The sequence below is a fragment of the Macrotis lagotis genome, chromosome 1 (assembly GCF_037893015.1).
Source record: "Macrotis lagotis isolate mMagLag1 chromosome 1, bilby.v1.9.chrom.fasta, whole genome shotgun sequence".
Classification (NCBI taxonomy): Eukaryota; Metazoa; Chordata; class Mammalia; order Peramelemorphia; family Peramelidae; genus Macrotis; species Macrotis lagotis.
In genome coordinates, this window is record NC_133658.1 from 671,723,965 (window position 1) to 671,796,053 (window position 72,089).

The 72,089-nt window shown below is 32.6% G+C and overlaps 1 pseudogene; it reads left to right on the forward strand.

The window, feature by feature from the left end:
- Positions 1 to 18,393: 18,393 nt before the first annotated feature.
- Positions 18,394 to 52,869, forward strand: LOC141506109 (WASH complex subunit 3 pseudogene; annotated as a pseudogene).
- The last annotated feature ends 19,220 nt before the right edge of the window (positions 52,870 to 72,089 follow it).

Genomic DNA, 72,089 nt, shown 5'->3' on the forward strand with positions numbered 1-72,089 from the left:
GCTGCATCCCATTAATTTTGGTATGATATCTTGTAATTATCTTTCTTTTGGATATAGTTATTGATTATTTCTATTATTTGGTGTTTTGTCCACCCATTATTCATGATAAAGTTATTTAATTTCCAATTAGTTTTAGGTTTTTCTTTCTCTGAACCTTTATTACATATAATTTTTATTGCATCATGGCCTGAGAAGTGTGTATTTATTATTTCTGTTTTTCTGAATTTGATTATAAGATTTTTGTGCCCTAGTAGTACACGGTCAGTTTTGGTGAAGGTACCATGTTTTACAAAGAAAAAAGGTAAAGTCTTTTCCATTTTTAAGTTTCTCCATAGGTATATATATTATATATATATATATATATATATATATATATATATATATATATATATATATGTTTTTTAAGATTTCCTTCAGCTTCTTAACTTCCTTCTTGTTTATTTTGTTATATTTAACTATTTCTCAGAGAGGGAGATTGAGGTATGCCTTTATTATTGTCCAAGATCACATCACTATGATTGAGACTAAAAGTCCCAAAGAAAAGCAGGGTGTTAACTTAAAATTTAAGTGTCTCATCATTCTTTGACTCACTTTAATCAGACAGTGCTTAGCACCTTGCCTGGTAAGGGCATCATAAACTGCTAGGACCTGAGTCAGTGTCTCTGTAACTTACAATCATTTGTAAAGTTCTCAGGTGAGACCTCCAGAGCCTCACAGTACTTAGAGATCTTCAAGATTCTTGCAATTAATTAGATCAGAGTTTGACTTTACAGTTCCTTCACTTAACAAGGGGATATAAAGTACCCTGGGGGGATAAAGTGGAAGAGAAAATAGAGCTTGCTTTACCAAACTAAGTGTTAAATACCATGGGTGGAAAAGGGGGAAGGTAAAGTATGAAAGAAAGTAGGCCTGTGGGGAGGAGCACAAATAATTCAAAATTATCATATGGCTGTGGATGATACCTTGGCTCATTAGGAGAACTGTGTGTACTAGAAAGATACTTGAAAAGGGTTTAAGAAAAAATGATTATAATTATAATTTGATGTAATTTGAGTTAATGCTGCTTATCAATCAATCAAGTAAACAATCTGTGATGATATCTTGACATTCCTTCTGTAGCCTAAGAAAATTATGGTTAACATGTCAATTTGAAATCTTGTGAAATTGATTAATATCTATCACATGAATAAGAGTTAATTGGGATTTTGAAAAAAAAATTATAAGATCAAGTCATTGGGAATTTCCATTTTTTTTCATTGCTTAGTTTATCAGTTATTGATATGCTTTTGCAAACTTGTAATTTGGCTATCTTTTAAGAACTTAAACTATTCTAATATTGGAATAGTATTAAAATATGGAATTAACATGTGATTACTTTGAAGGGGTAATAAGGGAAAATCACAAATTATGACCCCTTCTTGGATAGATCTATAGATTCATGCATAATATAATGATGGAAACATTATTTTGTAAAATTTATTAACTCATGTGTTAATTGACTTGGATAGCTGCTTATTCCTACTGTTGTTTCACTGAACTGCAATTAATAACACATGTTGGAATTTCAAAGTCACCTAAGATATTCAAATGGTTTTAAAGAATTCTGAAACTAATAATTTGTACTTTGAAGATGATTAGTAGTTAAACAAGTTTATGTATAGCAGTTTCCTTTTTTTAGTTTTATTTTCATCCTTATGTACATATATACTTTTTCCTTTTTGACATTTTTCTTTTTCTTTTTTCAAACAAATTTATTTTATTAATTTTTAAATTTGCATTTTTATTTATTTATAAATTACTAAAATACTATTGTTTTAAGAGTAGACAAAATGCCCTGTCCCCCAACAAAAATAAAAAAACCCATGAGAAATAAAGAGAAAGAAAGAGAAAAAAATATATTCGGTCTGTGTTCAAATACCATCAGCTCTGTATTTGGAAAGGATCACATTCTTTATCATAAGTCTATCAGAGAAGTTAAATCCATATTTTTCCTCAATTGCTGTTTCTGATTGTAACTCCCTCCATTCATTCCTCCCCTGTACCATTTATTATATTTTATCTCTCTCCTTTTACTCTGTCGCTCTTCCAAAGTATGCTATAGGGCAGCTGAATTGCACAGGGGGATAAATCACTGGCCCTGGGGGTAGGAAACCCAAGCCTTCATCCCACCTCAGAGACCCAGCAACCACATAGCCCTGTGGTCTCAGACAGGTCATCCGATCCCCCCACCCTGCAAAAAGTTAAAAAAATGTGTTGTATTTGACTACCCTTGTTCATGATCTACCCTCTCCTCTATCACCTACATCCCCTCTCCCCTTCCCCCACCCCCTTTCTCCCAATCCCTTCCTCTCCATTTCCATACCCTGTTAAGTATATGCTATTTCCTTTCAGAGCTATTTCTGATGAGAATGAAGTCTCACTCATTCTCCCTTAACTTCTCCCCGTTTTATACCATTGCAAAAACTTTTTCTTGACTCTTGTACATGAAATATCTTAGCCCATTCTACTTCTCCTTTCCCTTTCTCCCAGTCCATTCCCTTTTCACCCATTGACTCCATTTTTACAGTATGGTATATCTTCAAATTCATCTCCCTTCTGTGACTTGTGTGAATATGCTCCTTCTAACTGTGCTAATAAATGAGAAGGTTCATTTGAGTATAATCTTCCCATGAAGGAATACAAGCATTTCAACATCATTAAATCCCTCATAATTTACCCTTCTCTATACTTCACCTGAGTCCTGTACTTGAAGATCAGACTTTCTGTTTGGCTCTGGTGGTTTGAAATTCCTCTATTTCATTGAAAGTCCCTCTTCTCTCCTGGAAGAGGATGCTCAGTTTTGCTGGGTAGTTGCATTCCTAGCTATTTTGCTTTACAGAATATTATATTCCAAGGTCTATGAACTCTTACTGTGGATACTTGCTAAGTCCTGACTGTAGCTCCATGATATTTGAATTGTTTCTTTCTTGCTGCTTGTAATATTTTCTCTTTGACTTGAGAGTTCTGGAATTTGGCCATAATATTCCTGGTGGTTATTTTTTTGGATCTCTTTCAGAAGGAGATCAATGGATTCTCTCAGTTTCTATTTTAGCCTCTGTTTCTAGAATATCAGGCAATTTTCCTGTAGAAATTCTTTAAAAATGAAGTCAAGTAGGGGGCAGCTAAGTGGTGCAATGGATCCAGTACTGGTCTGGTGTCAGGAGGACCTGAGTTCAAATCCAGTCTCAAACACTTAATAATTACCTATCTCTGACCTTGGGCAAGTCACATAATCCCATTGCCTTAATTAAATAAAAAAAAAAACAAAGTCAAGGATTTTTTGGTGATTGTGATTTTTCAGGTAGCCCAATAATTGTTAAATTGTTTCTCCTGCACCTGTTATCCTGGTCACTTGTTTTTCCAATGAGATTTCTTCCAGTTTTTCATTCTTTTTCTATTGTTTTATTGTTTCTTTATTCTTTGCAAAGTCATCACTTTCCTTTAGCTCCATTCTACATTTCAAGCAGTTGTTTTCTTCAGAGAGCTTTCTTATCTCCTTTTCCATTTGGCCAATTCTGCTTTTTAAGGTATTCTCCTCATTACTATTTTGAACTGCTTTTTCCATTTGACCTAAACTAGTTTTTTTACATGTTGTTTTTTGCAGCACTTTTTAGATCTCATTGACTAAGTTGCTGACTAAGCTGCATGTTTTTCCTGCATTTCTCTCATTTCTCTTTCCAATTTTTTCAGTCTTTTTTGAATTCTGTCATAGCCTGAGCCAAATTCCAAATTTTCTTGGAGGCTTTGGATAAAACCTTGGAATTTGTCATGTTCTGAGTATGTGTTTTGATTCTCCATGGAGAATTTGATTCTCCAATTACCAAAGTGATTGTCTACGGTCAAGTTCCTTTTTTCCATTTACTCATTTCCCCAGCCTGTGCCCTGGTTTGTGGGTGCTTCTTAAGCTTTTGAATGTGTTTGAGACACCCCCCCCCCCGCAAAGACCTTAGTTCCTTCAAGGTCTTATGAGAGATTCTGACTGATCTCCTTGACTGTGCTCTGGTCTGTGGATGACCACAAACACATCCCTCTGCCCTGGAGACATGAAGAGGGTTCCTGTTCCACTATGGTATATGGGAGCCCAGACTGTGATCAGCATCTGAATATGGACAAAGCACAAGAGTCCTGTCCCAGGCACAAAAGAGAGACCTTGACAGTCTCCCCCTATCCCTTTACCTTACATGGACTGAGTGCTCTGGGCTAGCCAGTTCTGTGGGTCTGCTTCCATTTCCTGAGATCTGGGCTGTGCCAAGGGCCACAACTGTGCTGAGGGACATGCTGGTTCTATGCTAGCTCTGGCAGAGGTTTCCACATCGATCTTCCAAGGTGTGCTTGCTATTCCCTGGGTTGGCAGGTCAGGAAACTGCTTCTGCTGACAGGAACACATGCTTCCAGGGACCCAGGTATGCCATAGACTGTTCCTGGAAGGGTGGAGTGCCTTCACTCCCATCTGGTGATCTTGGCTGCCCTGCTGCCCCCTTCCAACCCTCATGATCTTCCAGGTTTCCTTGGGCTGGAGAACTGCCTCACTGGATCTCTCTATGGGTTCTGTATCTCGAAAATTTAGAGTCATAAATTAAAGCTTTGGAATATTTTGGAAGAGAGCTTCTGGAAAGCCTGTCCTCATATTGCCAACTTGTACATGTATATTTTCAAGTTACAAAATTTCCTTCCACCCTTCTGTACCACCCTCCTTCCCTCAGTGGCAAACAGTCAGGTTTGCATTGTACATACCTTTTGATAAAAATGTTTACAAATAAGATATTTTTGGAATGAGGAATTAGGATAAAGAGAAAGTGATATATAATACATAATTTTTATAAAGTGTTCATCAAATTCTGAAGAGTTTTGCATGTGTGTGTATGTGTGTGTGTTTCTTTGTTTTGTTTTATTCCTCTGGATGGGAATAACATAGTCCATAGTTGGCCTAATACATTTGTTCTAACTCTCTGAACTGCTGAGAGGAACTGCATCCATCAAGGTTGTTGATCTCACAATGTTGTTGTTGATGTGTACCTTTTTCTCTTGGTTCTATTCCCTTCACTCAGCATTAGATCCCATAAGTCATTCCATACTTCTCTAGATTCCCACCATTTATGGTGTCTTATAAAACAGTAATTTCCATAATATTCATGTAACATAACTTTGCTTAGCCATTTCCCAATTAAGGAGCATCCCCTCAATTTACAATTCTTTGCCACTACAAAAAAGAGCGCCTATGAATGTTTTGGAACATATAGGACTTTTCCCATGTTTTGTGATTTCTTCAGGATATAAACTTAGACTTGGAATTATTAGGTCAAAGAGTATGACGTTTTTATTTCTCTTTGGGTATTGCTCTCCAGAATGGTTGGATCTGTTCACAACTCCACAGACCCACAGAACTGGCTAGCCCAGAGCACTCAGTCCATGTAAGGTAAAGGGATGGGGGGGGAGACTGTCAAAGTGTATTGAAGTTTCCAACTACCTAGGTAAACTGGGACTAAATTGTGGTTGCTTGCTTTGATGAAAAAGTACCTATCTACCATGAGGAAGATAGAGATAATTTGAGATTTCTTTGTGACAATCTCCTAGCCAAAGGAGAAGTTTGGTTATCTTAAACATAGTTAATAAAGGGGCTCATTGCAAAAAGCTGTTTTTATAAATAAAATCAGTTCTAAATGTGAATTTAGGATTATTGTATTTTTGCATTTCAAATTCTGTTTATTGTTTTCCATTTATAGCCCTGTACTTAGGAACATGAGAAACAATTAAATTATGATTTTTCTCCAGATATATTTGCTGATACCTAATTCTAGTCACACCTGGCACATTCTGATTCCCTTTAGTGCTCAAGTCACTTGAAGTTCTGGTTATAGGTAATTGCTATATTTATATATATATATATATATATATATATATATATATATATATATATATATAATATAGATAATTGATCTGTCTGACATCTGGTATGTTAAAACTAGAAAGACAAGATATGTCAATGAAGTCATTAGCCCTATGGGGCTTGATGTTAATATTACAGATGGAGTGACTGACCTTTGAAAGAATGTCCCTAACCTCAGTTGGGATGGATTCTTTTAAGGGAATCTGTCACCTGGCAGAACTGGAGCTTGGCTCATTGAATAGCACTGTCTGTATGATTTCTGCCTATAAAGGACATCGAATTCATAAGGGAACATTTCCTCTTGTCCCTATATATAGTTAATAGAAAATTACCACAATCATGCCAGGTACAGCATATTTTTTTTTTAGTTTTTGCAAGGCAATGGGGTTAAAGTGACTTGCCCAATGTCACATAGCTAGGTAATTATTAAGTGTTTGAGGTCGGATTTGAACTCAGGTCCTCCTGACTCCAGGGCCACTGCTCCATCCACTGCACCACCTAGCTGCCGCCTAGGTGCAGCATAATTAAGTATGAGGGTGAGCCATTTAAACTCTATCTCTTAAATCTTAAATAATTGGCAAGTATTTTGTCTTGACTTTTTTCAACATAGGATGCAATTTTTTTTATCATAATAAGTTCCGTTAAGGAAAAAAATAACATTATGGCTGCTTATATCAGGATAATGCCTATTGTTCTATTTTTCAACTGCTTTAAAGGAGAAATCTATTCTTTGACTAGAATTTTTGTGCATTCTAAACATGGTCAAAGATAAAACATGGTCAAAGTTAAAACAGAAAATTTTTGTTGCAAATTACTTTTGTGAACATGTGCAGATTTAAAATGCTTATTCAGTACATTTGTTTTTACTATTCTTGGAGCTTTTGCTTACAGCTTAATAGTGGTATCTATTAACAAAACATGTGTTATATTGGAACCTATGTTCTTATAAAAAGGTATTTTGATACTGGCTTAGGTTCATAAATTATAATTCTTGCTCTTTATAGACATAGGGTTTTTTTTCTTTATTATTGGACCTCTCTTAAAATATTTCTCTATGGTTTTTGCTTGCTTAATTTTTCCCCATGTGTTTCATTTTTCTAGGTTATCAGCAATACATGCCCAAGACCAGCCTTTGCCAGTCAACTGCACCAGGCAATCATTCCCTGGTCTCTGCTACAATGAACTCTTTGCTGTAATGCATTCATCTCCAACTGGACCCTGAAATACCTAGAAGAATCTGGGCCCTGATTAATTTTGAGGGAGGAAATGGTGCAGAGAAATGATGTAGAGAATTATTAATGTAGCAGAAACAAAAACTATAATCTTATATGATGATGAATCATGGTAAGTTGGTGGAAGTTTTCTGCTCTTGAGATGTAAGCTGACTCCCAGTTGATTGTATTTTTCCTCCCCTTGACATTGTTGTTTGTATTTTGTTTCCCATTTTCCTGTTCACTTAACCTTGACCTAGACGCTGGCCTGAAAGGACATGGCATGTTGAACTTGGGGGTTGGGCACCTTGGAACAGGAAGGTCCAGTACATAGCTTGCCATTCTAAGATACCCGGCCCAAGGTATAATGCCACCCTCTGTCCAATCTACCATAGAAGGATATGTAATAGGAAGTGTCACCCCTTCGAGTTCTCTTTGCTTCCTCTGGACTCCTATCCAAAAGGATGAGACATTCTCATGCTCTTCATTATCCCATGTGGAGCACAATGGGACTCTCATTATATGGTGCAGTTAACTCAAGCCTCATTCATGACTACCTGTCCTTCTCTTTCTCATTCTCTCTCTCTCTCTCTCTCTCTCTCTCTCTCTCTCTCTCTCTCTCTCTCATTTTCTCTCTCTCTCTCTTCCTCTCTCTCCAAAATAAAATTCTGAGAAGTTTTAACATTCCCAAGAGCTGCAAATTCCTTCTCTCTATCAGTGGCCTTAAATCTTTGATCTTCAATCTCTAAATCTTTAATATTCAACAACAAGGTGAACTGAGATCTAAATTGTTGTTTCTTGCTCTATATGAATGAGATTAAATGTTACTTAATTTATGTTTTCTGAATTACTCCAGTACTAATCAAAACTATAAACTCATGATCAAAATGTTTTCCATCTTCCCTATGTTAAATCCCTTTCTCAAACTTCCATCAGGATTCTTTCTGATTTTAATATATCCAAAAGAGTAATCATTATTTTGCTTTTCTTAATGGCTTTTGATGAACAGGTACCTGAGGGGATTTCATATTACTTTTATACAAGCAATGCATTAGCCTGCAGGTTCAAATGCAGAATGAATTTAAGATACTCTGCAAAACTCAGTAACTCTGGTACTTACTTCCTTGCTGGCACTCTTAAAGCTTTAACTTCTCATTCCTACCGTTTTTCTTTTTTAGCTGTTCTGTTCTTCAAGTGTCACATTCCATTTAATTAACATGGATGTGTGGATCCTTTTATGATGAACCTTTTCTCATGTGTCATATTTCTTTAAATATAAGTACTTTTTGTAAGTTTCATGATGCCCTATGTTTATTTATTAACAAATTTTATTTGTGTGTGCATGAGCATTTGTATTTGTGTGTGCGTGTGTGTGTGTGTGTGTGTGTGTGTGTGTGTGTGTGTGTGTGTGTGTGTTGTTCATGGCTCACCTTATAAAACTAGTCCAAGTTTCATCTTTACCCAGGAGCCAACTTATCTGGAGGCTATTTCTTTGTCAAACTAGCATTTTTATTTGAACACAAGGATGACTGTTTTTCATTTAAGGTAAGGGAAAAGTTTGTTTCTCAGAGGATTTCAATTTAATTTCATCTAAAGCTGTTGAATTTCTTTGTTTGCCCTCCCTGGCCCATTAAGCCCAGGTATTACCTTGGGGCTATAATTTACTTTTTAAAGAAATCTGCCCACATACTATTCAAAGATTACAGCAGCTTCCAAAAAATTGAATAGGATTTTACAGTTAAATGCTGACAGTATAGGATCATTGATTAGAGGACCATAGATTTAGAGTTACAAACAAACTTAGGGATAGATCAACAAATCCAACCTCCTTATTAAGAGATGTTGGCAAAATATCTGAAAGATTAAGAGTATAACCTCTTACTTTCCTATATGATTAAAGTCACATTGGCTATTGGGTGACCAAGGGTTTCTAATATCATTCTTTTGACTCTAAATTTATTGGACTTTTCATTTTACCACACTACCTCTAATGATTTTGCATTTTTCTTTTTTATGTAATATTTACTTTTATTATTTTGAAAGAACTTAATGTGTGTCTACTTGTGTTATGATGAAATTTTTGCTACATGAAAGTCTTTACCTCATTGAAAATAAACGAACAAAAACATGTTCTTAAATGTCTATTCCAGAGACTGAGTAAAATACAAAGATAAAATAAGGCCAAATTCCAAAACTCATAAAACTCAAGATTTTGTTCAGGTACATTGATGAAAGCTTTTGAAAAGCAATATTATTTACAATTGTTCATAATAAATTTATGTTAAAAGTATAAACAAGTATGTGGTTAAAACTCTTTATAAAGTGGACTCTCACTGACTCTTCTGTCCTTAACTCCTTGATTTTCTTCAGTACTCAGTTCAGATAACACCTTCTACAGGAAGCTTGTTTTGATTCTCCTAGATGCTGGTGTTTTACCCTCTAAAGTTATCATATGAGTGCTTTGCATATGTCTTAGATGTATCTAGATCTCCATATATCTATTTCTTTCTCTCTCTCTCTCTCTCTTTCTCTCTCTCTCTCTCTCTCTCTCTCTCTCTATATATATATATATATATATATATATATATATATCTCCATATGCACATTTATATATATATGAAAATCTAGAAAGAGATATAAATATATAAATGTATATATGCATTTATGCATATATACTATATTTATATAGTATACACACTTTTTTCCTTGCATAAGAAAGTAACCTTACTGAGGAAAGGAACTATTTTTACTTTGTGCAGAATTCAGCACAATGTCTGTCATGCAGTAATATACAGGAATATTACTTTAAATGTTTGTTGGTGAATTTATTTATTGAGGAGGAAATGGCAATGCCTACGGTATGAATCAATCCTCATGGAAAACATGACATTTTTGCTGGGTCTTGAAGAATGAATAAATTTTTTAACAATTGTGTTTGTTAAATGATAGAATATAAAGGGCATTTTAAAATAAATTTTCCTTCAATCTGACACTAGGCAGTATGCAAATATACTACACTGAAGGGAACATAGATTTAGTATTAGAATAGTTTTTAGAGATGATCTAATTAAATCTCTTCATTATAGAAGTAAGGAAATTGAGACTCAGAGTGGATGATTAACTTTGCCATGATCACACAGGAACTAAAAGGCAGAGGTAAAATCTGACTATGACTCAAAGTCAAGGTAGACGTAGGAAATATTGTATAAGGCACAATGTAGAGTTAGCAAGAATTCAAATATAGATGACATTTACAAGCTATTGACTCTAGTTAAGTCACTAGACCTCTGTAAGCCTTAGTTTTCTCAACTGTAAAATGATATTAATAACAACAACAAAAATAGCACCTAGCAATTGGGGGTATTGTGAGGATAAAATGAGAACTTTTTTAAGGTGGTCAGCAAAGTTTAAAGTACAAAATTATTGATGCCTGTTATTATTTCCATTTTACTATGACGTTTGACGCCCTGGAAGTTTTGTTCTGTTTTGAAGTTGTTTTTAAGAAATGATCAGTATAATATAGCAACTATTCAACTTTTGACTGATTCAAGAAGTCCAAAAATTCAGTTTAATGTATTTAAGATGCAATGCCATTAGTTGTTCTAACAGTACAATTACCCATAGATACATGCATCTAACCCATTATTTTTCCTGATTCAACAATGAATTTGTAACTTAATAGGCTTTCTTTCTAAGAAATTCTTTAGCAGAGACTTCTTTTATTAATTTAAAATTTTTGTTCGCAGAAATCTTTTAAACAATATAACATTTTGCTCCTCAAGGGGGGACTCCAGTATCCCAGACATTCTTTTGTGTACAATTTTATGAAGAACTCTTTATATAACAAGTACACAAACATATGCGAAAGTATTATTTTTAAAAATTAATTGATTGATTTTTCAACTACATGCAAAGGATATTTTCAACAATAATTTTTGTAAGGTTTTCTGTTTCACCCCTTTCCTTCCCTCCCTCTTTTCTCTAACCAAAAACTATCTAATATAGGTTATACATGTATAGCCATATTAAACATATATCCATGTTAATCATGTTATGAAAGAAGAGTCAAATCAAAAATGGAAAAACAATGGAGGAAAGAGTATAATGCATAAAGCATAAATTGTAACAATTCAGGATAGTAAACTTACTAGAGGAATAAATGTCATTTATAGTTCCTTCATTGGATGTGAATGGTATTTTCCATCTCATGTCTTTTAGAATTGTAAATGATTATTATACTGCTGAGATGAACAAGTCCATGATAGATAATTATCACACAATGTTGCAGAAAGTGTGTATATTGTTCTGCTTCTGCTCACTTCAGCCAGCATCAGTTCATGCAAGTCTTTTCAGTCTATTCTAAATTCCAGTCCCTAATGATTTCATAAAGAGCAATAGTACTCCATCATATTCATATGACACAGATTATTCAGTCATTCCTCAATTGATGAGCAGTCCTCAATTTCCAATTACTTTTCTACATGAAAGGGCTGTAATAAATACTTTTTACATGTGAGTTTTGCTTACCCTTTTTTGTGAACTCTATGGAATATATACCTAGTAATGATATTGTTGGATCAAGGGGTATGCACAGTTTTATTGTCTTTTGATCATAGTTCCAAATTGCTCTCCAGAAAGTTTGTATCAGTTCACAACTCCACCAATAATGCATTAGTGTCACAGGTTTTCCATTTCCCCTCCAATATTGATCATTTTCCTTTTTAGTCTTATTGGCTAATCTGATAGGTATGAAGTTGTTGCAATGTTCATTTTTGTAATCAATAATGATTGAGCTTTGTTCATATCACTATAGATATTTTTATTTCTTCATCTGAGAATTGACTTTTGATATCCTTTCACCATTTGTCAATTTGGGAAAGGCTTGTATTTTATAAATTTGACTCAGTTCTCTATATATTTTAGAAATGAGTTCTTTATCTGAAATATTAACAGTGAAAATTGTTTTCCAATTTATTGCATTCTTTTTAATATTGGTTGCATAGATTTTATTTGTGTAAAAAACTTTTCAATTTAATGTAATGCAACCAAATAAATTTAATAATGTTCTCTCTCTCTTATTGGTCATAAATTACTCCTCTTTTCATAGAACTGACCAGAGGTTCTTGTTCTCCTAATTGGCTTAAGATTCCAACTTTTATTTCTAAATTCTGTACCTATTTCAATCTTCTCTTTTTTTTTTAGTTTTTTTTGCAAGGCAAATGGGGTTAAGTGGCTTTCCCAAGGCCACACAGCTAGGTAATTATTAAGTGTTTGAGACTGGATTTGAACCCAGGTACTCCTGACTCCAGGGCTGGTGCTTTATCCACTGGGCCACCTAGCCATCCCCAATCTTCTCTTGTTATAGCGTGTGAGCTTACTTTCTGCAATACTATCTTCTAGTTTTCCTAGCAGTTTTTAATCAAAGAGTGAGTTCTTATTCCAGAAATTGGAGTCTTTAGATTTATCAAGTAGTAGATTACTCTAGGCATTTGCTTTGTATCTAATCTATTTCATTGAGCCATCTCTATTTCTTAGCTAGTACCAAATGGTTTTGATGACTGATGATTTCTAATATAATTTTACAACTGATATGACTGGTTCAACTTCCTTTGAATTTTTTTCATTAATTCTCTTGATATTCTTTGTTCCTCCAGATGAATTTTGTTCCTATTTTTTCTAACTCAGGAAAGGGATTTTTGGTAGTTTGTTTAAGATGGAACTGAATAAATAATTTAATTTTGGTAGAGTTTTCTTTTGTATTTTATTAGCCTTAACCTATCCATGAGCAATTGACATTTGTCCATTTATATATATATATAATATATATATATATATATATATACATATATATGTATATATATATACATATATATATGAATTTATTTGTGTGAAGTATTTTTAATTGATTTCATATCAGTTACTTAAATGAAATTTCTTCTTCTGTCTCTTGCTGTTGTCCTTTTTTTGTGATATATTGATATGTTGATGATTTATGTTTTACATCTTGCAGTTTTGCTAAACTTGCTAATTGTTAAGTAGATTTCCTAAGATCTGCCAAGTTTATTTTCTTCACTGCCTATTTTAATTCCTTCAATTTCTTTTTCTTTTTTTGCTAAAGTTATTATTTCTAATAGAATATTGAATAATAGTAGTGAAAACAATCATGTTTGTTTCATCCCTGATCGTATTGTAAATGCTTCCAGCTTACCCCATTACATATAATGCTTATTGACAGTATTAGATTGATACTCCTTATCATTTTAATTCTTTCAGTGCAGGAGGTGAATGAAATTGACTGTAAGCACTGTGTCAGGAAATGAAGTAACTTTGGTTTCTGGGGTTCCTGTCCATAGCCATGCTTACACACTGATAACAATGTTAATTACCTCAATTATGTGAAAATTTGATTGCTTGCTGTTGGCAGTATGGAAGAAAAATCACACTCATTTTGATTATTCATACAAATAATTCTTGTGACAAACTAATTTGTGAGTGTAGCGATCTCAATGGTAGACAAAAAGAAGAGCCTATTATATCAGAGTTATAATGTGACATTGGGAGGAATAGACCTCTTTGGTCAATTCTTGGCATCACATTCATATACTCAGAAGTCTGTAAAATGGTATCAACCAATTTATCACCGAGTTCATGAAATTGTTTTGGTCAATGATTATCTACTCACAAAATTCCGACATCACTATAAAACTTGATGCTTCAAAGTTCAAGGAAAGAATCATTGATAACCTCCTTGCAGAACACCAGTGTGAAGTTATATGCAGAACACCTAGCATACCATCAGTAATCTTCTTCCTAATAGTCTCACTGAATGGCATTTTTCAGTGTCATATTCTAACAAGTCTTTCCAGACCTCATTGTGAGATAGGAAGAAATAGCAAAATGTGAGAGGCATCGGTATACCTCATCTTGTAAACAGTGTAATATACCAATGCATGCAAATGTTTGCTATGACCACTACCATATATGTAACAGTTTAAGTTCTAAACCGAAATCATTGTTTGATATATTTGCTGTTATTGATAATAAAGCATGTTATATTGGATAAAATACATGTTTCCTGCACATTTTATTTGTTCTTTATTTGTTTTATGTTCACTTATAGGGCAGTTAGGAAGAAATTAACATAAACTACAAACATAATTGATCCCTTATGAAATTCATATTTTGGCCAAAGTTTGGCACAAAATATTCAGCACTGGATGAAAGGAAATTTCTTTTTCTCAGCATTGAAAGGGTTAAGAAAAACTCCAATTATTCTTATACTCTTATATTTTTAATTGGAATGGGTGCTGTATTTTGTCAAAAGCTCTCAACATCTATTGAAATATTATGATTTCAGTTAGCTTTGTTATAAATATGTTTAATAATGTTATTAGTTTTCTTAATATTGAAGCAAACTTACATTCCTAGTATAAATATGACCAGATGATACTATAGTATTGTAGTGATAACTTGATGTAATCATTTTCTTAATATTTCATTTAAAATTTTGCACCAATATTCATTAGGAAATTTGGTCTATAATTTTCCTTCTCTACCTTGACTCTTCCTGAATAAGGTATTAAAACATATTGCTGTCATAAGAGGAATTTGGCAGAATTTCTTCACTTTCAAATAGATTATTTAGAATTCTTTTAATGTTTAGCAGCTGGGTTGTGGTTGGTCCTTCATTCTCAAAAAAGACCATGACATCAGGGAAGTGATTCCATGACAAGCACATGAATTGGATTTGAATGAGGGAGTACTGTGCTAAGTCACCAGCCTCACTTTCTCCTCCAGAGCCATCTGGGTCTATGACCAAATATGAACCAGGATTACAGGAAATTGCCCTGGATATGAGGCAATCAAATTTAAGTTACTTACCCAAGGTCGCACAGCTAATAAGTGGCAAGTGTCTGAGGTTAGGTTTGAATTCCCATCCTGACTCCAAGGCCAGTGTTCTCTTCATTCAACCACATAACTACCCCAAATTTTTGGTAGAGTTTACTTGTGAATCAATCTGGTCCTGAAAAGTGTTGCTTAGGGAGTTCATTTATAGCTTCTTCAATTTCTTTTTCTGAAAAAAGGGCCATTTAACTATTTAATTTACCCTTTTGTTAATCTGGACAATTTATATTTTTGTAAATATTCATCTTTGATACTAAAAATTTGATTTTTTTCAGGCTTTTATAATGTTTTATCTATTTTATTGTCTTTCATAAAACAAACTCAGTTTTCTTTATTACTTCAATAGTTTTCTTACTTTCAATTTATCTTCTGTGATCTTCAGATTTTTTTAATTTGTCATTTAATTGGAGATTTTTAGTTTGTATCTTTCTCTAATTTTTTAGTTGCATATCCAGTCCATTGATCTCTTCTTTCTCTATTATTTCTATTCTTCTATTCTCTATTATCTCTATTCTTTCCTATATTCTCATTTAAGTTTTTAGAGATATAAAATTTCCCATAATAATTTCTTTGATCCTATTCCACAAGTTTGGGCATGTTGTCTCTTTATTGTCATTGTCTGAAACAAAATTATTGATTATTTTTATGTTTTGTTTTTGATCCAGTCATTATTTAAAATTAGTTTTTTAGCTTCCAATTATTTTCAGCCTATCTTTCCATGGACCTTTTTTTATTAGATGAGAATTTTATTGCATCCTGATCTGAAAAGGATGCATTAAAATTTTTCCCTTTCTGTATTTGATTATGAAGATTTTATGCCCTAATATAACATCAAATTTATGCCTTAATATAATTCCTTAATACTGAGAAAAAATATATCCCTTTCTGTCCTTATTCAATGTTATCCAGTAGTCTATCATATCTAACTTCTCTAATGTTCTATTCACCTCCTTAACTTCCTTCATTCTTGCTAAGTTAATGTTTAAATTTATTTAATTCTGAGTGGGGAGGTGGATGTTCCCTTCTAGTACAGTTTTATTATCCAAATCTTCCTGAAATTTATTTAGTTTCCCTAAGAATTTGGATGCTATGCCACTTGGTGCAATATATGTTTAGTACTGATATTTCTTCATTTTCTATGATAACTTTTAGGAAAATCTAGTTTCCATCCTTATCCCATTTAATGTGATTCATTTTTGCTTTTGATTTGTCTGAGATAAGAATTACTACCCCTGCTTTTCTTACTTCATCTGAAACAAAATATATTCTACTCCAGGCTTTTGCCTTAACTCTATGTATGTCTGCTTCACATGTCTTTCTTTTAAACAACATATTGTAGAATTTTGGTTTGTAATCCATTCTGCTGTCTGCTTCCCTTTTATAGAAGAGTTCATCACATTTACAGATATAATTTCTAATTCTTTCTTTCCTTTCATTCTATATTTACTCCATTTCTACTTTCTACTTTCACCCTGTCGCTCCACATGCAGTGAGGGGTGTTTCTGAATACCACCTTTGTCAATCTGCCCCACTTCTCTTAACTCTCCTACCTTTTCTTTCCTCTTTCCCCTTTACTTTTCCCCTTATTCTTTCCCTTTCTTCTATCAGGTCCTCCTTCCATGTGCTCCCTCTGCCCCAACCTTTTTCCTCCTAATGCCTGAAGGGTAAGATAAATATCTAAACAAATTCAATGAAAGAGTCAAGTAATTCTCTTCCCCTCCTTTCTTTCCCCTCTACTGTAACAGTTTCTTTTTTGCCTCTTCAAGTGATATAATTTATCTCATTCTCCCTCTCATTATTATCCCTTTTTAATGTCTTGTTTGTTTTTAAATCATCTCATCAAAAACAGAGACTGCAATCTAAGTATACTCCTTTTAACAGAGTTGCAATTCTCAAGAATTTTAAGTATCTTCCTGCCATGGAGGGATGTAATTTCTTTAATCTTAGTGAATAATAACCTTTTTTCTTTTCCCCTGTTTTCTTTTTATGCATCTCTTCTGTCTCATGTTTGAAAAATTTCTGTTCAGTTATTTTTTTTATCAGGAAATTTTGAAAGTCACCTATTTTATTAAATGGCCATCTTTTCCACTGAAAGAGTATGTTCAGCTTTGCTGCTTAATTGATTGTTGGCTGTTATATAAGCTCCTTGCCCTCCTGAATATCATATTCCAGGTTCTTTGATCTTTTAATGTTTATGCTGCCAAGTCCTGTATCAGTATGACTGAGGTTCCTTAGTGCTTAAATTGTTTATTTCTAGTCACCTGCAGGATTTTCTCCTTGATATAATAATTCTGGAATTTGGCTAAACTATTCTTTGATATTTTTATTTTGGGATCCCTTTCATGAGGAGATTGGTGGATTATTTCAATGACTATTTTGTCCTCTGTTCCTAGGCTATGAGAGCAGTTTTCCTTTATATTTTCTTAAAAGATGTTGTCCAATATTTTTTTTTTTCTGACCATGGAGTTCTGATGTTCCAATGGTTCTTAAATTATCTCTTGGATTTATTTATCATATTCATTGTTTCTCCAGTGAGGTATTCTACATTTTCCCCTCTATTTTTTTATTTTGCTTCACTGATTCTTGATGTTGCTTCCATTTTTCCCATACTATTCTTCAAGGAATTTTCTTAAGTTATCTTCAACATCTCCTTTTGCATTTTATCAGTTTTTTTAAAGAGCTGTTATCTTTTTTTCCATTTATTTTTTCATTTGCCCAATTTTATTTTTATAGAACTTGTTTTCTTCTGCCAATTTTTTTAGGTTTTGTTTTTAGGTTTTTGCAGGGCAATGGGTTAAGTGGCTTTCCTAAAGGCCACACAGCTAGGTAATTATTAAGTGTCTGATGTCAGATTTGAACTTAGGTACTCCTGACTCCAGGGCTGGTGCTCTATCCACTGTGCCACCTAGCTGCCCCTCTTCTGTCAATTCTTGTGCTTCCTTGTGCAAGATGTTGAATTTCTCTTGCATTTCTTTCCCTAGTTTTTCTACTTGATTTTTGTTTGTTTGCTTTTTTTTTTTAAAAAAGGCAATCTTAAGTGCCCAAGGTCACTTAATCAAATAATTATTAAGTGTCTGAGGCTGGATTTGAACTCATGTTCTCCTGATTCCAGGGTCAATGCTCTATGCACTGTACAACCTAGTTTTCCTCAACTTGATTTTTTTTCTGAACAATAAGTTTCTTTATGTGTGCACCTTTGGAATTTCCAACATCAGGGTTGTGGCACGGTAAGGAGTAATCTAAGCCAACATGATGGCAGTCTTTTATAAACCCGGCTTGGTTTTTCTCCAGTGTCTCCTCTTGGAGTTGTATCTGATCTTATTGCCAGTTTTCATTCGAATCCACTGAGGAATGGAACGATTCTGCTTCTGTTTCTTTGCAAGGAACCTCTTGAATCTGAAAGTCTTGTGGGAAGACACGGTGAAGGCTCAGCCAGGTAGCCAAGAAGATAGTGCAACCGAGGTCCCAGAGGTGGCAGGGGCCGAGTTCCTCGCAGGAAGCTGCTCCGTGTCTCCTCTCAACTTGATTTTTAAAATTATTCTTTAACTCTTCCAAGAAGTCTTTTGCGGGGCTCATGTTCTCCTCTAACTTCACATGTAGTACTTTTTCTGCCATGCTTTTTTCAGATGGTGATTTGTCCATCCTTATCTCCAAGATAACTTTCTATATATTCTGATTTTCTCTCATCTTTCTTACTCAATTTGAGTTTTGTTACTGCACTAACCCAAGGTCCTTGAGGGAAGATCCTTTCACAGACCTTCAGTGTTAAGAACCCTAGAAGTCTCTTCCTAGCTTTGGGACCATTTGCATTGGTAATGCCTGCTGCTAGTTTACTGGATTATTCATATTGAGAATTCCAGAGGCTTGCTCCTTGGATTAAGCAGTCTGGATTGATTACACTGGTGTTTACTGTCTGCATTGACTGAATGGGGGTCTGGAGTTCCTGTGTTGGAGTACTCCCAACTAGCCTGTTTTGCTGTTGACATTCTGAGGTCAGATGCTAGGGACTTCTGTTGGAGATCTTTCCTGTACCTGAGACTATCTAGTTGGTCACTGCTTTGCTCTGCTACCTGTGTGTTGATTTTTTTTCATTCCCTGCCCTGGGCATACACATGCTCCAACTAAGATAGACCTTGCTGGAAGATGCTCCACTCTGTTCTTTTATTGGATCTGTCACTCCAAAATCCTTTTAGAGACTTGATTAATATTGTTTCTGAGGGAAGCTAGGTAGAGCTTAAGAAAGCTCCTGACTTCTCTCTGTCATCTTCGTTCTTATCCCCCTCCTCTCCCCCTCCCCTAATATGTATTCTTTTTTTTTTTTTTAGGTTTTTGCTAGGCAATGGGGTTAAGTGGCTTGCCCAAGGCCACACAGCTAGGTAATTAGTAAGTGTCTGTGATTTGAACTCAGGTACTCCTGACTCCAGGGCCGGTGCTCTATCCACTGTGCCACCTAGCCGCCCCCCCAATATGTATTCTTAATGAGAAGGAATAAATATATTTCTTCTATAATTAAGAAATTTTCTTACTTTGGGTCTTTCATATTGCTATTAGAAAAATATAAAGAGTAATAAATGGGTAAGAAGTCATTGGACTCTTAAAAAATGGCCTTTGTGTATTTTAATGAAAATAAATCTAACTCTTTTTGGCATTTGCTTGGCATAGGTAGTTCTTTTTTCTCAATATAAAGTTCATTGCTTCAAATTATATATAGATAATTCAAAATCAAAAGTCACTACTCTCTTCTATCTTTTCAGTTTTATGTAGAAAGCCATTTATACTTGTTTTTCCCCCAGTTAATAAGAATTCATTTAAGGAAAATAAAGAAATTCCATAGAGAAATGGACCTTTGTAGGTAGTTTTAGCAAGAGGTCCAGAATTCAGTAATGATATCCATGCATAGAACTACTCTCACATCCCCACCTGTAGGTTCCCTGAATAGTTTTAATTGAGCAAGTCCAAAGGTGGGAGCTACATAGTGATTTACAGGGTTTTATTGATAGTTTTACTCTCCATAGAAGTTAGGTCTCCTCAACTAGAGTATTAAAAAGCACAAGCTCTCTGATCTGAATTGTTACTGAGCCAAGGAATATTAAATTCTAATTGGTCATGACAATGGAGGCAACTACTATAGCTGTCACTATGAAGTATGTAAATTTAAATTTTGAAGACTTTCTAATTGCAATTGCCTTTATTATCATCAAAAATTGCTTATTAATCAGAATTCTCCTACCTACCTACATTAAACACCTACATCAAAAACATCATAATTTGATTAGAAAAATAATTTAAGAACCTTAGAGAAGATATTACATATATACATATATACATACATACACACATACATATAAACATAAACATTAAGTTTACTTTTGATACTGACCCAGACCTGTGGTTTTTATTAGTATTGCATCCTTTTCCTTAGGTTCTATCCAGAATGAATAAACAGATTAATGGAAAAAAAATTTATTGATCAGTTACTATATGTAAAGTATTGTGGTCACTACTGTGAATGCAAGTAGAAAAGCAATAAAATTCCTAACTTGAAGAAGATCACATTTTGACGGGAAACAACATATATAGGAGGCTGAAGCTACAAGGCAGATGGAAAAGTCAAAGAAAATGGTAACATCTTTAATGTCATTTCCACTAATAAAAATATTCAATTTTAATGTTGACTTATTGACAAGTATTAAGGACTTTGGTGGAAAAAATAATTTCCAGAACTTCAGTAACTAGGTCACATCTCCAATAATGTTGATTGATTATTTAGATGATGGTTGAGATATCTGGACTAGAAGAAGGGCCAGTGTTGTCTTTTCTCATATCATTAAACTAGTTTACAAAGACTATATGCACTAACATAGAGGGCTTGTGATTTTTCTCAGTTGCAGGGGTACACAAAATAATGAAATCACAGACCCTTGAAATGTTAAATAAAATAAACATGTATATTTTCTGTTTGGATATGCAGCACAGTAAAGAGACTAGAGAACTTGCCTTGAAACTAGGAACACCTGGTTGCAAATTCCACCTCTCAGACATTCTGTCTGTATGATTCCAAATCAAATAACTTTACCTCTCAGACTTCCAAATAATTTACTAATACTATAAATTGGGGGCAGCTGGGTGGCACTGTGGATAGAGCACTGGCCCTGGAGTCAGGAGTACCTGAGTTCAAATATGGCCCAGACACTTAATTAATTACCTAGTTGTCTGACTTTGGGCAAGTCACTTAACCCCATTACAAACTATATATTACAAAGCAGGTGCTAATCTCTATTATTGGACCTTCCTCAAGTGAAATTCCCTATACCAATAAAACCACAGTTATAGTTTCTATATATGTTTACATATATAGATCATCTGTTCAAATATGTAATATGTTTATGTAACTATATTTATTGATGCAATGGAGCAGGATAAAGGTGTGAGGGCATCTCTAAGGAGGGAGGGAGACAAAATAGACATTGCTAGTCTCTTCTTGTACAGCCCTTTTACAAGGGAGACTTCCTGCCAGTTGTGGAGAAAGGAGATTAAGGTCAAAGGTCACCCTCTGGTTTCCTCAGAGAAAGGCTCCTGGATTAGAAGTATAGGTAAATTCCTTAAATATTTTTGTTTAGGGGCTATGTTTGGGTTCCATTTAAATTTTGATCTCTTTGTCATTTTAAGGAGAAGCAAAGCTTCAAGTTCTATATCTAGAACTTCACCCTTTTCCCACCTAATGATCAAGCTCTGGGCAACCATCTTTGAATTAATAACTCAAAGGTATGAAAAGTCTCTTAGTTGTTCTTTTATGACTTGATCATGCTCAGCGTGTTTGGTATAAAATCATCAAGTTAATTTAAAATCAAGGATGTGAGAGTCTGGCAGCAAAAGAGGAGATAGAAATACTCCTGCTGTACATCTCTGAAGGAATTGCTTGGGGACTGTAGTAGAGAAGATATTCAGCCTCAGTCTCACTTTGATCTAGATCTATTCCCCTTTCTTCCACTGGTTGGAAGAATCTAGAGATTTTGCAGTTTGCTATTATCATTATATCATTGACAAAATAAAGTGGAAAAATAACTAAAAGTTCCTTTGAGGAATACAGCAGAAAAACTGCACCATATTCTGCTCAGTCTAAAGTAGATTATCTTGATGATTTTAGCAAAATAACTTTTTAGAGATGCTGGACCTGTGCCATTGTACTTTTTAAACTTGAAATTAATTTATCTTAGACTTTTTATGTGTGGAAAGTATGTCACTGACTTTTTTTTTGGAGAATAGTTTTTGCCCACTTTTCCTTTTTAAAAGTTAACTAAATATATTTGCATAATAAGAATTGAGAATCTTAGGGGAATCATGACAACAATTAAAAATTCATGGATACTCCTGGGGATACAAGTAGATATGGATACCAGATATCAACCTGTCAATTTGAGTCAGGTTTGGAAGAGTAGTTCGAGAGTCTATATGGGTCTACACAGTCATTCATATGTTTTTTCCCTTCTCTCCCCATCCCATCAAGATTGGTAGACATTTCAAAACATCTGAATATATTTAAATTTTTGAATTTGAATATGAATGTTTGATATAAAAAAGCATATCTTTTAACATAAGGAGGTGGCTAGATGATGCAATGAATAGAGCACCAGCGCTGGAGTCAGGAGTACCTGAGTTCAAATACGGCCTCAGACACTTAATAATTTCATAGCTGGGTGGCCTTGGGCAAGCCACTTAACCCCATTGCCTTGCAAAACCTTAAAAAAAAACCCAAACCCCCTAAAACTCATATGAAACAATTATGAAAGATAAATTCATACTTAATAGAAGCAATATCATTTAGGAAAAAGAATATAGAATTTGCATTTAAAATGTATTATTTATTCTGGTACTTGTTGATTATTTGACATTGAGCAAGTCTCTAGTTTTACTTGAACTTTGTTTCCTCATCTGAAAAGAGGTTAATTAGATATTCTACAATATTTTTTCCAATACTGAACTATATCAGTATATTATAATTTAATATTTCATAATTAAATTATCACTCAAATTTTAAATTATATTTGGAATATATGGAATATTATATATATATATATATATATATTTGGATATTCACAATATTTTTATGCAAAAAATTACTTTCTCTTCTAAACTTTAAAAGTTAAGTTAACAAGCATTTATTAACTACCTACCATATACCAGGAACTGTATTAAGTTTTGGAAATATTAGAAAATAAAAAAGTTAGAACAAAAACAAAAATTCACATATCTTAATGAGAGAAGATGATATATAAAGTTATGTTAAAATGGAATATATATGTATATATATAACAGAAAAATAAAGTTAATCATAAAAGTTAATCACAAAAAGATTTCTAATTGAAGATGAGTACTTAAATGAAGTCATAAGGGAAAGATGAGGAAACAGAAAATATCAAGCAGAGAAAGTCAATGAAAATACAAGTTCTAATTTTATGGATTATAGATACTGCAAAGTCACTACGATTGAATAATATTTTAGTAAATTAGTAATAATTTTCTAATATAAAAGCATTTCTGGGGGGAAGAAAGCAAATTCATTAGAAGTTTTGCCTCATTCCAAAATAGTATGTAGCATTTTTGCTTTACTAAAATATTGTTTCAGTGGAAATATCATTCATATTTTTTTAAATCTGGCAGAGTTCTAGAATAATGAGTCGATATTGAATTTTGTCATTGATTTTTGAATCTATTTTTGCTAGTTAAGATGATACTTTAATAAATTTACAATAAAGCAAATTCAACAGAACAGATTAAATATGCAACACAGAAAAGTAAGTTACCATAATAATATAGTGTTTTAAAAATGCAAAGAATTAAACTTTTGGGGAAAGCATTCACTGTTTGACCAAAACATTTTGGCAGAAACTTGATATAAATCAACATTTTACAACATATTCCAACATATTGTCAAAATCAGTACATGATTTAGACATCAAGACTGAAAAAATAATTAGAGGAACATGGAAAATTTTATATGCCAGATCCATGGATAATGGATGAACTTCTGAACAAACATGAGATAGAAATTCAAAAGACAAATTGATAATTTTGATTGTATTAAATTAAAAGTTTTGATTGTATTAAAGACGCTGTAACTAAGATTAGAAGAAAATCAGAAAGTTTCTCTTATTAGAAGACCCATTTTTTCAAATACATAGGAAAAAGAATCAAATTTAAAAATAAATAAATTGTACTATAGTATAATAGAACAATACCAATAGATAAATGGTCCATGTATATGAAGTCTTCAGAAGAAGAAATCAACCAATATATAGACATATAAACATACTCTATATCTTTATAGGGAAATGCATATTGAAACAACTGTGATGAACCACTACCCATCTATCAGATTGGCTAACAAGAAAGAAAGAAAAATTACAAATGCTATGAAAAAATGTAGATGAAGAAAAAATTGGGACATCATTGCACTATTGGTGGAGTTATCAACACATCCAGCCATTCAGGACAAATTTTGGAACTATGTCTAAGGTACTTATAAAATTTGCCTTTTTACCCAGTAATACTGATACTGCTTATATTTCAAAGAAATCAAGGAAAAAGGAAAAGGACCTATATTAAAAACAGTTATAGTGTTTTTTTTGTGGAAAAGAATTAGATATTGACAGGATACCCATCAAATGGGGAATAGCTAAACAAACTTTGGTTTATGTCTGTGATGGAATACTATTGTATTATAGGGCTAGCAAAACGATTTCAGAAAAAGCAGGATAACTTATCTGACCTGATAAAAAAGTGAACTGAATGAATAGCACCAAGAGAACATTGTATACCTGATAACATTATAATGATGATCAACTTGAAATTCTTTCCTACTCTGATCAAAACAATGATCCAAAACAATTCCAAAGAATTTATAATTGACAATGCTTTCCATTTCCAGAGAAAGAACTGATGAACTCTGAGTGCAGTTCAATTGAAGTATAATTTTCACTTGCTTTTTCTGGCAACATAGCTATTATGAAATTATACTGTGTATTATTTCATGTGTGTAATTGAAATCATATTACTTGTCTTCTGAATGGATGAGGGTGGAAGAGAAATCAGAACTGAAAGTTTATAATGAATGTTAAAATTAAGAAAATAATAAAATGTATTTTTTTAAAAAAGTAATTTGGTCCAAGTTTTCACCTACTGAAAAATGTACCTAAAATACATATAATTTCTTGTCATCTGCCATCTTCTTGAAGCTTTTTGGTGGAAAGGAGATGATATCTTTGAATATATTTTTATAAATTTTATACGTTTTATTTTTTTAATTTTCCTTGTTTACATGCAAAAGCAAGTTTCAACTTTTATTTTTAAAACTTTGAATTCTAAATTCTCTCCCTCTCTCCTACCTTAATCCTCCTCATTAAAAGCCCAAGTTATCTGACATATATTGGAAATGGATAGGTAGCAAAAACATTACCACAATAATCCTATTGGAAGAGTAAACATTATCACTCCCAGAAAAGAGAAACGTCAAGAAAAATATAGTAAAAAAAAAAAGTATGCATCAGTTTGTATACACACACCATAAATTCTGTCTTGGAATGATTAGTATTCTTTACTGAGAACAGGTAAGTCATTCATAGCTGATCATACTATGATCTTGCAATTATTTTGTTTATAGTACATTTCCCTTTGCATCTGCTCATGTAAATTTTCTGTTAAGAACTTTCTGTTCATCAGTTTCTTTTTTGCTTTTGAAAAGCAATTAAGTGACTTGCCCAAGTCATACAGCTAGGTAATTGTTAAGAGTGTTGAGGCTGAATATGAATACAGGTCCTCCTGACTCCAGGGTTGACGCTCTATCCACTCTGTCACCTAGCCACACCCTGTTCATAATTTCTTATAACAGAATAGCATTTCATCATAATCACATATAACAATTTATTCAGTTATTTCCCATCCTCTGAATTTTCAGTTCCTTAACACTGAAAAAGAACGGCTAAAAATATTCTTATATGTACTTTTTCTTCCTGTTTTTCATCTCCTCTGGAATGGACCTGATATTGGCATTGCTAGGTCAAGGGTTAAGCAGGGTTTTATAATCCTTTGGGCATTGTTCCAAACAACTCTACAGAATTGTTGTATCACTTGACAACTCCTCCACTGGTGCATTAATCTCATTTTCCCTCATCCCATTCAGTATTTTCCATCACCTCTTTCTGTCCTAGTAGCGAATTCAACAGGTACAAGGTAGTACCTCAGAATTGTACCAACACACATTTCTCCTCTCTTTAGTGAGAGTAATTTTAAATGATTTAAATGGATAGCATTGATAACCTGTTCATATCTTTTGATCATTTATATATGGGGGAATTGCTTTTAATTTTTGTGAATTTTACTGAATTCTCTATGTTTAGGAAATGAGGTCTTTATCAGAGAAACTTGTTTCAATGTTTTACCACACTTATTGCTATTAACTGTATTTCCCTCTGTCATATTCCCCCTACTTCATTTATTCGCATTGTCCTTTGAATGTGTCCTTCTTCAAAAGTGTTCATCATCTGATTACTCCACTCCCATAATCTTCCCTCTCTTCTATCAACTACTCCCTTTGTTGTCTCATCCATTTCCCCTCCTATTTTCCTCTAGGGTATGATAGATTTCTATACTTCATTTAGTATATTTATATATATATATATGTATATATATATATATATATATATATACATATATATATATATGTTATTCCTTCTCTGAGTCAATTTCAATGAGAATAAAAGTCACTCACTCCCCCTCACTTCCCCTCTTTTCCACTCCACTGCAGAAGCTTTTTCTTGTCTCTCTTATGTGACATAACTTACCCCATTCTATCTCCTCTTCCCTTTCTCCTAGTATATTCCTCTCTCATCCATTAATTCTATATTTTTCATCTATTATCTCCACAAATTCAATTCCCACCAGTGCTTTGTCTATATATGCTCTTTCTAAATGTTCTAATAAATGGAAAATTCACATGTTATCAATATCATCTTCCCATATGGGAAAAATAAGAAGTTCATCATCATTGAGTCCCTTACAATTTACCTTTCCTGTTAATCGTTTTATACTTCACTTGAGTCTTGTATGTGAATGTCACATTTTCTGTTCAGCTTCAGTCATTTCATCAGGAAAGTTTGAAAGTCTCCTAAATGCCCATCTTTTGCCCTGAAAGAGTACATTCCTTTTCTGGGGAGTTGATTATTGGCTGCATCCAAAACTCTTTTGTCTTCCAGAATATTGTATTCTGAGTATGATCCCTTAATGTAGAAGCTGTTAAATCTTGTGTTATTCCTGAATGTAACTACTGATATTTCAATTGTTTATTTCTTACTGATTGTAGTGTTTTCTTTTTGACCTGGGAGCTCTGAAATTCTGCTATAAAATTCCTAGCAGTTTTCATTGTGAAATCTCTTTTAGGAGATGATTGTTATCCTTGGCAATCTCTACCTGAGAAGTCTGGAAACTGCCACTGCTGCCATTTGTTCTGCTATCTTTTCCTAGATATCTGACATCCAGTTCTAATCAGTGGGGTCCACACTCCTCGGCTCTCCTCTCTCACCCAAGCATAGCAGACCCTTCTCCAGGATCTTTCAAGTGGTCTTGGGCTGAAAAATTGTTTCACCCTTTTTGTTGGTTCTTCCCCTCTAGAATTTGGTTAGAGTCATTATTTAAAGGTATTTGTAATGACTTGGGAGTTCACTTGGGAGAATCCCTGACTTTGCTGTGTCATCTTAGCTCTGTCCCCTTCTCATTTTTCAATATTTCTATTTATATTTGATAAAAATATTTTAAAATTCTATTAGAGTAAAAAAGAGTCATGATAAAATAAATTTCAATTTTGAAAGTTATGTTCTATCGCTGCTTTTCTAATGGAAAGTTACAAAATTGATAGGGTAAGGCCAAAAAATTTCTATTGTTAATCAATTACACACAGAAAACTCCATAAAACATTTTAACATAATTATCTATTCAGGTCATTTACTAGTACACTCTATTGATCTTTCATTTGCTACCTATATAAGCCAATATAAACATTTTAATATAGATACTCCTGATAACACTGTGTGATACTTCTAGTTGCTTCTAAGTTATCATTGACTAAATGCATAGTTTCTCACAATCTAATGAAGAATACTTGAGAAGAAAATAATTTTGTAGGAAAAATGGAGAGAGATTCTATTAAGTTAGATCAATTAAAATTATTATGAATGACAGAACAATTGTACCTTTGGAGTAATTCTTAATATATGAATATGTAATAGTTAAAAAGAGAGTATCAAGATGAAATCTGAAAGATCCTTTGCTCAGTTAAAGTCCATTAAGAGGCAATCAGTTCAGAAGGGTTCAAAACTTTGAAACCATAGAGTAATTTATTTCTTAAGATGCCTGAAAGAATACATTACATCAAATGGCTGTATTAATCAAAGATCATATGGTCAGCCCTTCAAAAATTTTGATTAGAGAGACCTTAGTGATTTCTCATATTTCTGTTTTATCATCTTCTTTAAATTTTTATAATAAGGATATACACATTTAACAAGGATGTTTTTGCTAAAAAAATAATGCTAGTTTATTTTTTATCTATTTTTCTATTTTATTGCCAAATCTCTAAAATTACTTTGTGCAACAGAGTAGAATATATTAGTGTACAAAATTTAGTGTAGAAATAAAAAATTACTGTATAAAAATTAAAGGATGAGGAGGATACACAATGATTTCAATATTCTTTATATGAATAGACAAGTAGACCATTTATGTGTGATTCTCAAATTTCTGAAATCTGATGATCTTTTTTATTGTAAGTATCATCTTATTTTTAAAAGCCAGTGGCTGACTAAAATATATCTATCTACTTTCATTAGCTCCTAGATCCTACTTCACATAATTGGGTCCAATCCTATTTTCTTATTTTCATTGCTTTCTTTTTATGCTACCTTAAAATTTTAGAAGAGATAAATGTAGATTTTTACAAAATCGTACCCCTATTGAATATATTATACCTCTCCTTTCCTTTAAACTGTATTTTAACTTCACTTCTTTCAGGGAGTTTCCCTAAATGAACACCATATAACAGCATTTAGTATGATCTTTATTTTAATATTTACTTCTTTCTTCACTAACCTTTCATAATAAGTAAATATAATAATATAAAACTTTGTTGATTTCATATTTTTCTATTAGGTTATAAATTCCCTAATGGAAAAATAAGAATGTGATGGTTGTAACCATGTAATAATTTTTTGAATGAAGTCTCAGATAAGGGTTTTTAAAAACTTTGGATACTTCTTTCTATTTTTGAATAAGCATATAATTTAATGAATTTTTCTTTAGAGTGAGGAAGCTCTGGAACAGTTAATGTAGACTTTCTCACCAACTACCAACTCGATTGCATTCATTTTTAATTTTTATTTTATTAAACTTTTGTATGAAGATCTTATGCTAATTGCATCAGGCATCCAGCTGTTCTATCACATATCTCAGTTAAATTGGAGAAAACAACTAAGTTATATACTCTGTAACAGTTAGTTAGAAGAGAAAGAAGACCTCATAGACAAAATTAGATACAACCTATGTACATCCTTGAGTAGTCCATTAAAATATAGAGACTATTTTCTGTTTATTTAAAATGGTGAGAATGTAACTCAGGGATGAAAACTAATATAATTAAGTGTCATAATTACAATAATCAAAACAGACTTGTGCTTTTTGTCTGATATACATGTTCAGTAAATAGCTGATCTTTGGAACACAAGTGTCATTGAACAATAGAAGAGCAACTAATACTCAAAACCTTTGAACAAGATGCTGTGAGATGAGTTGGGGATATAAAAATGGAAAATTGTTCGTTGTTTTGAAAAGTTCACTTATAACAAGAGATATGCCATGTGCACAATTAAGAGAAGTTCAAAGGAAGGATATTTTGATGTTTATGGTATTATTCTTAGGTTTTCAGAACAGATAGGCAAGAAAATGGAGTGCAGGACCTGGAGTAAGAAGGTAAATTTGATTCTGACTTAGATACTTACTGTGTGAACATCAGCAAGTCACTTACCCACCACTTGCCTCAGTTTCCTTAATGCTAAATAAAGGATAATAATATTTTCCAAGCTTTTTATAAGAATGGAATGAAAGGGTAAAGCATTTCTATGCAAATGTCAGTTATTGTTATTATCATTATTTTATTTCAGCTGAAGGAATCAAGGAAAGTTTAATGAATGAATAATCAAATCTTCAGTTTGGAGAGACTCAAAAAGAGTTCTTTCTGCTATATTCATGACAAATTGTCACCCAGTCACTTCTGGTATACTTTAAAGGAAGGAAATCTATCTCTCCCCAAGACAACCCATTATATTTTGAACCACTTTAAATATTCGTCATTTCTTCTTTTGTTTGGGTATTTCACTTGTGTCTGACTTTTTGTGACCCCACTTGGTTATCCTTGGCAATGATAATGGAGTGGCTTCTCATTTCCTTCTCCAACTCATTTTACAGAAGCAGAAACTGTGGAAAATAGGATTAAATGATTTCTTCAGGGTCATACAGTAGGTTTTCACTCAGGTCTTATTGACTCTGGGTCTGGTGCTCTATTCAATGAGCTACCAACTGAAGCTGACCTATCCCCCCCTTAAATCAGATCTAAATAGTCTTCTTGGGTTTTGGACAGAGATAGTTTGGTTGCTAAATTATTTCCATTTTGAGTGACTGAGGAGACACTGAAATAATTTACAAATCAGCTTGATGTAATTCACAAACAAGAGGATCTAAAAAATTTCTCCATTTCTAGAGTCTTTCTTTTATTTAAATTTTGTGTTAGCCATCTTATCAAACATTTAGTGAACATATCTTTTTGTCTCAATGATAGTGATATTTAGAGGATGGTTATACTATGTCTATATTGATTTTTAACATATAGAAAGCATTTTGTGAAATAAAACATCCAATACTATACTAAAATAGAGTATATATAAATGTATATATATATATTATATATATATATATATATATATATATATATATATATATATATATATATAGTAATGAGCAAGCAATAACCTGGCTTGTATCTTATATTTTTATATATTCTAAACCTCTTATTTTACTGTGTTATTATCTCATCTCCTCTAGAAGTTTTCAAAAATGGTTTTATGAGTCTTCTTTTTCCTTTATCATGTTTTTAAATCAATATTATATTAGTTTCCCAGGAACATTCTCATAAAGATTTTAAAGAGATGAAGTAGGAATGTCAGTCATCAATTGTTCTTAACTTCATTGAATTTTTGGTAATAATATCATGTATGATACCTCGTGATTAAAGATTTAGTACTCAAAGAGGCCATAGAAACAAATGAGTCAAACGATCTCATTTCACAGATGAGGAAACTAAGACTCTGAGTGTTTAAGTGCATATTCTAAGGTCTTATAATTAGAGAATATCTGAGAAGGAATTTAAAATCAGGTCTTTTTTTATCTCAACTCTAGAGCCACATTATTTTGAAACTTTTCCCTTTTAAAGATATATTAAAATAGATCCTTAAATGACTATAAATTATATTTCCTCTAGCAGTAGTATGTCAGTTATATATTTAATCTATCTTGGCAACTTTTTTAAAAAATTAAATAGTATTTGATTTTTACAATTACATGTAAAATAGTTTTCAACATATATTTTGTAAGATTTTTTTCCTCTCCCCCTTCCCATTTCACTTCTCAAGACAGCAAGCAATTTGAAATAGGTTTTACATGTACAATCATGACAAATATATTTCCATTGTGAAATTGTGAAAGAAGAATTGGGTCAAAAGAGAAAAAAATGTATGAGAAATAAAAAGCAAAATGCATCAAAATGAAAATAATATCCTTTGATCTGCATTCAGACTGTTGTTCTTTCTCTGGATATAGTTAGCACTTTCCACCACGAGACTTTTGGAATATTCTTGGATCATTGTATTGCTGAGATGAATTAAATCTATTATAGTTGATCATCATATAATGTTGCTGTTACCATGTACAGTGTTCTCTTGGATTTGCTCACTTCATTCAGCATCATTTTATGTAGGTCTTTTCAGGTTTTTTTGAAATCTGCCTGCTCATGATTATTTACAGAATAATAGTATTGCATTATATTCATGTATCACAACTTGTTCAGCCATTTTCCAATTTATGGACATCCTCTCAATTTCCAATTCTTTGCACCACAAAAAAGAGCTTCCATAAATATTTTTGTACATGTAGGTCCTTTTGCTTTTTTTATGACTGTTTTGGGATTCAGACCAAAGATATTGATAAATTGGGGCACAATTTTATAGTTTTTTTAGTCATCATTCCAAATTGCTCTTCTGTATAGTTTTATCACTTCACTCTAGCAGCAATCCAATAATGCCTCAAATTTTCCACATTTCCCTATTTATCATTTAATTTAATTTAAAAAAAAATTAAGTCAATGGGGGTTAAGTAACATCCCCAGGGTCACACAGCTAGGCACTTAGTAAGTGTCTGAAGTCGAATTTGAAATCAGGTCCTCCTAACTCCACGGCCAGTGCTCTATCCACTGTACAACCTAGCTAGCCCCATCATTTTTCTTTTTCGGCAAATTAGCCAATCCGATAGGTGTGAATTTGTATTTCAGAGTTGGTTTCATTTGCATTTTTCTAACAAATAGTGATATGGGGCATTTTTCCTGTGACTATAGAGAACTTTAATTTATTCATCTTAAAACCCTCAGTTCATATCCTTTGGCCATTTATCAACTGAGGAAAAATCTCCATACTTTTAGATTTATTTCTGTTCTCTGTGAATTTGAAAAATAAGGAATTAATTAGAAAGACTAGCTGTAAGACATTTCCTGATTTCTGCCCTCCCTCTAATTTTGGTTGCATTGGTTTTGTTTGAGAAAACTTTTTTGAATATAAAGTAATCAAAATTATTTATCTTCACTTAATAATATTTTCCTAATTATATGTAAAGATAGTTTTCAAAATTAATTTTTGTAAAATTTTCAGTTCAAACTATTTCTCAAATATTCCTATTTCCTCTCCTTAACACAAGAGATCAAGCAATCTGATACATGTAAATTATGTTAGACATTTATATATTTGTCATGTTGTGAAAAAAGCTGGAACAAAAGGAAAAATCATAATAAAGAAAAAATTTAAAAAGTGAAAATTGTATGCCTCAATCTGCATTCAGCATCCATAGTTAATCCTGGCTGCCAATGACATTTTCCATCACAGGTCTTGCCAGGAGGAGCTAAATCTAACATAGTTGATCATCATACATTGCTGTTGTTACTGTATAATGTCCTGCTGCATCTATTTATTTCAGTCAGCATCAGTTCATGTCTTTCCAGATTTTTCTGAAATCCAATTGCTTATTTTTCTTATAGAACAATTATTTTTCTTCATATTCATATTCATGCTTAATTGACAGATATCCCTCTCAATGATCGTTTAATGATCTTTTGGGGGGTACCAACCCATTAGTGGTATTGCTGAATCAAAAGTGATGCAGTTTTGTTTCCCTTTGGACATAATTGCAAATTGTTCTCCATAATGATTAGATCAGTTCACAACTCAATCAAGAGTGTCTTATTGCTTGTTTTCTCACATCTCATCCAAAATTTATCATTTTCCTTTCTGTCATATTAACCAGTCTGATATGTGTGAGGCAGTACCTCAAGACATGTTTAAGGAGGTAGCTAGGTGGTACAGTGGATGGAGCACCGACCCTGGAGTCAGGAGGACCTGAGTTCAAATCTAGCCTCAGACAATTATTTAGCTGTAGGACCTTGGCCTAGTTGTTTAATCGCAGTGTCTTGCCAAAAAAAAAAAAAAAGATGTTTTAAATCGAATTTCTCTAATCAATAGTGACAGAATAGTTTTTATATAGTTATCGATTTAATTTCTTCATTTGATCACTGCCTCTTCATATCATTGACAATTTATCAATTGGAAAATAACTTGTATTCTTATAAATTTGACTCAGTTCTCTCTATATTTTAGAAATGAGGCATTTATCAGAAACAGTTGCTGTAAAAGTTCCCCCCCCACACCTTTCTGCTTTCCTTTTTTTATTTGGGCAAAACCTTTTTTTTTAGATTGTTGCAAGGCAATAGGGTTAAGTGGCTTTCCCAAGCCCACAGTGCTAGCTAATTATTAAATGTCTGAGGCTGGAATTGAACTCAGGTACTCCTGACTCCAGGGCCTGTGCTCCATCCACTGCACCACCTAGCTGCCCCAGCAAAAACTTTTTTTTTTTTAATTTAATCTAAATAAAAGTATTCATTTTGTATTTCATAATGTTCTCTATCTTTTCTTTGGAATTAATTATTCTGTTTTCCATCAGTCTGACAGCTATATTCGTTGCTCTTTTAATTTTCTCATGGTATCACCCTTTATTGCTATATCATGTACTGGTTTCAACTTTATCTTGTTATAGCATGTAGATATTGGTCTATTTCTAATTTTTGTCATATTAATTTTTAATTTTCTTAGCAGTTTTTCTCAAATTCTAAATTCTTATTCCAGAAGTTGTAGTCTTTGGATTTATCCAACAGTAGATTGCTATGGACATTTACTACCATATTTTGGGAACCTAATCTAGAAAGAAACAATGTTAATAATTGAGGTTTTATAAAATAGTCCAATTTCTCTTGCATTTTTCACTAATTCCCTTGTTACACTTGATTTTTTTGTTTTTCCAGATGAGTTTTTCTACTTCTAAAAGATAATTCTTTTTTGTTTGCTTGGTAAGGTACTTAACAAGTAAATCAATTTAGGTAAAATTGACATTTTTTATTACATTAGTTTTGCTAATCCATGAACAACTGATATTTTTCTGTCTTTTAATGTATGATTTTATTATAGTGAAAGGTTTTTTGTAATTATGTTCCTATATTTCCTGGAGTTAGTCTTGGTAGATGGATTCCCAAATATCTTATATTGTTTACATTTATATTAAATGAAATTTCACTTTCTATCTCTTCTTCTGGGCTTTGTTGGTACTATATATAGAAAATAATGGTTTATGAAGGTTTATTTTACATGCTATAATTTTACTAAAGTGGTTCATTGTTTCAAGTAACCTTAATTTGTTTCAATAGAATTCTCTAAATACATCATATCATCCGCAATGAGTGATAATTTTGTTTCATTATTGCCTATTGTAATTACTTCAACTTCTTTTTCTCCTTTTAGTGCTGACGCTAGCACTTCTAATACAATACTAATATAATATTAAATAATATTAGTTATAATTTACATCTTTTTCATTCCTATTTTTATTGGGAAGTTTCCTAGCTTATCCCGCAAATGTTTATTTATTCCTGTTGCTCTCTAATCTCTTAAAAACAAATGTGTGCTGTATTTTGTCAAAAGCTTTTTCAGCATCTATTGAGATAGTCATATGATTTCACCTAGATTTGCCTGGTCATAGTGCATTATTGTAGTGACTAATTGTAATCTCTTTGCTTTTAGCTCATTTACAATTTTTGCATTAATATTAGAGAAATTGGTTCACAATTTTCCTTATCTCTTTTGGTTCATCCTGATTTAGGTAACTGCATCATTTCTGTATCATAAAAACAATATGGTGGGACTCATATTTCACGTACTTTATTTCTGTGAGGCAATTGGGGTTAAATGACTTATGCAAGATCACATAGCTAGCAAGTGTCAAGTTCTGAGACTGAATTTGAACTCAGATCCTCTTGACTTCAGGACTGGTTCTCTATCCATTGTGTGATCAACTAGTCCCCCCTCCCCAAGGACAAGGTTATTTATTCATTTTTGGTTGATTTGGGGTTTTTTTTTGGAAGCAATGGAAGTTAAGTGACTTCCTCAGGGTCACACAACCAACAGTGTCTGAGGCTAGATTTGAACTCAGAGCCTCCTGAATTTTTATTCTTTCTTTTAAAAAAAAATCAAATTAACCAATGCCTTTATCGTTTACATTGCTTTTTAAAAATGAAAACAGCTCTCAGTTTTATTTATTAGTTCAATAGATTTCTTCCATTCAATTTTATTACTTTCATGTAATTTTTTAGAATTTCCAATTTGGTATTTAATTGGAGGGTTTTGATTTGTTCTTTTTCTAACTTTTTGGTTGTATGCTCAGTTCATTGAACTCCTGTTTATTTTAGTCATAGAAGCATTTAGAGATATGAAATTTCCCCTAAGAACTTCTTTGCCTGCATTTCCATAAGTTTTGGTATTGCAATTATTGATTATTTCTACTATTTGTTTGACTAACTTATCTTTTTTTTAGGTTTTTGCAAGGCAAATGGGGTTAAGTGGCTTGCCCAAGGCCACAAAGCTAGGTAATTATTAAGTGTCTGAGACCGGATTTGAACCCAAGTACTCATGACTCCAAGGCCAGTGCTTTATCCACTATGCCACCTAGCCTCCCCTGACTAACTAATTTTAACATTAAATCATTAAGTTTTATATTAATTTTTTGAAGATTGTTAATTTCCATTTTTAATGTTTCAGTTTTCATAAGGTTTTTTTTTTTTGTTTTGGGGATGGATAACATTTATCAACATAAATCCTTCAGTGTAGGCTTGGATCTTTTTATTACTGAGAATCATTATCATTCATATTTCAATACTTTACAGTATTGCTGTTACTATGTACACATTCTATTTCACTTTGCAGTCTGAAATTCAGTAGGGAACATTCAAGAGGTTCTGTGACCTCCAGTTGCAACAATCTGACTCTTATAAGGTTTAATAGTGATTAAATTTTCTAGACTTAACTAACATTGTCATTGACCAACACCCAATTGTAAATTACTGGATCTACTCTCTGGACCTTTGCAAGTTTTCAAGAACTACTATATATATTTTCAAAGAACTTTGAGACCTCCTTGTTGTGATGAAACCTTCAAGGAAGAATTTAGCTTGTGGAAACAGAAAAGAAATATGCTGAACATTCAAAAGAGTGAAACTAGTTTAACATTCATTGCATCTGGTATATGTATTTATATGTGTATGTATATATATATATATATATATATATGCACATCTATATTCTAATGTTTTCTTGAATAGCATAAAAAGAAACAAGGAAGAAGATTACTATACATAGTAATCATAGTAAATAAGTTTAGATCAAAAGTAAACAAAAAAGGTCATGGGAAACATGTTTAAAAGTTTAAGGGAATAAAAAATACAATTGCAAATGATTGTTAAAACAATAATTTGTTGTCCTTGAGTCAAAATTAAATGTATTACCATAACATTAATTAATGGGAGGTAAAATAGGATAATTTTGTATGTGTGGTGAAACAATTTACAAAGCAATAAAGTTGATTTTATGTTATTATCTTAGTGAAGGTAAAGCAATGACAACTGCTTTGACAAATTTTTTTTAAGCAGGTGGAAAAAATGACTTGAAGGGAGACAGCAAAGGATCTCGAAACTTCTGTCACCTAAGAGGTGGCTAGGTGGCAAAGAGTACAAAGCACTGGCCTGGATTCAAAAACTCCTGAGCTCAACTCCAACCTCAGATCTTTACTAGCTATATGGCCCTGATCAGGTCACCTAATTTCTATCTACTTCAGTTTCCTCATCTATAAAATGGGGATAATAGGACCTACCTCCATGAATTATTGTGATGATCAAATGAGATATTTATAATGTGTTTTACAAACCTTAAAGTGTTGTATTAATTCTATGTCCTTTTGCTTACTGACAGCAAGGTGACAAAATGGATGATCTGCCAGACCCACAGTTGGGAAGACTCATCTTCCCCAATTCAAATCTAACCTCAGACAATTAACTAACTGTGTGATTCTGGGAACATCACCTAATCCTGTTGCTTCAGTTTCCTCATTTGTAAAATGAGCTGGAGCAAATGACAAACCACTGATGCATTTTTTGCTGAGAAAAATAACAAATAAAGTCAGGAAGAGGAAAGAGTGCACAAAAAACCAATGAAATTGAAATCAAAAAGCAAGCTCTTTCTTAGTAACTACCTTACTTAATATCCAGAATCCAATTCTGATTGAAGTCACCAGAATTAGTTCCCCTCCTTCTCACCTCTATAATCTTTGTGGGCCAAAATTGTGCTAAATGAGTGATTAATGTAAGAATTTTACTTATACAAAGGAGGGAAATTCTAAATGAGGAAACTATTTATTTTAATGCAGATTAGTACTGTCTATGCAATTTATAGCTAAGATAGCTGCCTAGAGGACTTAGAGATTTAGTGACTAGTCAAAGCACACCCAGACAATTTGTACTAGAAGCAGTTCAGAAACTCAGGTATTCTTGATTTCAAGGTCAGCTCTTTTTCTGCTATTAAATACTAGTTATAACTTGTACTGAATACATTTGTTTTCCTCATTAGGTCATGATTTCCTTGAGGAAAGAGTTATCTTTTGGCTCTTTTTGTAACTTCGACTTTAGCACAGTGATAGACACAGGTAACATAATAATATGTTTATTCATTGATTAATTGCACATAGAGCAAAAAATCAAATGGAAATTATACTAGCTCCCATGCCAATTGCAGGTCACTTACCCTTTCTGCATCATGTTTCTCTCATTTATAAAATGAAATAATTGAATTAGATGATTTCTATGATTCCTTCAGCCTTAATTTTTCATGTATCTTTATACTCATAGGACAATGTGAATGAAACTTGTTGATTATTACATTTCGAGAGAAAGAAAATTATTGAAATGAATCAGTATCCAGTGAACCTGAACTAGCTTTTCTTTTTTTTTAAAAAAGATTTTATTCATTTTATTTTACAATTTTTCCCCTACTCTTACTTCCCTCCCCCCAGCCACCACAGAAAGCAATTTGCCAATCTTTACATTGTTTACATGGTATACATTGATATGAACTGAGAAAAGAGATATCATATCCTTAAGGAAGAAACATAAAGTATAAGAGATAGCAAGATCAGACAATATGATATCAGTTTTTTTTTCCTAAATTAAAGGTAATGGTCTTTGGTCTTTGTTCAAACTCCACAGAACTTTCTGTGGATATAGATAGTATTCTCCATGGCAGATAGCCCCAAATTGTCCCTGATTGTTGCACTGATGGAATCAGCAAGTCCATCAAGTTTGATCTTCTCCCCCATGTTGCTGTTAGGGTGTACAATGGTTTTCTGGTTCTGTTCATCTTGCTCAGCATCAGTTCATGCAAATCCCTCCAGGCTTCCCTGAATTCCCATCCCTCCTGGTTTCTAATAGAACAATAATTGAACCAGCTTTTCTTAAATGATACCAGGTTGAGGCTTAAAAATGTAACTTTTTCATCAGAACTTTGTTAGATGGGTGCAAGATATGATCGAGAAAGAGGTAGGAGAACTCTGAATTCTAGGATGGTTGTGGCAAAGGGGAATGGAGGACCAAGGTAAGGAGAAAGGATCAGGTGGGGTAGGGTTATTTGGAAAAGGCTGGCTTGTTACCCTTTGGCAAGAATTCTAGGGAGTTACCAATATCTCTTCTGGAGTCTGGATTCATCGACCGATTGCTTGAATATATGCTGAATAAAATTTAGATTTAACAAAAAATGTATCCATCTGGCTTCAGGGAGATAGATTACAAAGAAGGGCATTTATGGGAATGGAGATAAAATGCCAGGCCATATAAGTTATTGTCTTTCAACTGCTTTGGATTTAAATGGATTAGGATAATTTGGGAGAAAAACTATAACTCTGAAGAGCTTGCTAACCATTTGCCCCATTATATCAATCTCCTGTGATTGGTAATTTTTAAAGCATATGATAAATTGGCCTGAACTCCAATATTACCTTCAGGTGCAGTGAGAGGCAGCAGTTTACCCTTGAGCCAAAGTGATCTGACCATCAGGTGTAGATGCAGGCCACTGAACTGCATGATTAGATGCTGCTGTACAGACAGCAGGTTGCCTTGTTGAGGCTGCATCTGAGAAAATCAGTCAAATGTTTTGTATTGATTTTCTTTTCCCCCATTCTAAACTGGGTCATAGATCTGCATACCAATTTTTGTAGATATGAGGTCTGACTAGTCTTTTCTATCTCTTTTGAAGCTGTATATTTAATTGGAAATGTGTAGGTGAGATCAGGACAATATTTTGGCAGTGGTGTGCTTACTATTTGCATTCAGTGTATGTTTTCCAGAATGTGACTAAGCATCAGAAAGTCTGCAGTTCTTTTTACACTTAGATGGGAATGAGCATTTTTATGAATTTTTTCCCATAAGATTTAGAACTAGAAGACTGTTAGTGCTTAATTTAACTATACATATATATATATATATATATATTTATATTTATACATATTCTTGAATTTATTCTCACAGTATTTTTAAGTTTATTTCTTACCTAAAATCCTAAGGAAAATTGTAATATATGCATTATTTTTTCAAAGACATGATATAATTTTATTTGAAGAAGAATAATTTTACATAGTGCTTTAAGGTTGCAAAGCATTTTCCATTTATTATTTCAGGTGATTCTCCCAAACAACTGTGGGAAAGATGCTAGTATCCTCACCTGTCAATTTAGAGAACTGAAACTCAGAATTTAGTGACTTGCGCCAGGTAATAAAATTATTAAACATCTGAGTTAGGATTTGAAATTAGGTTTTTCTGATTCTTCTTCTATATGCATATTTCACTCCTGATTCTATACTGCTACTTTCAAGGTATTAATGCCTCTTTTAGCATTTCCATTTTTTAAAAACATTTTTCTAATCTTGAAGATCATTTGTTATCTCACTTAATTATTCAGCTATTTTTTCTAACTACACTAAATGTAGAAATCCTTTTTTATTAATCAAATTAGGTGAATCCAAAAATTTAGTGAGACTACTCAATTGGAAATCCAACAATCAGGGTTTACTCTTATTTTCTGCATTGCCTGATCTTGTGATTTTCAGGAAACCATTTAACCATTTTGTGTCTCAATGTCCTTCTAAACATAATGATTGGGAAGGATGACTTCCTCCCTGAAATATAAAAGAAAAATGTGATATTTGTTGTTTAAATTAATTCATGTGAAATAACTGAAGAAAACTCCAGAATACAAAGAGTCAACCCACTAATTGTCCTATATCAAAATTGATCAAATTATAGGATGTCTTTGATATTTCCTAATTGTATATTTAATCATAGCAAGTTACTGCCAATGTTTACAGTGTTTTAAAAACTGTGATATGTGTAAGGTACCCAATGAAAGACTCAAATATTCCAAGGATTCTGATAGTCCCTTACTGGGTTACCTAAGAGTAGCAGGGAGACCCTTGCAGGGAACTGTAGATTTTGAAATTCTTTCCTAAAAATCATTGGTAAAGCAAATGAAAAGAATAAACTTCTGCTACCAAGGCCCTTCAAAAGATTGCTTTGAATTGTAGACATGACCATTATGTTCAAAATGTACTCTTGACTATTTACTGGCTATTGCATTTTTTTTCAAATGCAAATGATAACCTAATATAGCATTCTCAACAAAGAAAATACAGTTAGTATGATTCCAGGAGATTGGAGGACCAAAACATATGTAGATATTAAACTTTTTGCATTAGAATACCAAATGTGATTGGGAATACCCTTTTGTCAGTATCTAAGAGATCAGAACTAAGTAGCTATGTTTTGAGAACAGCCTACATCTTTTTTTTATTAATTGATATTTTATTTTCCCAAATACATATTATGAAAGTTTTTTCAAAATTCATCCACATGCATATGAATATTTTTAGGTTACAAAATTTCCTTACCCCCCTCCCTCCCACCCCACCTCCCATGGCAAACCATTAGGTTAATATTGTATGTATGTATGTATGTTTTTTTCAAGGCAATAGGGTTAAGTTGCTTGCCCAAAGCCACATGGCTAGTTAATTATTAAGTGTCTGAGGTCGGATTTGAACCCAGGTACTCCTGACTCCAAGGCTGGTGCTCTATTCACTGCACCACCTAGCCGCCCCTATGTATGTATTTTTGTTAGACATATTTGCACATTAGACATTTTTGGCATAAGGAATTAGGATTAAGGGAAAGAGATACATAAGAGATAATTTTATAAAGTGTTTACCAGATTCTGATGAGTTTATTTTTTGTTTGGTTTGGTGTTTTTTTTTCTTTTTCTGGATGGGGATAACATTGTCCATAGCCAGTCTAATATGGTTGTCCCAGCTCTCCAGACTGCTGAGAGGAGCTACTTCCATCAAGGTTGATTATCCCACAATGGTGTTGCCAGTGGGCATATTGTTCTCTTGGTTCTGCTCCCTTTACTCAGCATCAGATTCTGTGAGTCAGTCCATGCTTCTCTAGAGTACAACCATTCACAGCTTCTTATAGAATAACAATATTACATAATATTCATGTACCATAATATGTTTAGCCATTCCCCAATTGATGGGCATCCCCTCAATTTCCAATTCCTTGACACCACAAAAAGAGCTGCTATGAATATTTTGGAACATATGGGACTTTTACCATCTTTTATGATTTCTTCTGGATATAGTGCTAGAATTAGAATTGCTGGGTCAAAAGTGAATGAATAGTTTTATTGCTCTTTGGACATAGTTCCATATTGCTCTTCAGAATGGTTGGATCTATTCACAACTCCTCCAATAATGCATCTATATTTCAATCCTCCCACAACCTCTCCAACATTAACCATTCTCCCTTTGTTTCTTATTAGCCAATCTGATAGGTGTGAGGTGATACTTCATAGATGTTTTAATTTGCATTTATCTAATCAATAATGATTTGAGGAATTTTTCCATATAATTAAATACACATTTAATTTGTTCATTTGAAAATTATCTATACATATTCTTTGACCATTTATCAACTGAATAGTCATTTGTAACTTTATAAATTTGATGTAATACTATATACAGTTTATAAATGAGACATTTATCAGAACCCTTAGTTGTGAAGATTGTTTCTAAACTTTCTGCTTTGCTTCTAATTAGGGCAGCATTGATTTTATTAGTGCAAAACTTTTATAATTTAATATAGCCTTGGGGAGGAAAGGAGAGGAGAAAAATTTGGAATTCATAAATTACAAAAATTAATATTGAAAACTTAACTTCACATGTCATTAAAAAATTAAATAAAATACTATTTAAAAAAACTTCCCTTTCTGCTTTTCTTATGACCTAATTGTATTTGATTATTAATATATGCCATAATTTATTCAATCAATACCAGATCGATTGAATCTTTTTTATTTCTAGTTCATTGAGTCTACAACTAAAAAGAATTTTTAGCGAGAGTCTTAAAAAGCATGAAATCACTTATATCTAAATTGCCTGCTCGAAGACACTGTGTATAATCATCTTTCCCTAAGTCAGAGTTCTTTCTTTTGAAATGCTTTCAAGCATCTCTCTCAATATATTTATCTGAGGAAACAGTCTCTATAAGCTCTCAGGATTATCTCAAATTGGTTTTCTGCACTGTTACTAATCAACTCACTTCTCCTGTTCGTTTAAGTAAATAAAATGACAATATAGGAAAGAGACAATATCCTATACAAGTATAGAGTTTCATTAATAGCTGTGTGTACTCTTGCAATCATAATATTGCATGTCCCTCTCTTACTGAGTCAACCCATTCTTTACATTTCTGCTAAATATATATATATATATATATATATATATATATGTATATTCTTTTCTGTGCAGAAATGTTCTACTTAAATGTTCTACTACATAGTGGATCAAGCTCAAACTTTCTTTGCTAACAATCAAAATTCTCAATAATCTTCAATTACACTTTCTAACCATCATTTGTACTACTTAACAATGAAGTCTGTATTCTAGTCAAATTAATGTATACCATCCATTAATATTTAATTTAATTTAATGTTTGGTTTGCCTACTGGACTCTTTTCATGCTGTTTCTTGTCCTTGGAATTACAGCTCCATTTCTTGAATGTTTATCTATTATTTACCATTGAATTCAAAGGTCGTTTCCATTAGAAGTCAAATTTCCTCTCTTAATTTCAAATTATAATCTAAATGAATATCATCGTGACCATTATTATTTTATATCATAGTTGTTTTTTCAATTTTTCATTCATATGCAAATGTATGTTTTTAAGTTACAAAATTTCCACCCACCCCCTCTTCCCACACTCCCAGCAGCAAACAGTCAGGTTAGCATTGTACATACATATTTTAATAAATATGTTTACATAGAAATATACATGTTTTACATACTACATGAAGATAATTACATGCATCATTTTCAGCTTGAGGAATTAGGATGAAGAGAAAGAGATACATAAGAGATAATTTTTTAAAGTATTCATCAGAATCTGAAGGATTGTTTTGTTTTGTTTTTTTTCCCTCTGGATTGGAATAACTTTGTCATAGCCAATCTAATTCAGTTGCCCTGGCTCTCTGAACTGCTGAGAGGAACTGCATCCATAAGGTTGATCATCTCACAATGTTGTTGTCAATGTGTGCATTGTTCTCTTGGTTCTGCTCCCTTCACTTAGCATTAAGTGCCGTGGGTCATTCTTTGCTTTGGCGTCCGACCATTTATGGTTTCTTATAGAACTATAATATTGCACAATATTTGTTTAACCATTCCATGAATGATGGGCATCCCCTCAATTTCCAATTCTTTGTCACTACAAAATGAGCTGCTATGAATATTTTGGAACATGGGGGACTTTCCCGTTTTTTTATGATTTATTCTGGATATAGGCCTAGAATTGGAATTACTTGGTAAATGGTATGAACAATTTTATTGCTCATTGGGCAGAGTTCCAGATTGCTCTCCAGAATGGTTGGATCCATTCACAACTCCTATAGTTTGTTTTTGTATATCAGAAGAAAAAAAATTATCCTTGAAAGAATATACAGAATGCATCCAGAAAGAGACCCAGGATGAAAACCTTCAAAGGCTATAATAGTCAAATTCCAGAATTCTCAAATAAGAAAGAAAATACTGTAAGTAGTCAAAAGGAAACAATTTAAAATACAATGGAAGCACAATCAGAATGCTACAGGACTTATTAACTTCAATATTAAAGGATCAGATGACATGAAATATTATAGTTTGGAGAGCAAAGGAACTTGAATTACAGCCAAGAATTTACTACTTTATAAAATTAAGCATATTCTGTCAGGGGAAAATATGGATTTTCATTGAAGTTGAGGACTTACAAAATTTTCTGATAAAAAGATCAGAAAGGAACATAAAATTCAATCCTCAAATACAAGACACAGGAGATGCATGTATAGGTAAATGGAAAGGGGAAAAAAAAAACAAATGTTAGTGAAAGGACATTAGATTTTATACATCCCTACAAGGGAAGATAGAATTTGTAACTAGAGAATTATTTTTCAAAGAAGACTAAAAAGACATCACTATGTTTGAGACAAACTTACAGAGGTTCTGACTGTGGCTGATAAGACCAATACAAGCTCAGAATGCCCTAGCACTGATCAGATATAAAGAGTCCAAGTGAAAACCTTCTGTATTTACTCTAAATTTATGTATGCCACATTTCCTTTGAGCTACTTTAAATCTGTCTTGCTCAAATACCTCAACACTTTCTCCAAGGAGGGTAATCCTTTGCTGGTGATCTTGTGGCAGTGTCTAGTGCTTTACCATCAACTCTAAAATTCTTAAGACAGACCTTCAGTGTGTCCCTGTACTTAGAATACTTAGAGGTTTTATACATAATTAAATTAGAAGTGACCTTCTTTGCTAAATACCTGTGTTAAAGAGGGTTGTAGTACAATGGGGCAGAGGGTGGGGGCAATACTTAGAATGGTAGGACATAAAGATATTGGTAAGTGATCTTGTCTTAATACATACTTTAATTAATGAGGTTTTTAGTATAATGTTTGGCGTGCTATAGGGACAGAAGGAGAGAGTATACCTGTTACTTTAGTTGGGGGTAGGGCTATGGTTGGAGTACTATAGAGACGGGGGAGAGAGTGTACTTAGAGGGACTGGATATGAAAGCATCAGAATAATATTTTACTCTGCTTGACACTTTGGCTTCAATTGGAGGGTGTGAACTTGGGGGGAGTAGAAATGGTTCTTGAAATAATTTGGCTTTGGATGATGCTTTGGCTCATGAGTTTGTGTGTCCATTAAAGGTAGTTGAATAAGGGGTAGGATATAAATAGATTATGAATTGATGTGATTTATGACTCCTACAAAATGTTTTTCTAGTAATTCAGAAGAAGGGAGGGTACTTAGTGACTATGAGGCAATAATGTTTATCAATCAATCAATCAATCAATCAAACTTTGAGATTAGTCTTTCTATCCCAGTCTGATAAAAGGAGTATATTTTGATAAAGAGGTTGTAAGTACAAGATTGGGTGAAAATATTAGACACATAAAAAAGAAAGATTAAACTAGGATAGTCATTAATGTATAAATAACATCAGGTAAAGAGTCTCAAAGACCTATTGATGATGTTTATCATTCCTTCTCCAAAAAGACCAAGACATCATGGAGACCATTCCATGCCAAGCAGGTGAATAATATTTGAGTGAGGGAATTCTGTGCTAAGTCACCAGTCTCACTTTCTCCTCCAGAGACATCTGGGACTAATGGACAGATAAGAACATTGGAGATAGCTCTGTATGCTAGACAATCAGGGTAAATTGACTTGCCCAAGGTTTTGCCCTAAAGTACAGTTACTAAGTGTCAGAGAATGGAATCAAACTCCTGTCTTTGATTCCAAGGTCAGTGCTATATACATTGAGCCACCAAGCTGCCCTATTATATTAGAGGGAAAGAAGGGAATATTGGGCAATAAAATACATTCCCAATTGAGTTTATAAATCTATCCTGCCCTACAGGGATGTGGGGAGGGAAGGGAAAGTAAGTGAAAGAAGGGACTGAAGGGACTGAAGGGACTGATAAAAGGGAAGTTGGAGGTAGAAGTAAAAGTAAAGCTAAAGTTAGAATTTAAAAGAAAGTTTTAAAGGGGAAAGAGATCAAAACATCTATGAAAAGGAATAAGAGGAAAGGAAAGAGAAAAATATAAATGGGGAAAGACAGCATGGAGGGAAATACAGAATTAGTAATCTTAACTATCAAAGTGAATGGAATGGACTCTCCAATAAAACAAAACCAGATAGCAGAATGGGTTAAAAAGCAAAATCCTACAACATGTTGTTTACAAGAAACATATCTGAAGCAGAAAAATTACACAAAGGATGAAGGTAAAAGACTGGAGCAAAATATATTATGCTTCAGGAGAAATAAGAAAAAATCAGTTGTAAGGACAAAAATCAGACAAAACAAAAGCAAAATTTGATCTCATTAAAAGAGACAATGAAAGCAACCCTGTTTGTGGTGTCAAAGAATTGGAAATCAAGTGAATGTTCATTAGCTAGGGAATGGCATAATAAACTGTGGTATATGTATGTGATGGAAAACTATTATTCTATTAGATACCAGGAGGGATGGAAATTCAAGGAAACCTGGAAGGATTTGCATGAAGAAATGCTGAGCACGATGAGCAGAACCAGAAGAACATTGTACACCCTAACAGCAACATGGAGGTGATGATCAAACTTGATGGACTTGCTCATTCCATCAGTGCAGCAATCAGGGACAATTTGGGGCTGTCTGTGAGGGAGAATACCATCTGTATCCAGAGAAAGAACTGTGGAATTTGAACATAGACCAAGGACCATTACCTTTAATTTAGAAAAAAAAACTAATATCATATTGTCTAATCTTGCTATCTCTTATACTTTATGTTTCTTTCTTAAGGAAGCTTAGCTCAATATATTCAATGTTAACAATGTAAAGACTAACAGATTGCCTTCTGTGAGGGGTGGGGGAGGGAAGCAAGATTAGGGGAAAAATGTAAAACTAACTAATTAAATAAATAAATTTTAAAAAGTAAAAAGGGATAATGAAGGAATCTACAGCTTCTTAAAAGACATTATAGGTATTGAAGCTCTATCATATTAAACATATATACACTGTGGACACTAAAACTAAGAACCTTAAAACATAGGATTAAAATAACATAACAGAGGAAAAAAAAACTATAGATTAGACCTGAAGTTTTATTCTCTGAGATTTTCCATTTAAGCTATAGGTAAGGGAGATCATCTAAAAATAAACTTCCCAAGTTGAAGAAGAATAGAAAACTTATATATAACAATAAGGGAAAGGGAACAGAATATATATATATATGTATATATATATATATATATATATATATATATATATATATATATATATATATATATATATATATATATAGTAGACAAAACCTTAAACTTGCCTGGAGATCATACCATTATTTGAAAACAAAGAGAACCATTCTTTTATAATGCTATTTTCTGGGGAGTGGGGGGGGGGTTTGAGTTTAACTACCAGGAGTGTGGAGTAAGTACTTGTTTTCCAGAATTCTTTCCAGGATTAAGGCGGGTTTCCTTTTCAAAATATAAGAAGGATGGGCAGCTAAGTGGTATAGTGTATAGAGTATCAGCCCTGGAGTTTAGAAGACCTGAGTTTAACTTTGACCTCAGACACTAGCTATGTTACTTTGATCAAGTCATTTAATCCCATTGTCTTAAATAAATACAACTAAAAAATGAATGAGGACAAATTAATTTCCTCATAATAGCTAGGAAAAATAGACCAGAAATAGTTTCATAAAAACTTATATCATATTATTGCTATTACACCTTGACCACACCAAGTGGTATAGCATTCATATTATTAGAGGAAAATCTGAAAATATTACAAGGAGACATAGGAAACCTTTAGTAATGGGAGAGCTCGACCTCCCTCTCTGAGAATTAGTGTTTTCCTAATATTGAACCATCCCTGACTAACTAGTTTAAATCCTACCTGATCATGATGTATTATCCTAGAAAAAATATTCAATATAATAGCTCATTTCAATAACAAAACCAAAAGAAAGCAGTATGATTACTTTAATAGAAACTGAAAATCATTTTCCTTAAAATAATAAACAGAATATATCTAATGTCAGCAATAAATATAATATGTAATAGGGATAAAGTAGGAACATTTCCAATAAGATCAAGGGTGAAACAAGGATGCCCATTATAGCCATTACTATTCAATATGGTATTAGAAATGCTAGCTTTAGAAATAAGAGAAGAAAAAGAAATATAAGCAATCAAAATTGGAAATGAGGAGGCAAAGCTTTCACTCTATGCAGATGACATGATGTTATATAGAAAGAATTCAAGAAAATGATCTTAAAAACTCCTTGAAACAATAACAGATTCAGCAAAGTTGGAGGTTATAAAATAAACCCACATCAGTTTATATATATATATGAACAACAAAACAGAAGAGCAAGAGATAGAAAGAGAAATTCCATTTAAATTAATTATAGACAATATTAAATAGTTGGGAATCTACCTCCCAAGACAAACCCAGAAACTGTATGAATGCAATTATAAAGTACTTCTCACACAAATAAAATCAGATATAATGGGGAAAATGTCAATTGGTCACGATTAGGTTGAGCTAATTTAATAAGAATGATAATTCTACCCAAACTAAATTACTTATTCATTGCCCTACTAATCAAAGTACACAGTAAATATTTTACCAATCTAGAAAAAATAGTAAAAAATTCATTTGGAGCAACTAAAGTTCAAGTATAGCAAGGCAACTATGGAAAAATTGTAAAGGAAGGTGGACTGGCTCTACCAGATCTGAAACTATACTATAAAGCCACTCTCATCAAAACTGTCTTGGTATTGGTTAAGAAATAGAGTAATGGATCAGTGAATTAGGCTAGGTTCAAAAGAAGCTGCAGTAAATGATTACAGCAACCTACTGTTTGATAAACCAAAAGATATCAGCTTCTAGGAAAAGAACGCATTCTTTGACAAAAATTGATGGGAAAACTGGAAGACAGTATGGCATAGACCTACATTTCATACCCTATACCAAAATAAGCTCAAGGATTTAGAAATAAAGGATGACACCAAAGATCAATTATTAGACCAAGAAATTATGTATCAGATCTATGGAAAGGGGATAAATTTATGAGTAAACAAATTCAAAAGGTTTTGCACTAATAAGATAATCAAAGGTTATCAAATTAGGAGGAAAGCAGAAAGCTGGGAAACAATATTCACAACTAGGACTTCTGATAAATGTCTCATTTCTAAAATATATAGAGAATTGCATCAAATTTATAATGTTACAAGTTATTGCACAATTGACAAATGGTCAAAATATATGAATACATAGTTTTCAAATGAAGGAATTAAAACTATATGTAATCATATGAAAAATTCTACAAATCATTGATTAGAGAAATTAAAACAACATAGAGGTACAACCTCACACCTATCTGATTAACTAAGATGGCAAAAAATAAAAATCATCAATGTTGGAGAGGTTGTAGAGGATTAGGACATTAATGCATTTATTGGTGGATTTGTGAATTAATCCAGTCTGGAAAGTAATATTCAACTATTCTCAAAGAGCATTAAAACTGATCATACCCTTTGGTACAGCAATACCAATACTAGGTCTATATCCAGAAAAATCATAAAAAATGGGAAAAATACCATATGTACCAAAATATTTTTAGTATCACTATTTGTAATGGCAAAGAATTATAAATTGAGGAGATGCCAATCTATTGGGAAATGACTGAACAAGTTATGGTAAATGAATGTTATGTTATGTTACTATTGTTCTATAGGAAACCATGAATGGTCTGACTCCATAGAGAAGGATGGAAAGGATTATATGAATTGATGCTGAGTGAAGGAAACAGAAACAAGAGAATATAGTACACATTCACAACAACATTGTGAGTTGACCAACTATGATTTAGCCCTTCTCCATAGTCTAGAGAGCTACTGCAACCCTGGGCCACCTATTAGGGACAATGCCATGCACATCTAGATGAAAAAAAAAAGAAAAACAAAAAGAAAAACTCTTAATCTGAATGATTTAAAAAAAATTCTTAGGTTTTTCCTTCCTATCCCATGATTTTCTTTCTTTTCCTTTAGTTCTAATTTCTTATACAGAAAAGACTAATATGTAAACATGTTAAAAACAAATGTACATTTACAATGTTTACTAGACTGTTATTGCTGAGGGAAAGCAGGGAAGGAAGTGTAACTTATAAATATGTAAGTGGATGAATACTGAAAAGTTTTCATATCATTTAATTTGAAAAAAGAATAAAATGTCAATAAACAAAAATATTGGTTCTGATCGCTGTGTTTCTGGGAAGAGCTAAATCTATCATACTAAACATAGCATAAAATGTCTCTTACTTTAAGCAATGTTTTCCTGGCTCTTCTCATTTCACTCAGCATCAGGTTCCAGTGTTTTCTGAAATTCCACATCTTTATCATTTCTTATAGAACAATAGTATTCCATTACATTCCTGTATTACAACTTGTTCAGCCATTTCCCAATTCATGGGTTTCTCCCTTCAATTTAAAATTCTTTGCCACTACAAAAAGTTGCTATAAATATTTTTATATATGTGGGGAATTTTGAAAGTGATAGTTAAATAAGAAAACTAAGATTTCTGTGAAGAGATAGAAATCAAATGAACAGAACTCCCAAAGAAAATTTATACAATTAGAAAGATAAAGATAAACACATTTAAGTGACTTAAAAATATGATCAATGAAGTGACCAAACATGATCCCAAATGATTGGTGAAGTGTGTTACTTGTGTCATTATTGAAAGGTTTTAGATTTAATATAGAATAAGAAATGCATTTATGAACATGAATAACATGAGGATTTGCTTTGTTTTGCATTATTGCATTTTTGCAAGGGTTTGTTTTTTGCTTATTTTTCCTAATAAAGAAATAAGCAAACTGAATTCTTATTAAAAAAAATTAAATAAAATGAATGTAAAACAATCATAGAACTGTTTGTAAAATATTGGATTTTTCAATGTAATGAGAGATTCATATGAAGCTCCTGGTTTAATTAATTAGAAATTGATCATAAAGATGTTAAAAATTGGACACAAGAAAAGACAGAAACACCTAGGGAAAGAGGACATAATGACAAGTGGCAGTGGTTGCAGAAGTGAAGGAATCAAAAAACTGAACACCGGAAAAAATATTAGTTACTTTGAACTAACAATTGACTGAATCCTCTTCAGCTGATTTACGGAGAACTGTGTTAACGGGAATTGAGAAAACTTTGTTGAGAGTTGATTGAGTAGAAAAATATTACCTTTGGGGGAAATGTTCATGAGACCTCAGGTGAAGGGGGACCAGCCTGGAACTGCTCTGTGAGTCTAGGATTAGACTGTGAATGAGGACATTCTGCCTCTGATACAGTTGAGCATAGACCTGACCAAGGTGCCAGCAATTCAAAAGCAAAGAACAATTACATTTTAAAAACAATTTGTGGTACATATAGTACAGTTCCCCAATTGAATTTCTACAGTTAGTGAAAAGAAATTGTCAGCTCTTTCTCTTTGCATCCAACAAACTGCAACAACTGTCAATATTTTGAATGCAAAGCTATCATCTATTCTTGGTCAAGATGTCAAATTTGAAATATCGATGACAAAGTTTCATGATGGTACAAATGAACCTGAAGCCCCATCTGGTTCTCAGACATCTCTGACTCCTCAATCTGAAAATAGTATACAAGACATTGAACCATAGAAATATGATGCAGCAGCAGTGCATTTCTTAACCATGGCTAAGGATCAAAGATATGTCAGATATTTCAAAATGGTGCCAGTAGGTGTTCCTGTGATGGCAATAAAGAAGCAAAACTCTTTGTGAAGGACTAAACTTAGATCTTGTGAGACTAGTCATCCCAGGATCTGATGGAAATAGTGAAGGAAATATCAAAGAAAGTAGAGATAGTAAATCTTTTAATTTCTGAATTTCAGGTTGATCTTATGGAATTTATCTTCTATTTTTATACACATGCAAGAAAGCATGGATGTTTTTACAACTTATATGCTTCAGAATTAAAGTGAAATCAATTTCAGTTACACTGCAAGGTGACAACTTTCAGAGATCACCTCTCTTCCAAAATATTTACTATACAAAGATTTTGCAACTCTTCAAGTTCAGAGAAAAACTATTTTCTATGAATTATCTTTATTTGTGAAATTAGTGATTAACTTGGATTTTGTCTTATCCATAAAGAAAATATTAATCAATCATATAATTAGCCAAAAAAATGTTCTGTATTTTAATAATTCAAAAGATTTTTTAAATTATTGTTGTAGATACATAGCATGAAAATGTGCAGGTACCTGCTTAAATAAAAATTGAATTAATTAAAATAAATCATTATGTTAAGCTGTGATTCTTGAATGATACAATTTAAGTTAAAAAACAAAAGTCATTTCCTTTGGGTTTATTAACAGGTAATATACTACCTAATTTGTTCTATTCAGACATTGAACTTGGTTAAAATGTTGAGGCTATTTGTACTAACCATTTCAGCATGGAAATGTTTATGTGAATTCAGTTCAATAAAATTTTCTAAATCATTTTCTGTCCAAAATTACCTATGGAGCCGTTAAGGTGTGGTTGTGAAGGTGGTTTAGTCATAGTATATTATCAAAGTCAGAAATAATGGTCCACATTGGCTATAAATACATTGTCCTCTTGATAGAGTTAACTAAGCACCTGTTTTATTCCATATGATTGATCAAAAAGTGCAATTAATCTGCACATATTGCTGGATTCTCTCACAGTCTTCTATGAATAATGATGCAAAACACGGAATAGCTTAAGAGGTCTCTAAAGCATTTGTTACATGAAAAAAACTGAGAATTTGGATGAGGTTATTTCCCAATTCTATAACTGACATAAATTTGCTATTTTAATCTAGAATTTTTGAATTCTTTTCTGAGCTAAAACTAGATTTGATCCTAAACCATACTTAAAGATTTCCAGGATTTTTCTTTCTAAAATGTATTTTTTTATTGATATTGTATTATTTTTCCCAAATATATGAAAGTTTTTCAGTATTCATCCACTTGCATATTGATGCTACAAAATTTTCTTTTACTCACCTTTCTACCTCCCTCCCCTCAGCATATTCACAAATTAGTTCTTTTCGGTATGAGGAAATAGGATTAAGGGAAAGTGATACATAAGAGATAACTTTTATAAAGTGTTCATCAGATGATCATTTGTGTTTAACATCTTTGTATATTAGTCATTTTGTAAATGAGGAATTAAGACTAAGGGAAAAAAGACAGAAAATCATAGTATTAGAAGGAAATGCATAAGAGATTTTTAAAAAGGAAAGTGAACATGGTCTTCATTGAAATACTGTGTTTTTTGTTTTTGTTTTTGTTTAGTTTTGTTTTGGTCTGGATGTGGATGATATTGTTAGTTACTTATTTCCCAGGGTTATCCTAGATATCTAAATTTCTGAGAGGTACTGTATTTTATAATAGTTGATCAAGTCACAATGTTGTAGTTAATGAGTATAATGCTCTCTTGGTTCTATTCCCTTCATTCAGCATCAGTTTGTGTAATTATCTCCATGCTGCTCTACAGTCTGATCATTCATGATTTCTTATAGAACAGTAGGAGTCAATAATATTCACATACCATGAGTTGTTCAGCTATTACACAATTGATAGGAGTCCCCTCAATTACCAATTCTTTGCCACTAAAAAAGTGCTGCTAAAATATTTTGGAACAAGTGGAAGTTGCCCCATTTTTTATAAATTCTCTTATATAGGCCTAGAATTTCTATTGCTTGATCAAAGGGTATGATTGGTTTATTGCTTTCTGGGAAAAGTTCTGTTTTGCTCTCCAGAAATCTTGAATTAGTTCCCAACTACACCAACAGTGTGTTAATGTTCCAGTGCTCCCAACCTCTCCAACATTGATTGTTTCCCCTTTTTGTCATCTTAGCCATTCTGAGAGATGTGAGTAGTAACTCACAGTTGCTTTAATTTTCATTTCTTTAATCAGTATTGATTTAGAACAGATTTTTTATGATTATATATGGCTTTAATTTATTTGTTTGAAAATTACCTCTTCATATCATTTGACCATTTATCAATTGAGGAATGACATATTGCCTTATAAGTTAGATTCAATTCCCTATATATTTTAGAAATGAGACCTTGAAAAAAATCTGCCAAAAATGAGTTGAGTTCTAAAAAAGTCTATATATTTATGGACTGTTATAATTATGATATGAAAATTATATGGTTACCTTGACACACAACCTATTATAATTCCTTTTAACTGTAAGCAAAACATAGCTTCTATTAAAGAATGAATGCTCTTATGAAGTATTGCTCAGGAAATACTGATTTGTTAAACTGCTTTCTTTCTGAACAGCATGCTCAAGATGATAACCTCCATTTCCAGAGTTCACAAAGTATAGAAATTCCCACATTTTAATCCCAACGTATTGCCAATAGTGCAGTAATTAAAAATATTTTAACCTTTTTTCTTAAAATGTTAAGCTGAAGGATGAAAATGAATGATGTGGTTATGCTCACTCTACATAAATTGTACAAGTCATCTTATTTTTTTTAATTGAAGTCTTGGTGCTGACTCCACACACATGCAATGGCAACTAATACATGTAGGTGAAATTGAATTGACCTTGTATTTCCACTCTCCTCCCCCTCTCAGGAAGTGATATTTAAATATCTCCATCCTATTAAACACTTCTAAGTGAACAACTATGACTAAAATGTAGGCAAACAATTATCACAGTTTTACATTTTGCTTGTAAAATCAGTTTAAAATTCCAACTCTTTTTTCTTACTCTATGATCTTAGGCAAATCTATGAACATCTTTGAGCCTTATATTCTTCATTTGAAAAAATATAACAGTTAAACCACTCAATTACTGAAGCCCTTTTAGGTCTAACTTATAGGATTTAGACATATATTGTTGCTACATATTATTTAGTACATTTTCAGCAGTAAACAATCTTCATAAATAAGAATAAAAAATATTTTTAGCATATGAACATCATCTCATTCAGTTTCCCTGTCTTGGTGGTGAATCAATGAATCCCAAAAAAGGTATTTGCTTAAGAAATTAATTTCATTTATGTCAATGAGAATATCCTTATGTATTAAAATGTTAGTTCTTTGAAAGAATTCATAAAATAGACTTTAATTATCTTATTAAACTTGTCTTTTGTAAATTAAAAACATGTTACCAATTATTGCCAACTAAAATTTGAGAATATAAATTTTTCAAGTGTACTTTTCAATGTTTTCAACTCTTTAAGAGCTGGGGAAGATATTGAAAGACAGGCATTGATATTGTATTGCTGAGAGACGGGATGAGTGGAGGAAATACACTGTTGTTGGGAATTGACTGGAGAAAGAATAATATAGGAGGAGAGGGTGAATAAACCTTCCCTAGATTAGTAGGATAAAGAGAAAGGAGAGAACTGTGAGTCTGCATCTTGTCATGCTATATATATACTAGGATGGCGGCAGTGGGGGAAAAAGTGTGAAAGAGATAGATGTAAGAGATATGGAATTAGAGTTGACAGGTTTTTTTTTCTGGTTAACAAATCACAGACACATATTTATATTTGGAAGCATTTTTTAAAACATAAAGTACCTGCCTACTAGTGTGCCTGCCTACTAGTTTTTTTTAACATATTTCTATATTAGCCATGTTGTGAAAGAAGAATTAGAACCAAGGGGGGAGCCCTGATGAGGAAAGAAAAAGGATAAAACAAGTTTTAAAAATTGAACATAGCATGTTTTTCTTTGTGTTCAGTAACTATAGTTTCTTCTCTGGATGTGGGAGACATTTGTCTAAAAAGGTCTTTCAGGATTATTCTTGATCACAAAACTGTTGAAAGAAGCTGCTTCCATGATAGTTCTTACAATGTTGCTGTCAATGTGTATTATGTTCTCCTGGTTCTCCTCACTTCATTCAGTATCAGTAAAAATCACTCATTTAAAAGTAAAAAAATAACCAACTGGAAAAGGAAATACAAAAAAACCTAACTGAAGGAAATAAAGCCCTAAAAATTAGAATTGGACAAAGGGGCTGTAAGGACTCTATGAGACGTAAAAATCCCATCAAAGAAAAGTAGAAGAGTAAACAAACAGAAGAAAATGCAAAGACCCTCAGAAAAATGACCAACCTGTCTGAAAAATTGATCCAGGTGAGTTAATTTATAAAATATCGGTCTACCTGAATAACATGATAAGGAATTGAAACTAGAAAAATGTCTTTCAGGAAAATGTCATGTAAATATACCCAAATATTCTACAACAAGAGTACCAAATAGTCCTTGAACGAATCCTTAAGGGGTGGCTAGGTGGTGCAGTGGATAGAACACCAGCCCTGGAGTCAGAAGTACCTGAGTTTAAATCCGTCCTCAGACACTTAATAATAACATAACTGCGTGGCCTTGGGCAAGCCACTTAAACACATTACCTTGCAAAAAAAAAAGAAAGAATCCTTCAATCACTTCCAAAAAGAGATGGCAGAATCAATAATCTAAGGACTATTGCACATAAATTTCAAAGTTATCACTTAAAGGACTGCAAGCAGTTAAAAAACTAATTTAAATTTTAAAGAATCACAATCAAGATTACATAGAATTTTTCAACTTCACCATTAAATATCAGAGAGGCTGAAATACAGTTTTTCATAGGGGAAAAGGACCTTGAATTACAACCAAGTATCAGTCACCCTGCAAAATTGAGTAGTTTCTTTCAAGGGGAAAAGATACATTTTCAATGAAATAGAAGATTTTCAAACTTATCTGATTAAAATAACCAAAACTGAACAGAATATTTGAACCTCAATTCCAAGACTCGAGAGATGTGTAAAAAGTTAAATGGAAAAGGAAAAAAAAATATTCGATAACATTAAACTTTATACCTTCCTAAATAGGAAGACAATATTTGTAAGTCTTGGCATTTGTATTTCTCTTAGGATAGTTAAAAGAAGTATATTTAAAAAGAGAGTGTGTGAGATTAAAAAAAGTGATGATGCCTCCCTTTAGGGTTGAATATAGTTGAAGGGAGTGCACTTAGAGAGTGTAAGTATAAAAAGATCTTAAATTGATTTTGCTTTACATGAATCTTTAGCTCCTGAGGCTTGTATTTTTTATAGAGCATACTCAGAAAGTAGGTGATGATACTTATGACTCTTGAGAATTGTTTTTCTGATAAGATAGTTGAGGGGAGTATGCTTTGATGGAGACTGTGCATGTGAACTGATTGTGAGGCAATGTTGTCTATAACTCATTCAATCAAACAATAAATCAAGTAACCATTGGGAATTGTACTTCTATCAAGATAGCTTGTGAGTACAAGTTTGATATGAGACATGAAAGAAAACTATACTAGGAGAAGGCAAGGCATTAGAGGATTAATATGTCTACATGAAGAGGCACAATGACCTAATATAATAGAGGGAAAGAAGGGAATATGTGAGCACAGAATAAATCTTATTCACAACAGTTTTGACCCAAAGAAGGAATATCATAGATTTCCAAATTGGTGTAAAAATTTATCCTACCCTACAAAGAAGTGGAGAGGGGAGGAGAAGGAAAGAGGAAGAATAGACTAAAATGATTGGTGAAAATGTTAGGTAAAGTAAATGGTAAAGTAAATGATAAAAAGAAAGGTAAAGGGGTGAAGGACTGAAAAGTAAAAGGGAGACAAATAGAGGAAAAGGTTTATAAAAGGAAGGGCTGATTGAAGAGTAGCTGTAAGAAGCAAAACATTGATTTGGAGGGATAAGGAGATAGAAAAAAGGAAAAATATGCAATGGGGAAGTGGGTAGGGAGGTAAATACAAAATTAGTAATTCTAACTGTAAATGTGAATGGAATGAACACTCCCATAAAATGAAAGTGGAAAACAGAGTGGATTAAATGCTAGAATCGTTTACAAGAAACACATTTCAAGAGAAAGATACATTCAAGGGAAAAGTAAAAGACTAGAGAAGAATTTTATCATACTTCAAATGAAGTTGAAAAGAAATCCTGATCTCAGAAAAAGTAAATGTAAAATTACAGCACATTAAAAGGGGTAAGGAAGGAAATTGCATCTACTTAACAGGTTACTTTAAGCAATGAAATGATATTAATATTAAACATACATATATACATCAAGTGATATAGCATCAAAAATTTTAAAGAATGAATCTAAATGAGTTTCAGAGACACATAGATTAAAAAAAAACTATACTAATGGGGAACCTCAACCTCCTTTTTCAGAAGTAAGTAAATCTAACCACAAAATAAACATGAAGAAAATTAAGAAGGTGAATAAAATTTTAGAAAACTTAAATATGATACACCTCTGGAGAAATGAGAATGGGAATAGAAAGGAATATATCCTTCTCTGTCCATAAAAATTGATCATGTATTAGAGCATAAAAAACCAAATACTATAATGCAGAAAGGCAGAAATATTAAATGCATTCTTTTCAGATCATAATGCAATAAAAATTTCATGTAGTAAAAGGCCATGGAAAGATGTAAAAAAATTAATTGGAAACTAGATAAAAAATTTTAAAAATGAGTGGATCAAATAATAAATCATAGAAGTAACCAACAATTTCATCAGACATAATGACAAAAATGGAACATCAGACCAAAACTTATGGAAAGTTGCCAAAGGAGTATTTAATGAAAAATGTATATCTCTAATAAAATAGAGAAAGAGGAGATCAATGAATTGGGCATGCAGCTATAATAGCTAGAAAAATAACAAATTAAAAATCTCCAATTAAATACCAATTTAGAAATTCTGAAATTCAAAGAAGAAATTTAATTTATAAAACTGAAAGTAAGAAAACTATTGAACAAATAAATAAAGCAAATATTTCTTTTATGAAAAAAAGAAAATATAAGAAATTTTGATTAGTTTGATTAAAAAGAAGAAAGAAAACAAAATTACCAATATCAAAAATGAAAAGGATGAACCCATTACCAAAGAAGTGCAAATTAAAGTCCATAATGTTCAACTGTTCTGTTCAACTGTATTTCAGCAAATCTAACAACATAAGTGAAATAAATGGTATTTATAAAGGTAAGTTAAACAGATTAATAGAAGAGGGAATGAAATACTTTAGTAGCCCCATCTCAGAAAAATAAATTGAATAAATCATCACTAAGAAAACATCACTAATTAAATATCTCTAGGGCCAGATGCATTTACAAGTGAATTCTACCAAATATTTAAGGAATGATTAATATATTATATAAACTATTTAAAAATAGGTGAAGAAGTTTTGCCAAATTCATTTTTCAATACTAACATGGTGCTGATATCTAAATCAGACAGCTCAAATTCTAATGAATTTTGATTAAATTTTAGCAAAGATATTACAGCAAGTTTTTATTAAGATAATACATCATTATTAGGTAGGATTTATGCCAGACATACAGAAATACTCCAATAGATAAAAACAATCAACAAAATTGATGATATCAATAACAAAATTAACAAAAATCATGTGATTATCTAAATATATGCTGAAAAATGGCTTTGACATTCATCCCTATGAAAAAGGAATAGAAAGCATAGGAATAAATGGAGTTTTCCTTAAAAATAATAAGTAGTATCTATCTAAAACCATCAGTTAAGGGGCTGCTAGGTGATGCAGTGGATAGAGCGCCTGCCCTGGAGTCAGGAATACATGAGTTCAAATCTGGCCTCAGATACTTAATAATTCCCTAGCTATGTGGCCTTACGCAAGCCACTTAACTCCATTTACCTTGCAAAAATACCTAAAAAAATAAAAATAAAACCACTAGTTGACATTGTATGTAATGGGGATAAACTAACAGCATTTCCAATAAAATCAGAGGTGAAACAAGAATGTCAATTATCACCACTGTTATTCAATATTTTATTAGAAATGTTTGTTTTAGAAAAGGCTGCCTTTGTTTTTTTTTTATATTCAGGACTGGGAAGCATAGATATAGATGACATTTTACACATTTTTTTTTCACTAAGCTTGTGAGGAAAGTTCTGTGCTTCCTTCTGGTTGTTCAACATTTTAAAAAAATCAATGCTTTAGATTACATTAAAAAGACATTACATAGATGGCAGAGTGAAGGCAGCATTTCCCAGAAACTCTTTCCCCCCGACAAACTCCAAAAGCCAACAAATTATGACTCTAGCCTAAATTTAGAGGGGCAGAAGCCACAGAAAGACTGAGTGATACATTTTCCCAGTCCAAGGTAACTAAGGAGTTGCACAGGAAAGGTGTGTTTCACCAGGACAATGGGTTGGAAAAAAGCTCTGACTGCAGCTCAGCCCAGTCCAGCCCAGTGCAGGGACCACTGCCAACACAGTGATGGGGCTATAAGAGAACTCTGCTAAACCAGAATTAGTGTGGAGTGAGGAGCACAGGCTGCAGAATCTGCAATGAAAATTGGGAGAAACCAGCCTGAGCCTCCAGAGCATAGCCCACAGACAGTAAGGGGGTCAGGGGAGAGTGCAGAAATTTCTCTGCACTCCCTGGGTCAGGACTCTTCTGTTTGCCCACACTCAGATCCAGGGGGCAGTTTGGCCTTCTATACTAAGATAGCAGGTTTCCTCCTCACAACTCCAGGGCAGAGGGGAGCACCTGTGGTCATTTCCATATCAAAGCACACAGGCAAGAGACCATTAGAAGTTGAAAGAATAAAGGTCCCAGTGGGGTGTCCCAAAAAGACCCCCAAAGCAGGTGTTCTAATAATACTTAAAAGCTCAGGAAGCACCGCAAACCAGGCACAAGCTAGAGAAATGAGTAAACAGAGAAAAAAGAGGAACACCATTGAGAAATTCTTTGTCTGTGATCCCAGGAATCCTCCACCATATGAAGATGAGGAAGTACAAGCTCCTGTATCTAAAGACTCCATAAAAAGGGAAACTAGGATCAGGCTATGACAGTGCTCAAAAGGATTTTGAAAATCAAATAAGAGAGACAGAAGAAATCATTGGTAAAAGAAAAGAAATGAAAGAGATGCAAGAAAAACATGAAAAAGAGGTCAGCAGCTTAGTCAAGAAGATCCAAAAAAATGCTGGAGAAAATAACATGTTAAAAACCAGCATAGGTAATATGGATAAAACAGTTCAAAAAGTTATTGAGGAAAAGAATACTTTTAAAAGTAGAACTGGCCAGATGGAAAAGGAGATAAGAAAGCTCTCTGAGGAAAATAAATCCTTCATATGTAGACTGGAGATAAAGGAAGATGATAACTTTATGAGAAGTCAAGACACAATACTTCTACACCAAAAGAGTGAAAAATTAGAAGAAAATGTGAAATATCTCATTGAAAAAGTAAGTTATCTGGAAAACAGAATCAGGAAAGATAATTTAAAAATTATTGGGATACCTGAAAGCCATGATCGGTAAAACAGCCTTGACCTCATTTTTAAAGAAATCCTGCATGAAAATTGCCCTGATATTCTAGAAGTAGAGGGCAAAATAGAAATTGAGAGAATCTACTGATCTTCCTTGGAAAGAGATACAAAAAACAAACAACCCCAAGGAATATTATAAACAAGTTCCAGAACTCCCAAGTCAAAGAGGAAATATTACAAGCAGCCAGAAGGACACAATTTAAATATTGTGGAGATGTGGTCAGGATCACATAGGACTTAGCAGCAACTATGTTAAGGGGTTGTAGGGCTTGGAATATAATATTCCAGAAGGCAGAAAAGCTTGGAATGCAACTGAGAATCAACTACCCAGCAAACCTGAACATCCTCTTCCAGGGTAAAAGATGGACTTCAATGAACCAGGGGAATTTCAACTCAACTGTTCCTGTTGAAATGACCAGAGCGGAACAGAAAGTTTGACCTTCAAGTACAGGAGTTAGGTGAATCATAGAAAGTGGAGAAGGGTAAAATATGAGGGACTTAATTATGATCATGAACTACATGTATTCCTGCACAGAAAAAAATGATTCTTATTACAGTCATATGAAACTTCTCATTTCATAGAGCAGGTAGAAGGAGCTTTTATAAATGAAGCACAGTTGAGAGCTGAATTTGAAGATATATTTTAAGAATGGAGTCAATGGCTAAAAGGGAAAGTTACTGAGAGTAAGGAAAATTAGGGGTGGAGTGGACCAAAATAATTTGTATGAAATATTTTTTTTACAATGAGCTTTTGCAATGATATGGAAGGGGGGAAGGCCAGGAGTAATGAGCGAACATTCACTCTCATTGGAAATGGTTCACAGAGGAAACCGCATACACACATTATAGGGTGTAGACATCAAGAGTAAAAAGCAGAGGGGTGGGGAAAAGGGGAAGGAGGGTATGTGTGTGATAGGGGAGTGGGTAGATCATAGGAGAGAATAGTCAGATATAATACATTTTCTTTTTTTACTTCTTGAAAGGGGCTGGGATTTAGTGACCTTTCTGGCACCACGGGTCAAGTGGTTGCTGGGTCTCAGGGTGGTATGCAGGATCAGGGCCCCTTGGCCCCAGGGCCAGTGATAAGTCCACTTTGCTGCTCAGCTACACTACAGTGCATTATAGAAGAGGGACGGAGTGAAAGGAGAGGGAAAATATAATACATGGCAGTGGGGAGGAATGGATGGGGGGGATTACAATCAGCAACAGTGCGAAAATATGGAAGTGACTTTTATGATGGACTTATCATAAAGAATGTGATCCACCTGAACCAGTGCTAATGGTATCAGAACACAGAATGTAACACTTTTTTTTCCTCTTTCCTTTATTTATCATGAGGCTTTATATTTTTTGGGGGAGGGGTTATTATGTTTACTCTTAAATAAGAATATTTTAGTACTGTATAAAAAGCATCACTTGTACAAAAATATTCATAGCAGCTCTGTTTGTGGTGGCAAAGAATTGGAAATTAATGTAATTGTCCTTCAATTGGGGAATGGCTTAATAAAATGTGATATATACATATATATATATATATATATATGTATATGTGATGGAACACTATTGTTCTGTTAGAAACCAGGAGGGATGGGAATTCAGGGAAGCCTAGAATGATTTGCATGGACTAGGTGAAATTTCTTAGAACTGACCTTCTTGTGCCATGCATCTCCTGACACTGACATTTATGTTGACTTTTTCTCATTCCTGAAATATTCTACATCCCCATATATACATCTTGTTCTTTGGCTTCAAATTCCAACAAAAATTCCATTTTCTACCTTATCTTTTTAGTTTGAGTGTTGTTCCTATGTTGATTATTTCCAATTCACTCTTTTAGCCTATTTATACATAATTGTTTACATGCTATATCTTCCATTAGATTTTGCTTTCTCTGAGAACAGGAATTGTTTCATAGTTCTATTTGCATCCACAGGACCTAGCATAGATGCCTTGCATAAAGTAATAATTTAATTAACATAATTTAGAATGAACTGAATTGAACTAAATTGTCATCTCTCTAGAAGAAAGGTCATGTAATAGAAAGACTACAGAAATTTGTATTCAGCAATCCTGTGTTCTAATCAAGGATTAGCTGGTAAATGTTTAGCAATCCACAATACATTTTAATATTCAATCTGAAATATTAACTTCACTACTTTTAGATTTAGACAATGAACAACATAATACATCAAATGCAAATTTGTAATCTGCTGATTTGTAAGGTGTAATTGATCATACTGAAAATTTAGCAGTTCTAGTGTTTGCTCAAGCCCCTCATTGGTTCTAATCCTGATTGATACTTATTATTTATGTGGCCTTGAATAAATGATTTAACTTAACCCGAGGCTTATTTTCCTCTTGCAAAATGGAAGGGAGGGCTGACTAAATGACTTTTAATGTAACTTAGTATCTCTGAAGCCTCTGAATTCCCTTACCCCTACAGCCCAAAATTTTCTCTCTATTTTCTAATGCCAGTATTACATTGATGACTCACTGACCGGTCTTTTCATTACAACCTGTGACAATTCTGCTCCTTCCATTGAGTTAATATTCTTGGAAATCAGCAACTATGAGATGACTTGAGGCATAGTTTACATGATAGAAGAGAGATTTCTATAGTATCAGGAAATTAAAGATCGGAAGGGAATTTTAGAAGCTATCTAATTTATCCCCTTCATTTTACATGTAAGTAAACTGTTGACTGACTTGTCTGAAGCACTAAGTTGCACAGTTAGAATTCAAAGTCATTTCTCCAAAGTGAGTCATTTTCCCACTATAACATGTCACCTCTCATCCTTTATTAAGCCTTCTTTTAACAATACTTATCTATGGTTCTCCATGAATTTCTTCTTGCTCCAGACTTTTTCTTGTTTCTTTAATTCTTCAACTAGTTTAAAATAAGTGACCATGTGGAAAACTTTCATAAAATTCTTAAGGTGATCTATTGATTACAGCGGTCTCATTCTGCAGCTATAAAAACCACTTAGAAAACACAACTCTAACATTATGAACTTTCAATCTATTCTATATGTCACTTTGCATTTTGAAACAAAGGTCCTGTTTAAATGTCAAGTAGTAAACAACTGTCTATAAAATCTGATAAATGTCCCTATTTCCTTTTACCTTAGCTATTACTTCACCATTACATTCTGTTTACTTTTCTAAACAGTGCTTAATGTGTTGTGAGAAGTCTGATTCTTTTTTAAAGTACAATCAAGAACACAGCATCATGGAGCTCCTGCTTAGTTATTTTCTAGAGGGAAGGTAAAAGCTTTTAGTTTTCACTTGACCCATCATATATTATTAAAAAGCCTTTTTCAATTGGAATAGGAAAATGGTATTGTCTTTGAAGTGATCTCAAATTCTTTTTTTTCTTTTTATTTACTCAATTCAGCTAGTAGGGGATTCGAAATCCAATCTAACATTTACAGGTCTTTAAGTAGTGGATTTGGTATGTATTCACCAATTGACATTTTATTATGCATTCAACTAGCTAAAATTTTCCCTTTTATATATGTTATACTTTGATTTCTGATGAAGGAAAAAAAAATTCTACAATGCAGTATCCAACAAAAGTACATTTTTAATACTAAATTCCAACCATGAAGGAGAATCAGCAGCAGTAGGGGATAAGGATCAGGTCCAGTAGAATCTGTTTTGCCTTCAGTCACTCTCAAGGGCTTCAATCATGTCTGAGAGTACTCTTTTTAGTTCATTTTAGCAGGTAGGGCACAAGTATTGACAGATATAGTCTTGTGGAGTAGAATGACTTATACCCAAGATGAATCCCCCTTTATTAGGGTAATTATTAAATTATTGAAAGATAGACTGTGTTTCACCAGTTGGTGGCACTGACTACAACCACAACTTTCCCCTCATCAAATCCCTTCAGTACACTCCTCTAAAAAAAGAATTTAATGAAAGTGTGAAAAAAGTCCATAGCTATCAAATGAATAACTGCTTAGTATATAAATAATGATTTTTAATGAACTGACTTTTTAAATTCAGAAATTATACTATGAGTTATTTCAATATTCCTCAAATGGAGTTACTTTCTTTGAAGATAATGGACCAGAAATATCTTTTGACTTTACAGAAAGCACATCTCTGGCTTGCATTAAAATTAGACAAATGAGTCTGATTAAATAGTTCTATTATATTATGTATTTGAAGAGGACCAGTTTCTAAGGCAGGAAAGATTAGGTTCTAGTTCTTGTGACTCATGACCATAGTGAAGATACTCAATCCTGGATTACTTTCATTTGCTTTGAAGTTGCCTATCAACAATAGTAAAAGGATTTCTGCAGTAGGATTCCTCATATAAAATAAATTAGGCCATAAAGTAAAAAGAAAATAAAGGAAAAGAATAAATTTGCACGGAAAATATTTTTAGCAGTTATTTAAGAGAAGCAGAAATAATGTATAGAAAGGACAGTTAGACTTACCAAACACCACAGAAAAAAGAATTAAATATCAAATAAAATCATTGCTATTAGGACAAAAATGCTTGAAAATCATTTTAAGATATTTATAATGTGAATTATCATAATTTACTCCAGTAATTAATGCTAAATTTAATCTTCTAAAACTACCACTGCTTCATGATATAATAAAATCTTAGAAAATATTTTTGGTTCAAAGTTAAGAATTGAAAAATTGATAATTTTTATTTGTATACTATGGCACTTTATTTTTCAAAGCACTTTATCAGAGTAATATTGAGAGTGTATTTAACACTTCAGGTCATTAGATCATTTCATAAACCTATGAAAACAACATTTACATGATCTGGAGAGCTCTTTAGAGAAAATCTTCATAAAGAGTTATAAAACTCTAAAAAAACTATAGAGGCCAGCATAGGCTATATAATTCACTTCTGGAAAATATAAAATAAAGCTTCAAAAATTATGAGCATTTTTATAAATTTCAGAATTAATAGAGAAAGAGAAATCCATCTTAAACTTCTAGAGAATATAAACTGTTATATGATTCCTGGCAATATACTTTCATAAAACAAACAAAATAATGATATTTATAAATGCAATACCAACCTCAAATAAAGACAGATACAAATAATTGAAAAAATATTAGTTAGCCATGTGTGGGAGGAGTCAGTGTAATAAAAACAGAAATAACACCTAAATTAATTTATTTTTATGCCAATAAATTAATTTTTAAAAGTAGAAACATATTAAATAAATTCTTACTGAAGAAGAAATCTTCAACTGTGTTATAAACAGCTTAGTGCAATAGGGAAAACAATTACCTCTCATATTGAAAGACAGGAGAAAAATTCTTAACTGAAGAATGGAAAGAGAGGATCACAAAAAGTGACATGGACAATTTGATTATTTAAAATTTTTAAAGTTTTTGCACAAACAAATTTAATAAAGTTAAGATTCAATTTATTGAGGAAAATACTTTAAGAAGTTTAGCTAATAAAGGCCTCAATTCCAAGATATATAAGGAACTGATTCAAATATAAGTCATAATCCCATTAGCAAATGTTCTAAGAATTAAAAAAAAATCACAAGGAATAAAGTCAGGTTATCCATAGTCAAATTAAAGCAATATTCCAAATCACTACTAATTAGAGAAATACAAATTAAAGCAATTCTGATATTTTTATTTCTTACCCACAAAAATGGCAAAGTGAAAAACGAAAAAAGGAAAATCATAAATGATGAGCCACTATGGGAAAGTAAGCTAGTTGCTTCCCTCTTGACTGAACTATGAATAGATATAATCATTCTGTAGGGCAATTTGAAATTATAGAAAAAATGTTATTTAAAAGTATATGTCATTGGTCGGCTAGATGGCATAGTGCATAAAGCACTGGCCTTGGAGTCAGGAGTACCTACGTTCAAATCCGGTCTCAGACACTTAATAATTACCTAGCTGTGTGGCCTTGGGCAAGCCACTTAACCCCACTTGCCTCGCAAAAACCTAAAAAAAAAAGTATGTGCCCTTTAACTGAACTATACCACTGCTTATCTTATATCTAAAAGAAATTTAAAAACCACACCATAAAAGATCTTTTATGTATGTATAAAAATGTAGCAATTCTTTTTTTGTGGTAGCAAACCCAACCAGAACAAACAAAATCCCTGAAAACTAAGGCATTTGAGGAATAATGGAATAGGTTGTGTTGTAGGAATAAGATTAGTATTGTTTTACCTTAGTAAATGCTAAAATTATTGAAAATATATCTAAAGACTTTAATGAACTGACAAAGATTTCAATGTACAAAGTCAGAAGGACAATATATACTATAATGTTGAGATGGTAATGGGGCAGCAAGGTAATGTAGTGAATAGAGCACCTGCCCTGGAGTCAGGAGGACCTTATCTCAAATCCATCCTCAGACACTTAATACTTACCTAGCTGTGTGACCTTGGGCAAGTCACTTAACCCCCCACTGCCTTGTAAAAAAAACTAAAAAAAGAGATGGTAAAAAATGGACAATTATGAAAATGTACAATAATGAAGAATTTAGTGAGAAGAACCATGAGAAGATTTTCTAAAATAATTTAATAATACCATAAAAGCAAACAGCTTCAAAGGCATAAGAACTATGACCAGTAAAATGACTATTCTCAGCTGGAAAGGAGAAACAAGGAAACAAGTTAACCAGATGAAGGATTTAGAGTAAAGAGTAAAATGAACATATGTACAGTCATTCAGATATTTTGTTTTGCTTGACTATGCATATTTGTTATAAGGAATTAATTTTTCTTTTATACTAATATTATGGGACTTGATAATGAGATTAAAGAGATCACTATTAATTAAAAAAACAGTTGACAAGTTTGCTACAAATATAAAAATCTGGTTTGCTTTCAGACAAGGTCACTGAATTGTTTTACTTATCCAAGTTATTTTATTATTATTATTATAACAATATACCTCTCAAGAGTTATGGTAGTCTTTAAATATTTGTAATATAAGAACAAAACAATACAATTCAGTTTTTGACAGTCCTTTCCTTTTTTATTTCAATTCTGAGTCATTTTCCTTAACCCATCTGTCTTAAGTGATAAACTTTGATTTTTCTTAAATATTTGAAAAAGATTTAGTGTACTTTGGAAATGAATTCACTTTTATTTTAAAATTTCATTTATTTAAGGCAATGGGATTAAGTGACTTGCTCAAGGTCACACAGCTAGGCGATTATTAAGTGTTTGAAGTCAAATTTGAACTCAGGTCCTCCTGACTCCAGGACTGGTGCTCTATCCACTGTGCCATTTAGCTGCCCCATGACTTCACTTTTAATGAAGTTCTTGCAGGTACCATTTCTGAGAAAACATTGATTTAAAATCATGTAGAAGTTCTATATTTTTGTTGAAGTCTCATATGGTACCACTTAATATCTCTTATGAGGTATTTTTTGTTTTGTTTTATTTTTGAAATACAATAAACCATATTTCTTTGTTATATATATATATATATATACAAATATATATGCTTTAATTTGAAAAGAAATGAATTAATAATTTAATGGTTTGATTTTATTGGATATGGCCATTGACATTATAATAGTAAATTTAATGTATTTTTTATTTTCTAAATTTGAGTCCTTCAGTTTTTAATGAAGTAGGAAGCTTTTTTTTTTTCAAAAATTTCTTCATGAAAATATAAAAGAGGTTGCCTAGTCCAAACACTATTTCATGCATACGTAAGAAAGTCTTTATAGGCATTATGACTTAAATCTCATTTAAACATTATTATAGTGACCTCCAGTTTGTGGAAAGGCCCAAACTGACTTTCGTTCTCTTGTCCCTATTCCTTGCTTTTTCCACAGTTGCCTCTATCTCTCCCTCCCTCTATCTACTCCTTTTTGTGTATTATCTTTCGCTTTTAATTGTCAACTTCTTGATAATAGACTATTTTCATTTATTTATTTAATTGGTTTTTGCAAGGAAGTGAGGTTAATTGACTTGCCTAATGTCATACTGCTAAGTAATTATTAAGTGTCTGAAGCTTAATTTGAACTCAGGTCCTTCTGACTACAGGACCCAGGACTAGTTGCCTGACTGTCTTTATTTCTGCTTATATTTGAATCCAAAGCACTTAACACAATATCTGACACATAGTACATAAATAAATAACTTCCTGTTTCCTTCTGTTTGCAAAAGCTAAAAGAAATACATAATCTAGGTGTAGACCCTAATATACCAAAAGAATGAGGCTTGATAATTCTTTTAACATCTTAATCTGAGTTTCCTTGCATGGAAAATCATGTTAATAGTAGTATCTCCCTTATTGTTTTGAGGATAAATTAAAATTACATAATGAAAGTATTTTTTAAAAGTTCAAATTCATTTCCCAATTGATACATGGTCAAAGTATCTGAACAGTTTTCAAATGAATAAGTTAAAGTTATATATAATCATATGAAAAAATGCTTCAAATCATTTTTATTAAAGAAATGCAAATGAAAACCAAATTAAGGTATCAACTCACACCTATCAGCTTGACCAATATGAGAAAAAGGGGAAATTACCAATGTTGGAGAGGTTGTGGGAGGATTCAGACATTGATGAATTCCTGGTGGAGTTCTGAACTGATCCAACCATTCTGCAGAGCAATATGGAACTATGCCCAAAGAACAATAAAACTATTCATACCCTTTGACCCACCAATTGCAAGTCTAGGTCTATATCCAGAGGAAATTATTAAAAAAGGGAAAAGTCCTGCATGTTCTAAAATATTCATAGCTCTTATGTAGTGGCAAAGAATTGGTTAATAGCTAAACAAGGTATGGTGCATGAATACTATGGAATACTATAGTTCTCTAAGAAACCATAAGTAGTCTGACTCTAGAGAAGCGTGAATAGACTTATGGGATCTAATGTTGAGCAAAGGGAGTAGAACCAAAAGAACCTTGAAGGAAGCAGCCTCTCTCAGTAGTTCAGATAGCTAGGACAACTGTATTAGGGTGCCAATGGAATTCCCATTCAGAGGAAGAAAAACAAAACAAAATACACACACACACACACACACACACACACACACACACACACACACACACACACACTTGCATGCAAACATAAAACAATCCTTCAGAATCTCATGAACACTTTATAAAAATTATCTCATGTATTTATTTCCTTTAATCTTAATTCCTGAATACTGAAAATAACTAATCTGTAAATATGCTTATCAAATTATGTATGTATAATGCTAACCTGATGGTTTGCTGCTAAGGGGAGGGGTTTGGGAAGGGGGGGTGGAAGGAAATTTTTTAACTTAAAAAATATACATGTACATATGGATAAAAATAAATTTAAAAAATAAAAAAAGAATAAAAAAGTTAAAATGATATATAAATGCTAGCTAACACTACTAGGACCACTATTAGTATTATCACTACTAGCACCACCACCACCACTACTACAACTAATAAAGTAGTATTATCCAATTCTACAACCTGCGATCTTCATTTCATTTTTTTGTTATTCACTAGGAAGAAAAGAAGTGTAGTACAAAGGAGGGAATATTAAATCCTAGCTTTCCATTATAACCTGGGGGACTAAGAACCCTTCTGCTTTTTCATATGAATTTTTATGATCCTATTCTCTTTAAAAAGTTTATGATACTGCATAAAGTCTTTTACGTTTGGATTGCTTATTTATTTGCGATTAAAGGTGATTTGTGATTATAAATTGTTGGTTTAAATCTATTTTGTTTTCCACATTTCCTCATGATTCTTATCAAAAAGGGAATATTTATTTTAGTGATTAATGGATTTTTTGGACATAAA